General features: G+C 33.8%; 2 protein-coding genes and 1 long non-coding RNA gene across 4 annotated transcripts; 1 reads left to right on the forward strand and 2 right to left on the reverse strand.

The window, feature by feature from the left end:
* Positions 1-20,104: 20,104 nt before the first annotated feature.
* Positions 20,105-21,939, reverse strand: LOC105768089 (uncharacterized). The gene is made up of 2 exons (XR_001125765.2): positions 21,802-21,939; positions 20,105-20,449 (listed from the first exon to the last, which is right to left on the reverse strand). It is a non-coding gene; the product is annotated as an uncharacterized LOC105768089 (long non-coding RNA).
* A 21,719-nt stretch (positions 21,940-43,658) lies between these two features.
* LOC105768087 (uncharacterized) lies at positions 43,659-45,997 on the forward strand. 2 transcript variants are annotated; one of them, XM_052629402.1, is made up of 5 exons: positions 43,659-43,982; positions 44,123-44,234; positions 45,014-45,049; positions 45,170-45,238; positions 45,554-45,997. In XM_052629402.1, exons 1-5 carry the CDS (start codon positions 43,855-43,857, stop codon positions 45,629-45,631), a joined length of 423 nt encoding a protein of 140 aa, XP_052485362.1. In that variant the 5' UTR covers positions 43,659-43,854; the 3' UTR covers positions 45,632-45,997. The 2 variants fall into 2 exon arrangements, with proteins under 2 accessions (XP_052485362.1, XP_012443280.1); XM_012587826.2 differs by lacking the exon at positions 45,014-45,049 and having other exon boundaries at positions 43,667-43,982.
* A 69-nt stretch (positions 45,998-46,066) lies between these two features.
* LOC105768086 (CASP-like protein 5A1) lies at positions 46,067-48,829 on the reverse strand. Its single transcript, XM_012587825.2, has 3 exons — positions 48,285-48,829; positions 47,197-47,329; positions 46,067-46,493 (listed from the first exon to the last, which is right to left on the reverse strand). The coding sequence occupies exons 1-3, from the start codon at positions 48,494-48,496 to the stop codon at positions 46,302-46,304; spliced, it is 537 nt and encodes a 178-aa protein (XP_012443279.1). The 5' UTR covers positions 48,497-48,829; the 3' UTR covers positions 46,067-46,301.
* Positions 48,830-72,089: the final 23,260 nt, after the last annotated feature.

A 72,089-nucleotide genomic window follows, 5' to 3' on the forward strand; every position in this document is an offset into this window, starting at 1 on the left:
ACTTTTGTCGGCCACATCATAAAATCTTTTCCTCACAATTCCCGACTTTCTTATGTACCTAATTCCATTTGAATCTTACCAACAACATCATCAGCAAGTTCCAAACCAACTTTAACTATAAGATTCAATATATGTGCACAACATCTAACTTGAAAAAAAGCACCATCACACAAAATAGCTCGGTTTGCACGAAAACGATTTTTAAGACAAGAAACCATAACATCATTATAAGAAGCATTATCTAAAGTGATGCTAAAAATTTTCTTATCTATGCCCCATTGAGATAAACATAAAACAAGTTCATCCGCTATGTTCAAACCATCATACGGAGGAAATAAAGCTCTAAACCTTATGATTCTCTTTTGTAGCTTCCAAACTTTGTCAACCCAATGAGCAGTAACGCAAATATATTCATCATTAGTATGCTCCGAATTCCAATTATCAGAAGTTAGACAAATTAAACCAGGTGCTTTAGCCAACTCTTCTTTAACACGATCTCTCTCTTTTGCATAATACATTAGGACATACCTAGCAGCTGTATATCTACTTATATTTTTAAAATTAGGACTAGCAATCCTCATCATGTATCTAAATCCCGGTTCTTCAACTGTCCTAAATGAATGCTTGCCACAAACAAGAAAAGTAGAAATAGCTTTACGACACTCATCAGCATCAAACTTGTAGTTTTTTTATAGATGGAACACCTTCTGGTGATGGTTGAATGCCTATGGTGTATTGAGTGATGTCCTTGTTAACTTTTTTCAAACAGCTATGTAGATGACGTCTTAAATGAGAGGTTCCACTAGAAGACTTAGCAGAGAAGATAGTCTTACAGTGATTACATTGTGCCTTCAATTCATTTTTGTTCTCGCATTCAAGCTTTGTCATTTCATCCCACACCTTTGAAGTGGTAGACTTTTGACGTTTGATAGCACTTTCATACTCATTAAACCCATCGTCCACAGGTATAGGAGTGTTTGAACTAGCCATAGTCATAAAAATTCAAGTCCTGAAATCTAAAAATAATATTATTTATAACTCAGTTATTGAATATTTGAATATATTATATATGTTCATGTATTAAAATTATCATGTAAGTAATTATATACATGCAAGCATATATACGCTCATTCCGATATTTTATTAAAAGCGGTAAGTAATTATTTTAAATTTAAATATTTTTAATGTTTGACAAGTAACACTATATGTATATGACATCAACATTTAATGTATGAATTTCTTTTTGGTAGAAAAATACAACTTAAAATGAAAAATTCAAAAGTTACAAATTTTATAAGAGTATATTAAAACATTATATTACATTAAAATTAAGGTGTAGTAGTTAAATACCAAAATTAAAATTTATTCATTTTTCCAAAATTACAAAAAGGGTAAGACATAGCAAACCTAGAAGATTATAAATATGTTCATGTCAAACCTATGAAAACAATATGAACTTGATTATATCGTAATCCCATCATCACTAGTGCAAAACAAGAAGCAAAGTTCACGATATAACCATATTCTATAAATCTTTGAGATCGGTAAATTCCTCTTGATTAAAAGGATTAGACAATATAATAAATGAAAAACCTCAAATAAAATGACCAAAATGGACTCAAGTAATGGTTTCTAATCAACATACAGGGAAAAATGTAAATTTTCTCAATTTTGCTTTAAGAGAACAACTAAATTCATTATGTGGCGTATTGTTGGAAATATAACAAACACAAACACCTAAAGGAAGCGACCACAATGAATTCAAGAAACAACTTTCATTCATTGTAATAAAAAGTCTAATACGTATCTTGGAATTGACACATAAAAAAATCAAACTAATCATGCGATGTATTGTTTACAATATATGAAACACAAAAGCCTCGAGGAAACAATTTTAATGGAAAAATTAAAAGTAAAATTTGTCAAATTTAGACAATTTGCAAATTCATTAAGCGAATGACAAACCGCGACATTGATTATCTTGCGGCAATCTAAAATTGCGAAGAAGAGATATAGCAGTGTTAATAAACAAAACAATCAAAGACATCTTTTTAATATAAGCAATTAATAAACCCTAAAGATACATTTGGTGCATGGGATGATAGGGATTCTGAGAAACAGAATAAAGAGAAAGAAACTTAATGTTTAAAATAAATTCTAAAGAAACAGAATCTAGTGAATGAAGAAGAAAGGGGAAGCGATAAAGAAAAATGAAAGAACCACCACCGATTCAAGAAAGCAAAAAGAAGAGGAAATTCATATCGAAAACCAAGCCGATAGATCCAAAAGATGAGACACGTTCAAAGAAGCTTTGAAGCAAAAAGGAGAGAGAAAATCGTACAGTGGTTGTAGTTTGGTTTGCACTTTGCAGCCAACGATAGTGAAAAGGGAAATGGGGGACTAGGGATTTGTGGAAGAGGGAAATGGGGGAAATGGCTTGGGAGTGGGGGGGGACGGGATTTACATTCACGGGAAAGAAAGAAATGTGCTTAAAAAATTAAAAAATATATATTATTCGGGTCGGGCCGGGCCGGGCCCGGGCGCAAAAAATTCTGTCCGAGGCCCGTCCCGTTTTTTAAACGGGCCTCATTTTTTGCCCAAGCCCATATTTTGGGCCAATATTTTTACCCAAACCCTCTCATATTTCGGGCGGGTCGTCGAGCCGGGCCAGGCCGCCCGGCCCATGCACACCTCTAGTTCGGACTTATTAGTAGCTTGAGCATGATCTAAAAGTAGAGAAGACTAATCGTGAAAATAAATAATAATCGATCGAATGTATTCTCATATATCTATTAATTATCAATCATTTGGGTTTATACTGGATTACCCAATGAGAGCACAAGAGGTAAATATATGTTCCATGAAAAATAAGTTTAATGATATTGCTAATATTATTTATCGTATTGACACAAAAAATACGACATTGGCCACAGTGTGTGGTATATGCACTGCACCTACCCGTGTGACAGAGGCGTGTCCTGTTTGGGAGGACAATTATCTCGAACAATTTAGCACTGTTGGAAGTTTCCACGGACCACCTCAGGCGATACGACTCATTCTTCGAGACATACAATTATTGGTGGAGAGATCACTCTGATTTAGGCTATGGAATGAGACCTCAATTCGATCTATATTATCAGCCTAATCCACCATTGTAACAACACAATCTTAAGTTATGTTTTTAGAAGAACTGGTCAATGCTTTACCCGCTAACATTCTTGAATTCCATCAAGAAACAAAGGCAAGTATTGCGAAACTGGAGAGCTTAATGTGTTAACTTTCCATCTCAATGGGTGAATGGGACTCCCAAGAGAAGTTTTCAACCCAAAAAGAGCTTAACTCAAGCCAAAACGTGAATTCAATGACACATAGAAGCGAAATAGTTCCAAATCCCCGTTCGTGTAACAATTGTAGGCAAGACTTGTACAAGGAAAACTAAGATGATGAGCCACAAGCAAAAGTAGATCCAACACCGCCTAAGCTGGTCATGATTCTACCTTCTTTTCTTGGGAGACTAGTGGGAAATGAGCAAGAAAAAAATACAGAGTTCCTTGAGATTTTCCACAAAAACGAGGTAAATATTCAACTATTGGACACTATGAAAAATACAAGACCACTCATTTAGTGACAATTTTACTTATTATCATTGATGTCACACCCCAAAATATACGAGATTAAATGTCTAAGTTAAACAAGAAATGAATTATAGGCTTGATGGTTAAGTGTTAGAGCCTTTTACTAGAGATGCCAGGTTTGAGCCCTCTCCTTCCCCTTTATTTCTTTTCAATTTTGGGCAAGTTTGGTAAATTTACTTGTGTCGCCACTAGGGTTTACGAACCCTAGCTATTTAATCATTTTTTTCTATTTTGATTGGGATTGCCTCTTTTCAAAATTCTAGTAAAATTGCTCTCCACCTTCTTCTTCCTTCTTCCTCTTTTTTTCCCCCATTCTTGCACCATATTTTCACCTTTGAGCTATTTGTTCTTCTTTTCCCTACTGAATCATCCCCTGTTCATTCAATTTCTATTGGTATTTAGAGTTTTCATTAATAACATTTGTTACCTTTGCCAAGAATTGGTAAATACACTTTATTTCACTAATTAGATTTCGTAATTCAGTTATATGAATATCTGAAGTAAATATTTTGTTTGATTAATTAATCTTTTATAAATCTTTCCCAAATCTTGATACCAACCATTAATTCATGTGTATTTACTGTTGAAGGACCAGATCTAGGTGAATCGAATTAGAAACGATCGTGAGGAGCGCCAATTAGACCCGTGGTGAAAGGCGTGTGTCTTTTCCAAGTGATCAGTAGTGATCGTGTGTAGTTTTAGGGCCACACAGTCTCTCACATAGGTGGACCACATGGCCATGTGCATCTGTAAATTTTAAGGTACTTCGTGAACCACATGGCCTCAGCCTGTTACACGGCCTGCCACACGATCGTGTCCTTACTATAGGGTATTTTAGTGTTTTTCACACAACATCAGGTTGTTACACGGCCTAGACAAATTGCAGTGTATCCCTTCCCACACGGCATTAGCCTTCCACACGACCGTGTAGCCCCTATTTTACATTTTTACCTAGAATTTTTTTTTGATATGCTCAATTTAGTCCTTGAATCAACCCCAACTTGTTTCCCGAGCTTTCGTAAATTCAATTGAGTTCTTAGAATCTATGATATAATTGACCGAATTACTACTATTGTATGCATGATATGTGAATGATACATGTCTACTGTCATTGTAATTTCGTTAAACTATTTTTTTATTACTGCTTCTGTCTTATTGATTGCATGATAAGAATGCTTACTTCTACTGTTGAATCGAATACATGTTAAAGCACGTCTACTGTTTCTGCACAGTTCTGTTACAAGCATATTATATTTCATAGGATGGGGTGAGACGATATGAACAGAGGAAGTATTGACAGTTTAATAATTTGCAAACACTGGTGGTTTAACCACAACTTACTGACAGTCTATCTGTAAACTTTTTATTTGAAAATAATGGTGGTTTACCCACAATTTTTACTGGCAGTTTATCTGCAAATTACTGGTGGTTTATCTACAATACAGTTTGTAGGGATGGATGAGTTTTGGGGAACTCTTACTGTGGTGTGTAGCGGAGTTGGGTAGGATCTTTCCTGATAAACTGAAATTGCATTGCCATTCATGAGTATGTTCATGCAAATTGAAAATTTTGAAATGCTATATTGATGTGTTGATTTGAAAAAATGATATTCTGTATGCTATGTCTACTATTTTGCAGTTATTTTCTTGTATTTAGACTCACACTGAGCCCTTTAAGGTCACCCCTCTTATTTCAATCTTTTCAGATAACCCGCAAGATTAGGACTGTAACACCCCAAAAATATGAGTATTGATTTGTTAAATTATGTCAATAAAATTATTGTTTGTTTTAGTGGTTTGGGGGTCTTGAGTGTGTGTTGAAGTCTTGAGTTCGAGTCCCTGCATGAAGGAAAATTAAAATTAAGCTTTATAGATTGGTGGCGTTGAATTGGGTTTTAAACTCTTGGGAAAAGATGACAAGTTAGCAGGATATGGTTAGTTAAAAGTCAGTTTATTTTAGAAGTGTAGTGGTTTAATAATAGTAAAAGGTTATTTGTTTTAAATAATTGATTTTATTATTTTCTTTCCCTAAAGTCTGTTTCCATTTTATCATGTTAGTTTCTCCATCTTTCTCATTTTCTTTTTTTTTTATTTTTCACGTCATTTCTCGTCTCCTTTAATTGTAAATATGATCCTTTCTTTCTTGTTTGGTTCTTTTCAATTTTGTTTTTCTCCTTCATTCCTAGTGGGGTTAGTTCGTTTGGCTATTCTTTTTCGTTCTCTATTTTGGGCTGTTGTTATTTCTTGAGTCATTAGTTCATATTCCGTTGACTGTAAAACTAAGGGTAAGGTGTTTATGTTCAATGTTTTATGCGTTACTTATAATTGAGTTGGGCGTTGGGTTTGCATTAAATCGGTATAGTGGGTATTGTTAATGATTCTGATGCATCTTTTTAAGAGTAGTACAAAAAGCAGTAGGTGACCTTCCAGCGATTTAAGTATTGGGTGATTGTTGTTGCGTTCAAGGGTAAGTTAATATTGTGGTTTAGGAGCTATTGGTTGCTGGAAATAGATTCAATTTGTGTTTAATTATTACAAATTGAATTTGATAAATCGTTTTAGTAGTGTTTATTTGATGCGTTTAGGTTCTGGATTCTCGTGAGTGATTTTGCATCAAAATCGAACCAGGCGTGTAACGAGAAACCTGAAAATCAACGAACGGTGAAAGTAAAAAATCTGCACAGTCGACGCCACACAGCCATGTGCTAGGCCGTGTCTGGCACACGACCGTGTGATAGGCCGTGTGCTAGACCTTGTAAGACACATGGTTTGGGCTATTTGGGTTGTGTGGACCAAACAGGCATGTGTGAGACTATGTGCTAGGTCGTGTGGGCTCAAAATTCTAAATTTTTTCCTAAGGTCGTAAACATTGTTCGGATCGATCGTAGGCCTTCTGTGGGGTCAGTATGTGATCAAATATACTGTAAAATATGAAATCTGATTATCTACTAGTATAAATTCTAATATCTGCTTCTATATTTGAGACATCATGTGATAAGTAAACTCCATAATAGATTGTGAGTAACCCAAAAAATACTATGTATGTTTTGAATCTGTTATGTTATGCATGTATACTATAAACATGTCTGATTTTTGTTACGTTCTGCATTTGTATCTGGGGTGGGTTTGCTATATGGAGGAAGTGTTTGTGTAAATGACGATAAATTGCCTACTAAACTGGAAACTCAACTGCAAATATTCTATAAGGTTTCATACCGACAGTAAGTGGTGTGTACGGTTGGATGAGTGTTTCATACCTCATATGGTGTGTTGGGATAGTCGGAGTTGGTGTGTAGCAGATATGGGTAGGATTATATGTTTGTATCTGTATTGCTCTGAAATGTTCTATTTTTGGTAGTTTAAATCAGCTTGTTTAAAATGTATGTTACACACTGAGTTTCAAAAACTCACTTTCTGTTTGTCTGCCACTTTCAGGTAACTCTCAAACTTAGGTGGGTCAGTGCGACGGAAGCTTGATTTTAAAATTTTTTACATAAATTTAATTTTTTTAAATCTGGGTTTGAGAGTTTTGTAATTTTGGACAATTTGGGCTGTTTTGGTTTTTGAAATTTATTTCCAATTTCTGTATGATAACGTTTAAAACTTGTTTTCAAAAATGTCGATTTCCTTGCAAAATAATAGATTTTTGAAACAACAAACAAGGTTTTCCAAAAATATAATGATCTAAGAACTTCCACTACAAATTATATGAATTTAGAAAAAGTAAACAAACAATGCTTTCACTTAAACAGCCAAGTAAGATATGTTTTCAAATAAACCGGGGTTTTAAGTAACAAAGAAGTTGTAACAATTTCCAAAATATACGAATCAAGATTTTCAACCGTTTTATATAACATCTCCAGATTAGGCCATAACGTCTAGGCTGTGTTTGGGATGTTACAAGGACGAACACGACATTCAGAGGGCTTGTCTCACATTATTTTTCATTAAAATTATTTTAGACTTTACTATTATAATTATCTAATTTTTTTGGGACTGTAATGTTTTATATAAACAATGGCATGAGATTTTATTTTAGGGTTTATTTGGCATGCATGACACTTTAATGGAATTTAGGCTATTAAAACATAGATTTTGGATTTAATTATGCATGAAATTCGGTTTTCTTGAATATCACTTTTCATTGCAATATTATGTAAATGATATTTTGAAAAGTAACTAAATTGAAACCAACTAAGTTTTCAAAAATAGTCACCATTATAAAGGAAACGTTAAAATCAACCAGTTCTTAGAAAATTTTTATTTTTAACTAAAAAAAGATAACACATTAAATTTTACTCCAAAGGTAAATAAATGTTTTAGAAAGATTGTTTTAAAAACTTTGATAATTTTACTAGGCCATTTAGGTGTATAATGTAGCCTTCAAAATTCGGCCGTAATATCTAGGTCAGGTTAGAGAGGTTACAACATCACTCATGCTAACATTTAACACTTATTTTACTTATCAACTATTAAATTGTTATACAAAATCACTTGATTATGTATATCATCACACTTTCAATTATTATTCAATTTAGTCCTTAAAGCTCACATATCATTAATATATAGTTTTATCATAGCTTCTCATAACATAAATTATATCACTATCTATGAATCACAATTTAATAAATACTTTCCATCACTACTAATTAATTAAATTCACATACCTTGAAATATTAATGAAATTAAAATGAACACTTACCTCTTTTAAGAAGAACTTCTTTTCCTTGCTTCCCTTTTTATTCGTTTCTCACTTCCATCATTTTCATTCCTTTCTTTTCAACTTTCATCACTTCTAATTTCTAATTTTTAATTTATTGCTTCTAAGATGATAAGCCCTCTAGGAAATCTACTTCATTTTCCCTCTTAGATGCCTTTGGAAAATTTCAAGAATTTAAGTGGAATAAGGAGATTTTATGGCAAAGGACCAAATTGTAGAAAAATGAGAACACCTCCCATTTTATAATGGTGGTGGCATTGGAGCATGGAGAGTATGAAGAAATTTATTCATACTTCCATACAAATATCTCTTTTAATTTAATTAATTAAAATATTAAAATATCTTATAATAAAATAATAATGAGATAATAATAAAATATTCCACCATTTATATTTAAACACCTACAATTAATCAATTGTTGTCATGATAATTCATGATTGTAACAACCCATTTTTCAATGGTGTCAGAAATAATGATTTCGGGGCGACCAAATCCAATGAGTAAGTTTATAAATATTATTATTTAATATTTACGAGTCGAATATGGTTTTAAAAAGGTTTTTGTTACGGCAATTTATGTGATATGAATGATTAATTAAATTTAAGTGGTAAGACTCTAAAGTTAAATGGTTTTAAAAAATGAGGTATCGAGACCTCATTTCTATAAACCGAGCCGTAAATATTTATAAAAATATTTACGGAGTGTCATTAAGGTTTTACTAAAGTTTCGTTGAAAATTTTTAACATTTCGATAGTTAATTAAGCAAAAAGAACTAAATCGTAAAAAATGTAAAAATGTGATCACAATGTGATTAGAGTGATTAAATGGCTTATTGAATAAAGGAAAAGGGACCTAGATGGTAATTAGACCATTATTATAATAATGGACAAAGGTGGACATTAAATAGGCAAATTTTGATATTATAACAAAGGTTAATTTAGTAATTTATTTATTAAAAGAAAATTAAAACAAATAAAAAAATGGCATCATCTTCTTTAACTTTGGTTCCACCAAATTTGTTGAAGAAGGAAGCCATAGCTAGAGCTTAATATTCGGCCATGCTTTGGATGATGCATGTAAGTCCGTTTTAGCCCCGTTTTTAATAATTTTTATGTTTTTGAGATCGTTGCAACTAGGTTCAGCTAGCTTGTACCTTCGATTCTGAAACTGGTAAAGATTTTGAATGTTTCCATTGATGAACCTTGTGATTTTAGATGTTAAATGATGAATATGAAATGTTGGTTGGGATTTAAAAGTATTTTTGTTAAGTAATTTTAAGGAATTTTCCGATTAGGGACTAAATTGTTGAAATAGTAAAAGTACAAGGATTGGATGTGAAATTGCTACAAATATGGGCTGCATTGGAAGCTAAAAATATTTAGCTATCATGAAATTTCAAGAAAAAATGGTTAATTTGCATGTTTTAGGCTGGGGGACTAAATTGAATAAAAGTAAAATATTTGGGGCAATTTTATAAAAATTTCAAAATGACTAAATTGCTTTAATAAATTGTTTTATTGTCTAAATTAATAGATTGAATAAATTATTAATTTAGATCAAGATCGAGTGAAAAATTAAGGAAAATGGAAAATTACCTAGATGCCCTTGAACTTTATCATTTCTGCAATTTAGCCAGGTAAATTCGTAACTTGGTTAGTTTAATTAATTACTGTTTCGATAAATTATTATCTATTTGTGTATATATGTGCATCAAATTTTTCAGCTCGAAGGAAAAGAATAAGACACTATAACAACACAACATAAAAATATACAAAACCATGGTTGCACTATGGCAATGTTTATGTAAGACCATAGCAAGGCTATGGCAGTTTTTCAGACGCAAGACTATGGCTGGACCATGACAATGTTTACGTAAGACCATAGCGAGGCTATGATAGTTTTTTAGACGTAATACCATGGTTGGACCATGGTAGTGTATATATATATGTAAGACCATAGCTAGGCTATGGCATTCTAATGATAAGACCATAACCGGGTTATGACACTATGAGCATAAGACCATCGCAAGGTCATGACAGTGCACATGTAAGACCATAGTTGGACTATGGCACACTATGAGACGTGTACTGGGGTTTCAATCATCCTTACATTGTTCATCGAATATGAAAATAGATGGTTTCGACCATCGATTAAAGAAAATAGATGGTTTCGACCTTCGTTTAACACAATTGTGTGAGCTCCGGTAAGGGTTCCGATTGACTTCACTACGAAAAATATGGAAAGGTATGATGTATCAATGATCAAAGTATAAATATTCATGATTTGAATGGTATGATTTAAGTGATGCTATGTTTATATACCATATCTTACTATGTGATGATATTGCTAAGTTATGTTTTAATCACTAGCCTGTGACAATAGTAAGTGTTCAATATGAACTAAGACATGTGTGTATAAAACTTATTGAAATGATGATACATGGAAAACATGATATGTTATGAAGGATAATAGATCCAATTGGATCATGCTAAAGTATAATGGTTATCTATGTTAAGTTCACATGAATTATATTCAATTATGCTATCATGTGTTGTTGCTGGTGCTTGGGCTTGTGCCAAGTTTATGATTGAATTATATCATGCTTAATCTTAATAAAATACATTGAAACAGTAATTTCTCAATTGGTAACGTGCTTATATCCATGAAAAGGTAAAATTAATCAAAGTATGTAATTTCTTGTGGAATGGTTGATTATGTAGTTGATTCCAAACGAGCTATGTTTAAATGCACTAGTTTGTAGTCATGGTTGATATTATGCGTATATCTTGCGTGTTATGCATATGAAACGGGTGAAGAAAGGTAATGAAATGGTAAATTCGTAGTTAAAATGAATGATAAATATATGTGACATTAATGAACTTACTCATTTATGGGTTGATGATCATATCGATTTATGAATCTTATGGCATTAACATAGAATTATGTTTATTCTATAAAGTCTATTATTGAAATGAAATATTGTGCTTAAATTTTATACGAACTTACTAAGCATACATTGCTTACGTAGTTATTTTCCTTTACTTAAAAGATTATCGGAAACTTGATCGGGTTGGAAGCTAGTCGGAGATCCATCACACTATCCATCGAATTTATCGGTAGATTGTGATGTTTTAGTCGTGGTTATAATGACATGTATAGGTGGACTATGTCTAATGTTTAATTGAGGAGTTTGGCATGTATATGTCATTTTGGTTGATGATATTAGCATGAAATGTTTCCTTGGATTTGAGGTACTTAAGGTACTATTGATGTCTTGTTGGTTGTGGTTAATATGATCAAATTGATGTATGGTTTTATGGCCAAAGTGGTATGTGGTGGCATGTATATATATGTGGTTTTATGAGTGATGACATTTTGAAATTTTGGTGCTTAAATGGTTAATGTTGAAATGGTCAAGTAGATGTATGTTTTTAATGATCAATTTGGTATATTTTGTTGAGGTTTGACGTATGGTCAATTGTGCTATGTCTTGGCATGATGATTTGTGGTTGTGTATATTTATTCATGCCAAAAGTTTTATGTGTTTAGGTTGATTTTAAGATTTATGTTTAAGGTGCCTTTTGGGCATATTGGTTGTATGCAAAAATGCCATATTGGTCTAGTTTTATTATCTATGTTTTAGGTACACTTTTGAATGCTTGAAATAGATGGAAATGGCTTGTATGTATGAACATGTTTTCGGTGAGAGAAATGGCTTGAAAATGGCCTATTTCTTGTTCACATGGCCTGAGACATGGGCGTGTGTCTCATCCGTGTGAGTCACACGACCATGCGACACGACCGTGTGTCCCTTGTAGGTTTTTAAAGGTTGCATTTCGAGCGTTACACGGCGTGACACACAGGCATGTGGCTTGTTTGTGTGAACCAAGTCAGAGAGTTACATGGGTTGGGACACGGCCGTGTGTCCCTACTTCAAATGTCCACACGGCCTGATACATAGGCGCGTGTCTCAGCTGTGTGACCCCTGCAGTGTGAATTTTTTCATATTTTTCTATGAAGTTTTAGATATTTCTGATTTAGTCCCGAATCGTTTCTAAAGTGTTTCTAAGGCCTCGATGGCTCCAATTAGGGACATTATGCATGTGTTTGATTGGATTTTACAATGATTATGAAACATTGGAAATGAATGATTTGAGTTATGTTTTTATAGTAATGCTTCGTAACCCTATTCTAGCGACGAATACGGGTTAGGGTTGTTACAATGATAGTTATCTTGATTGAGAAATGATCATTTTTCTCTTATAATCTCTTAATATTCACTTTTGTGTCATTACTCACTTTCGGTAAAATCATAATATAGCCCCTCTTATTTTTTCCACTTTTTCAATATGGTTACAATTTATCAATTTATTTTACCTTTTAGTCCTTTCCTCTTTTAGGGTATTTTCACTTTTGGTCATTCAACTTGTCCATATTTATATTTTGACCCTATGAATTTTGAATATTTACACTAAGACCACAACACTTTCACATTTTTACAATTTAGTTCATACTTTAAATTAATACGTCAGGCTTTACTTCTTGATTCAACTTCCTTTGGTATCCCATGACATTTATTTAGACCTTATCCCACTAAGAATCTATCACATATTGTTTACAACTAAAGATGTTTTTGGGATGTTAAAATAACTGACTTATCGATTTGAGTAGAAAATTCATTGTTCGAGATCAGTTCAAAATCAGAGCCTAAATTGAGCCTGAAGCTAGAGTGTCGTCACATCGATTTATTTAGTTTTGATTTTGTATTAGTTTATTTTACCGCGATTTTGATTTCTATTTATTTTTTTATTTTTATTTTTAATTGGATTTAGTTTCCTCTTTTATTTTCATACAGGTTGACACGCGTTATGGGCACGACAACTACCTAACTGTAATCTGGTTAAATTGAACAAAAAATTTAGATATCCTAATCCCTATGGGATCAAACCTACCCCCTATATTGCTATTTATATATTGTTCAGGCGTAGGAATTTATTTTTGGTGGATTCGACAACCATCAATCCTATAGAATGTACTTTAAAAGTTAAAATTCAATCTTCCTATCTTTTTTCAAATTTAAAATCCTAATTCAATGGCATTAGTAGTTTTTATCAAAATTTATCAATTGAACATATTTATTTCCTTTTAATTATATGAGGATAACCTAATCAAAATTCTAAGTTGACAAATTTTGATAAACAATACTTAAGGCTAGGGGTGAGTAAAATTCGATTCGATTCGAAAAACTTGATAAAAAAATTCAAATTTTGAATTAAATAGTTCAAGTTATTTGGATCAACCCGAATAAAAAAATCAAAATTTTCGGTTTAACTCGAAAATGTATTGCATAATTCAAGTTATTAGAAAATCCGAACAAGAAAAGAAAAACTATGTCATTTTGATAAATGTTTACCTTTTCTAAGGTTAAAAGTCAAAACGATTAAGTTAAAAGGCAAAACTACGTCGCTTTGATAAATCTTTACTCATTAAGTTAATAGGCAAAACTATTATATTGTTTATATAGTTAAATAATCTTGTACTTCGTCTACTAGTTAAATAATTGGTACATGTAAATGCAACATTGAGTATAAATAATAGGACTTGTTAACTCGACTCAACTTGACTCGATCCGATTCAATTAAAAAATCAAATTGAGTTCGGTTGTTAAAATTGGATTCGTCAACTCAACTAACTTAAAATTTTTGACTCGATTTGACTCGACTCGATCGAATAGTCACCATTGCTTACGACAAATTTGTTTCTCTGGAATGGAATAAGGTTGTAATGGAACAATCATTCTGTGGGAATGGAATAAAGCTGTATTGGAATTGAATAGACATAACAGTGGTTTGCTTGGATGGAATGGAATAAGTATTGTAATAGTAATCATGCGTTTGGTTGAGAGGAATAGATATGTAATAGCAAAAAAAAGAAAAATACTCGAACGACGAATATGCCCTTTAAAATATTAAAATATGTTTTTTGTAAAAATATTAAAAACCAAAAGCGTTAAATGTTGAAATAAAAAAATATACCCTTTATTTTTTTATAAAATGTAAAAATCATAAAAAAGTTCAAATGACTAATATACCGTTTAATAATTTTTTAAAAATACAAAATAAATGTGAAACCAATATACTTTATTTTATACTATTATTTTTTATTTGAACATAACCTTATGTTTTCTAAATTGAAGATCGAATTATACCACTTAAATACGTTTACCAAAAATATCCAACATTATATTCCATTATAGTAACATTATATTTCATTTTAGTAACATCACTAGTATTGTTAAAGAAGTAGCACCAACATAATCCAACCATCATCTCAACATCTAAATAACTTAACAAACCATGGCCAGCTTTTAAAAGTCCAATTACAATACAAAACTCATTTACACATATACAAAAAGTGACAATAATGGTATGACTATAACACCTTCGACTCGGCCTAGGAGTTTTGGCCAAGTTGAAAGCGTTACATTCGATTACCGAAGGGATCCTGAAAGCCTATTTTTAAACATGTGAAAAGAGACTTAACAAAATCTTTAAGTATTTAAAGAAACAACGAAAAATCATTTGTTTAAAAATTTTTAGTTTTCCTAAACCGAATTAGAATGCAATCTATCCGAGTATATCAAGCTAAGCTAAACTACTTTTAATCCTAAAATAAAAATGTGGAACTAATAATTACAACCCAAAAATGAACTTGTTTTAAGGAAAACTTCAAATAAACTTTAAAATAGAAATAATGGAAACAACTTGCTAATCCGAGAGTCTTCCGATGCCATCCAGCATCTTAGTTTTTTTACATTACCTGAGAGGTAAAGAAAGGGGGAGTGGACTTACAACAGCTTAGTGTGAGTCTAAATTATAAATCATTGTATATATTTGTAAAAAAGGTAAAGCATATGATTCATAGCATAGTAATGAACTAAGCATTCTTCATAGTACATATGACAAATCAATGTATAATTAATTTATATATGATGCAATGCAAATTTATGAATTAAGTTCCCACCCATCCATCTTATCTGCTCTTGAGCATTGCTTGACACTCCAAAACACATAACAAATACTGACCATCCCAGATTTGATTTCCAGTAATGACGACTGTTCACTTGTCATCTGTGGTATAACTTTTACTACAATAACTTACCATATCAATTGCTCGACTTTTTATGGCTTTTTAACTATCATCCCGATTTATCCAGTTTTGATGAAATTGTCGCCTACTTCATGTAGTATTGAATTTTTGTGTGGACTTAATTTGCCACTGATTCCTATGGAACTCATTTATCTTCCATATTTGTTTTTCATATAATTATGTACATATACTTAGCATGTAATTCTTTTTTATCATTAATTGATTGCTACATTAAAAAATTCATACTAGCATTTAATTTATAGAATTTTTATGTGAATTAATAGGCTCAGTTATTTAGCACATACACAATTTCATGTAACATATAGGCTCACATGTACCTAGGGTTCGCATGTAGGCTCGCACATTCCTAGGGTTCACATACATAGAGGCTCACATATTCCTAGGCTTCGCATAACATATAAGCTCGCACATTCCTAGGGTTCGTATAACATATAAGCTTGCATAGTTAGGGGTTTACACCTAAGGGGGGTCGCACATAGGTTCACACCTAAGGGGGGTTGCACATAGGTTCGTACAAGTAGGGATCGCATCTAGAGGTTCGCATGTGATTTATGACTTGCATATATTGACTCGCATGTATGGAATCGTAGGTGTTGTCTCACATATATTGACTCACAAGTATTGGCTCGCATGTATAGACTTGCATGTATTGAGTCGAATATATACAAACAATTTAGGGTTCGCACATAATATCCTAAGGGTTGGCATGTTTTTTTATGTAGGGTTCGCATGGATTTACTGAGAGTTCGCATAAGTAATCCTATATGTTTATGCATGTGGGGTTGTAGTAGGGGGTTTGCATGCAAAGGGGTTCGTATATTAGGGGGATTAACATACAAGGGGGTTTGCATGTCAGGGGTTCTCCCAAGGGTTAGCACTAAGGGTTTGCACAAGGGCTCACGTACATAAGCTCGTTCATGGTCCCGCATATGGGTTCGTACATATCGGGTTTCTCCTGGGTTAGCTTATACTGGTTCTCTAATCCCTAGTATCTATTAATTATACACAAAGGTTTCAGTTTAGATCCACTAGAGGGAGAGGGATGGTTTTGAAAATTTTAACTCCCTTAGCTTAAAAGTTGAGATGGAAAAGAAAGTGTTTAAGGATGTTTTTCTTGAAAATTTGTTAGGTAAAACTTCTAGGGTTTGATTAAAATTGACTATTTATAACACTTGCTTTCCCTAATTGAAATAGGTTTTAGAAATTCATATAGAATTAGGACTATTTTAAATGAAGGACTAAATTTAAAAATAATAGTTTTTTGACTGGGATATCTTAAAATTCGTCATGTTTTCTAGGGAAAAACAAGGAAATAAAAATATTTTGGTTAAACAGACACAAAAAGGTTCAAAATTGGGACCTATGGGTAGGCTAATGCCTTACCATTGAACCAACTGGCTCATTCTTCTTGGCTTTCTAGCAAAAATAATAATTTTAAGGCATTCTAATTCCCTTACCCTATGTTAAGAAAAAGGTAAAAACTAAATTTTTTTCCTATTTCTTCTAAGCCCAATTTTGGGATGTGAGAATGACAAACTTCCATGTCATTATATCATACAAAAAGTGAACCTATAATTACATACAAAAAGTTATACTAGTCCACCATTACATCCTTTATACATACAAAAAAAATGACAACCTACAATTACATACAAAAAGTTATATTAGTTCTGTAATACCCTTAACCCGTCTCCATCACTAGATTAGGGTTACGAAGAATTACCGTACAATCAGGAAACATTTATCAATATAACATTAAATAAATAAACCACATTCAAAACATATCAAACATAAGGGTACATTTGGTTCACTATAATGGAATAGAAGCGTAATTGAATAGAGCGTAATGGAATAAAGTTGTAATCAATAATTTAATTGTTTGGTTGAATGGAATGGAATAGAACTGTAATAGTATTCTTGTATTTGGTTGAATGGAATGATGTTGTAATAGCATAAGGAAAAACACTAAAATGACTAGAATACCCTTAGTAGAATTTTTTAGGTTGATGATTATTGTTATTGTTATTAAATTTTAATAAGATTATTATTAAAAATAATTTAATAAAAATAATAAATAATTTAACCATATTTTAACATAATTATTATTAAATATGATTTAATAAAATAATATATAATTTAATAAAATTGTTAATATAATTATTATATGAATTAAAAATCATAATATATAATACTATAAAAATAATATATAATCTACTTTATTATTTTTAAATTGCAATACATATTTAATGTGCTAAAATATCATTAGTGAAACAAATAATTTAATTATTCTACAATAAAAACAAAATATTAGAAGTAATAAATAACTTAAGAATTATATTTCACATCCAAACATAATATTCATATATTAACAAAAGTTACATGATTTCATTAGTTTATATGTCATAATCCATATGTTATAAAATTTTACAACATCAAAAAGTTACAACATTGTAATGACATTCTATCATTTCATTATACCATCCAAATATTACAAACACAAAAAGTTACCAATATATCATCAACACAACCATGATTTTTAATGGTCAACAAGAAATCTTTTAACCCATTCCAATCGCACAGAAGAAGGTAAACTAAAGAAAATGAGCATTTGCGTTGGATGATCTGGAAATTTGCTCAATGCGCGATAGCACTCATCCTCAGTTAAACCTTCTACTTCACATAATGTTGGATATAATGTTGGAGCTCTTTCTTGAATGGTCATTTTTGACTTTTGTTGAATTAGCACTTCAGAGGCAATACTCATACTGATTTCAACGCCAACGGGTCCCTATGTTTTTCGCCAATAAAGTGGCAGCATCATGAAATGAAGTTAAATAAATATGATCACTTGCATCAGAAATCTTCCACTTCCAACATATTTTTTGGGCCTCGTAGGCCCTTATAAGGGACGGTATGCATGTGTATAAATAATTTTAAATTGAATGAAATTTTATGGCCCGATTTTGTATGGTTGCTTGTGTTTAAGACCGATAATGTCCTGTATCCTGTCTCGGCATTGGACACGGGTAAAGGGTGTTACAAATCTTGATGCGGGTTCCATCTAAAGCACCTAAGCAATTCTACATCACATGTATAAAACCTTGAGTTAGAATACTATATTTAAATCTAAATCAACTAAATTATGTACAAGCTATATATAGAACTCACTCCAATACCTTGAACCATTTCTACCTTGGGTCTGTAGAATTAGTTGTAATTGGCTCTGCCTTTTTAAATAACACATCTTGTAAGCGTATGACATCATTTAAAACATTGTGAAATGATCTGCTAACGGTTTCCTCGGACCTATTAAAGTGATGCTTGATAACTCAATTTCTAAGGTGATGAGAAATGATATGTAAAAACATTGCCACTTGCTCATCAACAAGCATGTTCCTTGACGACTTCAATCCCCCTAAAGTTTGTAACATTTCACATATTTAAAAAAAGGTAATTCTATTCATCCTAACTTTTTCAATACTGGTCTCGTCACTAGCATATACAAGTCTTTTCACATAATCTCGTTTTGCATAAAAATCTAAAATATAAGATCTAATCCATGGTCTATAAGTATGTAGGCTATGGATGGCACCTAATGTAACTAAGAACCAAATCACAACTGTACATATTTGCAACCATATTGTCAATGCAAGACCAATTCTTTTACTCCTCACACTTTGTACTATTAAAGGTAGACGAACCATTACTGCAAGATAGTTAAGTGTTACATATCTTCAAATCGTAGTAAAAGGGTCACATTTCTCCAATACTAATTCCAATAACAGTAAAATAAAATCAAAGAATTTAATTTCCAAAGAACTTACAGTGATTTAGTGAATATAAGACGCTCAACTGTGGGTGGAGGAAGCAATCAAACAAGCCAAAGAAGAAGAGGAAGCAATAACACACCATCAAAGAAAAATGAACAATACATATTAAGAATCTTTACAAAGCACAAAATAGAAATTACAACCATCTTTGCAAGTAAAAAACTTGAAATTCATTTCTTTATCAATTACCCAAAAAAGAAAAACAAAGAAAGAAAAGAAAAGAATGTGTTTTTGTGAATTTGATTAATTGATGACTGACGTTTAATAATTATTTTAAAAAATACCCATTTGATTAATATGAATTTAATAATTTTTATGTGAAAAGAAAAAAGGTCTTAATTTCTCTTATTTTGTATTAACTCAATTCGATTATAGGTATATAGTGTGTTAAATATCTTATTATGTATTTTAAAATATTCAATTATTATTTTATTTAAATAAAATCTAAAACTCCATATACATTACATTCTTACCATAACATGATTTGTTTGTAGCATTTTACTTCCTTTTTTTTGTTTCATTTGTTGAGATAATTTTGTAGTGTTAATTATAATTTCTAATCAAACAATATAATTTTAATGAAACAATATAAGTAATATAAAACATTGTTTGAAGACCAAAATTAAATATAACATAAATTAAAGATATAGAAAATAAAAATAGTTTAATAATATATTAAAAGATTAAAATAGTTTTAAATGAAACATATCAAAAATAAAAATATATTGAAAATCAAATATAACCAAAATGTTCTTGTTTAAAGTAAAAAGATCAAATCTGAATTGTCAATGTAGTTTAACATGTATATATTGTCTTTCTCGTATTACTAGAAAAGAGTAATGGTATCATCATTTCAGTGGAGATATTTGTTTGTCTCTTTTCCTTGTTTATTTTTTTTGTTGTTGTTGACTCTTGGCATTTGGCAGCCTATGAGGGTGTGCTGCTCTTTACCTTGGCAGCCTCCTTTTCCATTAACAAATTTCATCTTTCCAAAGTTGAACACATAACCAACTTACAACAAAGACATTAGGAGGGTATTGTTACCTTAACACACCCTTGAGTGATATTTTTCCCCTTCTTGTTGCTACCTTCAACCTACAATGATGACCAATAAATTAATTTCCTTTAGGAGTTACAGAGGATGATCAAATAGGTTCACAGATCCCTTACTTTGATGATGAACGAATCAATGTGCATAAACAAATGACTCAACATTCTACCACTTAAAAGATGATTTGTTCAAGGAGTGGATAGATTTACTTTAAAATTAGTTTCTATTGTTGAAAGATGCATAGAACACGGGCATAAATCACTTTGAAGTTCTTACTTGTAAATACATGCAATGAATCTCATCATAGCATAGGCTGCAAGGCAATTTTGCCAAGTATATTCAAGGATAACATGAATTACATGTGAGACATGAAACTTACCAATCTGCTTATTTGCAAAAATAAGAAAAATAAGAACTGCTGCTCCTCTTCCTGTAAAAGATTCACACTTGAAACTTGTCCAGAAGAAGCATTAATGAAATACATAAAACAAGCATTGATAAATGAAGTAGGATATTGTAAACACCAAGTAAGTGCTGTTAGTTACAGACATATAAACAAGTCATCATCACATTCTAGGGAGCAGAAAGAAGGTTTTCATGTAGCATTCTTTCTTTTTATCAAACTTCTAAACTACAAATGTTACTACAGTGGACCATGAGATCAATGTTACCACCTGCAAAGTAATCTATATACCATCTTCAATGCATAGAATATTTATAAGATATACCATAGCAAGTTTTTAGAAAGTTTTTAAGAAAGAGGATCCTTAATATTTATAAGATATACCATAACAAAGTAATCTATATATCATCTTCAATGCATGGAATGTTACTACAGAGGCTGGTCTATACTAGAAGCACCATTTTATTGAATATGGGAACACAATATGAACCATATACTAAAATTGAATAGGATGATTAATCTTGTCGTCTGTCCTGAACACACGAAAGCATAGATGTAAACTTTTATTTTATTTCAACACTTTTAGACATTGAGATAACCTGGAATAACGCTAATAAATTAAATCCCAAGTCATAATTATAAAAGTGGTACAAACAGTGGCATCCTGTGAATACAACATTGAAATGCTATGACAGACTCAAAGTCCCAAAAGGATAGTTGAACACACGAAAGCATTTGTGCTTCAAGAGTCCCAAAAGAAACCATGCTCAAGCAGTCTGCTAGTAGAAGTCCTTTACTTTAAGGAATTGAATCCAAAGTTAAACTGCATGTCCCTTTAATGGTTAATGCAGAATACCAAAAAGGTATTTATAGTAATAGGGAAGTGCATCAAGTTTTTTCAATCACTATAACGGTAAAATTCTAGAGTAAAATCAATTCAACCACAAAGGATAGCTGAACACTTGTTTGTGCCAAGAGAAGAAAATTTCTAACCTGAAGTACTAAATCCATAGATGCATCAACTTGGAAACTAACAACATCAGCCTTGCCATGCACTCTTTTGATTGAAATGTATCGTCCTTCAATGCCAACCAAGCGAACAGAAGATCATCAATGAAAATAAGTTCCTACAAACAAAATTAACCAATTAAAACCAACACTATTTGTGAGATATTCACAGGTTACAACCAAGTATCCCATGGCATGTACATGATAAACATTTAGGCTTCATCCATAATCCATCACCTATACATAAATCCTTTACACATACTTTCCATTGAAATCATATGGTTAATAGATAGTAAGTAAATAATACATCTATAAAACATGACGTATATTAGGAAATAGATTCCATGCATATGTCATCCATCACTCAATAAATTATCATCCATTTTCATATTGTATAAGCATGTTCATCTTTCCCTGTCATATGAATATAAGTAACATTAAATTTTTATACATGTCTTTCCATTAACCTTTACTTACCTGTTGAACCGTATAGAATAGCATTAGATACTCGGGAATACTCACACATAGTGTGCATTTTCATGTAACCATAACCTTTCCTTTCCATTAGTGGTCACATGAGCTGTGAAATGGGTCTGCTCACACGAGTTGTGGGTCAGAATGTTAGCTACACGGTGCCGCTCACATGAGCTATGGAGTGTCCGCAACAAATGTAGGGCCTCATCTATCGATATGACATTCAAGACCAGCACCTGAAACCGTATAACCCTAATGACATGTCATTTGTATCCTAAGTATTCAAAAGGTTTGAACGGGATTTTTACATCTCAAATCATTTATTTCAATCGTATTATAACATTTCTGTATACCATCATGAATTTCACATTTATAAATTACAACTTTAAGTCGGCTAACCTTCCAACAATATTCATAATATCAATTATCAAATCAAGATTATAATTCACATAATTGTACACAGTAATTCCTCCAAAACATCAAATGACAAATTTAATCTCTATACGAACTTACCTGTACCAAAACGATGCCCTAACGTGATCCAACGACTAATCTGCAATGAAAATTTACAAAATTTCCCTCAAATTTTATCTTTTTGCAATTTAGTCATTAATCCTGAAACTCACAAACTAACTACAATTAATGAAAATCCATATTAGCCAATTTCCCTAGGGGTTCATTACAGCCCATATTTCTTATCATTTCACACTATTCTTAATGAATTTTACTATTTAAACAATTTAATCCCTAAACATTAAAATTACTAAAAATCATTTAACAAAATATGTTCATTCAACAACTAACTTTAATTATCTATCAATTAACTTCACAAACACATCCATTTCATTCATGGCATATCCCTCAACATTTAATTTTTTTACAAATTAACCCCCGGGCTAATTAGGTTAAGCTAAAACAAGCTCAAAAACATAAAAATCATTAAAAACGGGGTTCAAAATCTTACCATGCACTCAAAGCAAAGCTTAGCTGAATGTTTTTCTCCACAACCATGGAGGAATCAGTTTTGCTAGGCTAATTAGAGAAGACGACAAAAATTCACCTTTTGTTTTATTTAATCTTTTAGTTTAATTATTCATTTACTAAATTAACCTTTTAAAAACTATTAAATTACACCAAAATCAATCCAATATCATCCACTAACTTTAAATATGGAATAATTACCATCCAAGTCCATGAATTTACCTTTTAAAGCTATTTAGTCCATTTAACTAATAGAAGCTAACATTTGCACATTTTACAATTTAGTCCTTTTAATTAATTAACTATTTAAATGTTAAAATTTCTTAACCAAATTTTAATATAACCTAATAACACTCGTAAATATTTAATAATATATTTATGGCTCGTTTTATAGAAACGAGATCCCGATATCTCATTTTCTAAAATAACTTGACTTAAGAGACATACCACTTGAACCTAATTATTCTTTCATTTAACATAAATCATTAAATCAAATTTTATTATAACACTATATTTGACTGGTAAATATTAAATAATAATATTTACGAACTCGCTTATTATATTTGTGGTCTCGAAACTACTGTTTTCGATATAACTAAAAAAGGAGTTGTTACAAGTTCACCACCGCACTCGTTTACAAATTGAAAAAATGACAACCCTCTATCGCATACAAAAAGTTATATTCATCCACCACCACAACCACATCTTTAATGGGTAGAAATAAATTTTCTAACCCATGTTAATCGTATAGAAGGTGGTAGACTTAGGAAAACGAGCAGTTGCATTGAATGATAAGGAGTTTTGATCAATATAATATCTCGCTCAACATATGTTAAACCTTCTATTTCACCTAAAGACACATAGAGAGTTTGTGCCTTTTTTTGAATCACCATTTCTAAATTCTTTTGAATGAGCATTTCGGAGGCAATACTCCTACTTAATTCAAGGCTAATTGTCCTAATATTATCCCCCAATAACATGGCAACATCGATAAGTGAAGTAGAAGAAATTAGTTCACTTACCTCAGAACTCTTTTTCTTCTTTTTTGAAAATTTAGAATCAGCTTTGTTTGGATTAAACGGTTGCGCTTGTGTAGCCAAGACATCCATCTCATCTAAGGAAACATCAACTTTGCATCCATTATCATTGCTTCTTTCTTCAAGATTCCTTCAATTAGCAATATCCTCAACATGTAATTCTTTAACAATATCAGTAGTTGTTTGAGCATCTTTCCCTGTGGCTCGATCTTTGGCATATATGGAAGTAAGTTGCTCGTAATAAGGGAAACTTCAAGTTCTAAATTGCCCGACTTCTTTATGACTTTATAAAAAAAGATTTTATAAGCATTATATACTATATGGATATAAGTAATTCAAAACAAGAAAAGAAATATAAAAAAACAAATTTCTTACACTTATATATGAGTCCCACGCTGCATCTTCACTAACAACCATCTGCTTATGCTAGTCCCAACCAAAGCCACTATTGTCTTTTCCTTTGAGCATATCGCAAAATGATTTCCCAATCCTTTTTCCATGTCCTAATCCTTGATTCAAGATTAGGTTTAGCCTTTAGCATTGCATGAGGTAAAAAATTTTCCATCATTCTTTCCAATTCAAGTAAATAACCAGCCTTGAATCTCGTATCTGCATTAAAAGTTCCAAGATTGTGCAGGTCTACCATACATTAAATCAACGTAGCATCGTCTTCTAGAACCTATTTCCTTTTGGCTCCTTTAGAACTCTGGGAAGAAGTTGCAATTGATTGTGAAAAGCCTGACATACTTTTAAAGAAAATTGCAAACAATCAATTAATAGATAAAAAATAATCATAACATTTCAATAAAGAAATATGATTGTACACTAAAAACACGCTTTATAATTTCAACAACTAGAATCAATATTATCCTATATAATTGTAATATACAAGTATACTACAATAGAAAAAACCATAAACACAACATCAAAGATAAATAAATAACATAAAATCTTTCAAACAACACTTTCAGTTCCATTAATTTCTAGATGCTTGTCATTCATTGAACATTTTATTTACTAGTTCCATCCTCCAATTTAAACCTCTATCACATTACTATTAAGTTCATCATCCTATATCACAATACTATTTAAACCTTCTCCCAGCTCTGCTCCAATAGGTTCAAGACTCATTTTACTAATAAATTATGAAGCAATCAAAAAGAAAAAATGATTTGATTGTGCACCCTCATAGGATAAAATAATGGACTCTTAAGTATACCTGTAATACCCCTAACGCGTATCCGTCACTAGAATAGGGTTATGGAGCATCACCAAAGTTTACATTTCAAAACTATCAAAAATATAAATCATTTACTTCACAACATAAATCATAGCAAATTCCATCAATAACATACATATTGTTCCATATACAAGCCCTCGAGGCCCTAAAAATACATCAGAAACAAATCAGGACTAAATCAAAAATATTTAGAATTTTTCGAGAAAAGATGAAAATTTTCAAACTGCAGGGGTCACACGGCAGTGTGATTCACACGACCGTGTGATTCACATGGCTGAGACACACATTCGTGTCTCAAGCCACATAGGCATTCAAAATAAGGACATATGGTCGTGTTCTAGCCCATGTCTGTGCCCGTGTAACTCGTTGACTTGGGTCACACGGCCAAGCCACACGCCCGTGTGCTAGGCCGTATACCCTTCGAAATGGCCTCACACGCCCGTGTGTAGGTCAAGTGCTAGGCAGTATAACAGCTTGACTGCAACCCTTTGAAAGCTACAAGGGACACACGACCGTGTGTCACACATGGCTTACACACACGCCCGTATCTTTGCCCGTGTGGATGAAAAATAGGCCACTTTCAAGCCATTTTTCTCACCCAAACATGCATCCACCTACAACCAATTTTCCATAAATAAACAAGCACTCCAAAGTGTACCAAACCATGCTATAACAAGCTATCCAATTAAGGTATATAAACATGCAACCAATGTGCCCAAAAGGCACCTCAATCACAACCATTAAACATGTATATCCATATATATAAATTGGGGAAAAATTTAACTAACTTATAATTAAACTTATGTCATAACTTACCACTTTATTTACCTATCAAATTCCACACCAAAAGTACCAAATATGCCATTTTACATTTAGCACCGATAGTCATACATGTCATCTATAACAATTATACCAATTCACCACATTCAAACATATCAAAAGGATAATATACATTTTATCCACTATTTGAACTTCCATCATATAGTTATCATGCATCCCAAATATACATATGTCTAACTTATACATATTTGACCATAACTCATCCATATATATATATATATGGTTTAATTTCATACCAAGTTATACCATAATTGTCCACATGCCAAAGTTACATTCAAACATACCAATTTGGTTATTCAAAACACAACTTCAAATGATCATATCAACTTCAACCATCAAGGTCATCTAAATGACACAAATCTAACCATACCCAGATGGTTCCAACAACTAACATGTATATAAACCAGATTTCAATCATGCACATCTATTCAAAACTTTTCCAAAGCATACCATATCTTGACCATATTGAGGTCAACTCATTATATATCACTTGGGTCATTCAAACATGCTATAACACATTATCAAATTAACACATATAAATAAGGCACCAAATGTACCAAGGCTACGTCACCCAAAATGGCATATACATGCCAAACTCATCAACTAACATTCAACTAATCATCAATCATAAGTCCACCTGTACATGCCATTATAACCTTAACCAAGACATCAAAATCTACCAATATAATCGCTAGATAGTGTGATAGATCTCCGGCGAGCTTCCAACCCGATCGAGCTTTCAATAATTTGTTAAGTAAAAGAAAGATAACTACATAAGCAATGAATGCTTAGTAAGCTCGTATAAAATTTAGTCATATCAATTTATTTCAAATATGAAATTTATACTTATCAAGAATAATCCTATACCAACACTGTAAGATTCATGAAACCATATTCAACAACTCACAAAGTGAGTAAATTCATAGCATCACATATACATATCATCCCTAGCATAGTAGGATTTATAAAACTTTAGACCCTTTCAAATTTTCTTATTTTCATTTGTATTTCATTACTTTCTATTGCATTTACTTTCTTTAACTTAAATAACAACATCAAGTCAACTCATCATTCCCTTTTTCATCATTTTACACTTTAAGTATGAACTTACTATTTCATTACCTTTCCACACCTGTTTCATATGCATATCACACAAGACATAAGCATATCATTCAACCATAGCCACAAGCTAGTGCATTTAAACATAGTTCTTTTGGAATTAACCACATGATAACCGTTTCAATAGAAACTACATAATTTAAACCTTACCACTCTTTCATGATCATTAGCATATTTCTATTTAGACACTTACCATATCAATGGATAGCTTAGAAGTTTAACATGGCATAATCCAACCACAACTTGGCTAAAGCCTAAGCATTTACACCAAACACGTTAGCATACAAGATATAAATCATAAGCACATTAACATAAATAGCCATTTAGCCATAACATGTATCTCATGAGTTTATAACTCATCTCAACCTATATAATTTTCATGTATCATCATATCAAGAATGTTCATATATGTACATGTCATAAAACATATCATTCTCTTACTATTTGTTATTTGAATAGTGTCCGTTCAACCATTTAGAATACCATTGGATACTTGAGATAGCTCACACATAATGTGTTAACACATATAACTGTAACCTGTCAATTCTTGTACATGTATGTTTACACCAGCTGTGAATCAGAATGCTCACACGAACTGTGAAAATGGGCCTGCTCACATGAGCTGTGGGTCAGAACGTAGCTACACAATGCTGCTCACACGAGCTATGGAGTATCCGCAAGACATGCCGGACCTCAGCCATCGGTAAGACATTCAGGACCAACACCTGAATCATGTAAAACCTATTGACATGTCATTTTTATCCTACGAATTCCTAAGGTTCAAACGGGGCTCGTTAATCGTCGTGCATTATTAGATTTACGTCGTTTCATAACATGGTAAATTGCATACTAACATATATATATATTGATTTAATCACATATTAACATTCAATTCAATCAAAATTATTCAGAATACAGTTCATACGAACTTACCTGGCTAAATTGTAGAAATACCAAAGTTTAGGGGTATTTTGGTAATTTTTTTATTTTCCTCTATTTTCCACTAGATCTTGATCTAAATTAATAATTTCATTCAATATATTAATTTAGAAAATAAAACAATTCATTTCACGCAATTTGGCCATTTTTGAAATTTTATAAAATTACCCCTAAAGTTTTACTTTTATTCAATTTAGTTCCTTTAGCCCAAAACATGCAAATTAACTATTTTTACCCAAAATTGAGCTTATATGAATGTTCATGGTATCCAAAAAATCCCATTTATGCCACAATTTCACATTAACTCCTTGTACTTTTATTAATTTAAAAATTTATGTAACGCCCCAAAGGTTGTATATTTGTTTTCGTGTATTTATGACACAACTGTGTATCTGCTTCAGTGGTTAAGTGGTCTAGGTGTGTGTGAGAGGTCTTAAGTTCAAGCTTTGTCTTGGGAGAATTTTTGTATTTCTCTAAATAAAGCCTTATCACTAGTCAGTAGGCTTATAATTAAATATTGGTAAAATATGTCAGAATGGGTCTGCTAGTCTGGTGGTTAAGTGGAGAGCTAAGGAACAAGAGGTGTGAAGTTTGAACCCCTGCCTGTGAGAATGAGATTTATTTTTGCTGCTTGTGCAGTGTAGGAGTTTTAGGTGTGGTAAAATGTTGAGTGTTTGAGGTGTGTGGGGAAGTAGTGGACGGTTAAGGAGTGTTTAATGGGTGTGGGGAAGTGTGGGAGTGAATTTAGGGGTAAGTGGGAGTATATTAGGGGATTATGGGGAAAATATCCAAAATCTGATCATTTTCTTTTCTTTTTGAAAAAAAAATAGTCAGTTTTCTCTCTATCTTCCTGACGATTTCTTTCCCCATCTCTACCGTTTTCATTCCTCAATTCCTCCTCTTGCTGCCAAATTCTACTTCTCTCCCCCACCCTTGGCGTTTATTTTTGTTTTTCCTGGCTTCAATCGTTCGTTTGAGGCAAACTTTGTTTCCGTCTATTCGGTAAGTGAAATAAAGTGGTATTGGTTTTCTTTTCAACTTTCAGTTTCTTCCCTTCTTGCTGAGAGTCTCTTAACGTTTCCCTATTCTCTCCCTAGTCGAACCTTCACCTTGCTACCTTTCCTTTTTCTGATCCTTTTTATTTCTACTCTCTTTCTGCGCATCGTTCTCTTCGCGTTTCCGATAAGTTTAGTTTTGATTAACTTTAAACTAGGATTTGGGCAAGTGTTAATATGGATTCTTTTGGTTTAGGGGTTTATCAAAGGGCTGTTTATCGCTCGCCAACATTCTGAAGATGGGGAATTCCTGCTACACGATATAAGGTAAGGTGTGCTCGAGATTTTTTTGACGTCAAAATTAAAGTAGGTGTCTATCGTAACAGTATAAACGGAAAACGGTGAAAAGCCAAAAAGTGAGGCTTTTGACGCCACATGAACGTGTGGCCGTCTGTGTGGTAGGTCGTATGATTGAACACAAGTGTGTGATCGACGAGGCTGGCCGATACACTGGCCAAACTGAATTGGGCTGTGTGGGCCACACGGGCGTGTGGGTTTTTTTGGCCAGGCCATGTGATCTACACGGCCAAGGCCAATTTGGGCCATGTGGGCCACACGGGCATGTGGACCTATACGGGCGAACATCATGGGCTTGTAGGCCCATTTTCACTGTTTAATTACTAAGGTTGCACGGGTCGCCCGAGTCGACTGTGGACCTACTATAGGGACGGTAAGCTTACCTAGACCCCTAATTGACTGAAATGACTGTATGACTGATGTGATTAAGCGTGATGATGTCCCAATGATTTGATACTGTATGCCGGTTTACATGCATGATATTATGTATAGCATGTCATATTTGTATATTGCATTGCATTGGGCTGGGAATTATATTATCGGAGGAAGTGTACTGAAAGGCCTCGGGCCTAATTTACTGGTAACTCAGCTGCAAACCACTGTTTAGTACCGCATGTGGTACTTTTTAGAGTGTAGGGATGGGTGGGTTAATTATATCCCCACATGGAATGTAGGGTTGAACGAAGATGGTGTGTAGAGATTGGTTGGGTGGGATTTTGTGACTGTATATCTGGTACTGTACTGATTACTGATACTGTAATGGGCCAAGGCCCTAATGCATGACTGCTTCTGTACTGAAATGGCTAAAGACCAAACTGAAACTGAATCTGGTACCAAAAGGGCTTAAGCCTAGATTGTGACTGCGTTATGTCTGCTTGTTCTATATGGGGAATTACACACTGAGTGTTCGTAAACTCACCCTTCTGATTTATCTGTACAAGTAATCCCTAGGCTTGGGCTGATCACTGTGGCGAAGGACTCAGCGGTGGCCACACAAACTTATTTGACTCTGTTTCGTACTTAATTATGATTTTAAATTTTATTTGAGAATTTTATTGTAAATATGGCCTCTAAGGATTTTTCTTGAATTTGGGATTTTCAATTTATAACTACTAGTTTTAGAAAAGGGCAAATAACCAATAAAAGCCCATTTATTTCTAAAATTACCGAAATGGGCCAGGTCCTGAATAATTACCGAAATGAACCATTTCCCCCAAAAACGCGTCCACGTCAGCGCGTTGTCAGGGGATAAAGAAGGAAAAAATCTTCCTCAACGAAGCGCATTGTCCACGTGGACAGAAAACGCTTCCTTGAGGGAGCGCTTTGTGCCCACATGGACAAAACGCTTCCTTGATGAAACACTTTCCCATTTTTTAGTGTTTAGGGTGTTTTGCAATTAGGGTTAGGATTTGGGGATTTTGGGTTTTTAAATTTTAGGGTTTTAAGGAAAAAATAAATAAATAAGGGTTTAAGGTTTAAGATTTCTTAATTAAATTAATTATAAATTTTTAAAAATTATAAATTAATTACAAATTATTTATCAAGTCTAACTTTATTTAAATATAGTTAAATATTAATTACAATTATTATATTTTTCTCGAATTTTGAATTTAAACTTCTGAGTTTAAAATATATATTAAATATTAAAATATTAAAATTTATGTTAAATTCCATTAAATAAAGTTATTAATACTTATTTATAAATCATTCACTCACATTCAATAAAATATTTATCCATGATCTTAAGACCTTAAGGAATTATTATCCCTAAAATATTCTATTATTAATATGATTGTATTATATTAAATTTCATGTATTTTTTCATATTTAATTTATTATAAATTTAAAATTATAGCAAAAGATATATTTAATATATATATATATATATATAAACTCTTAACTCTTTTTTACTTTTTCATAAAAAAACTATTTTTCTATTTTAAAATTTGAAAATACAAAATTGATTATATATTTTATATTTAATTTATTATTAAAAATTCTTTTAATAAATTTAATTGTTATTAAAAACATTTAATTTTATTAGTTTATTTTTTAGAAGACTTTAAAATATATAACGAATAACAACTACCTTTATTTGATTTTTCCTTAAAACCTTAAATACTAAACCCCAATCTAATTTTTTAAAATTTATAATTAATTTACTCAAGTAACCCTAAACCCTAATTTATTTTATTTTTCCTTAAAAACCTAAACACTAAATCCTAATCTAATTTTTTTAAATTTATACTTAATTTACTCAAGTAACCCTAAACCCTAATTTGTTTGAGTTTTTCCTTAAAAACCATAAACGCTAAACCCTAATCTAATTTTTTAAAATTTATAATTAATTTAATTAAGAAACCCTAAACCCTTATTTATTTAATTTTTTCCTTAAAGCCCTAAAATTTAAAAACTCAAAAATCCTAAAACCCTAACTTTAATTATAAAAAACTCTAAACCCTAAAAAAGGGGAAGTGCTTCTTCAAGGAAGCGCTTTGTCCACGTGGACACAAAGCGCACCCTCAAGGAAGCGTTTTCTATCCACGTGGACAAAACGCTTCCTTGAGGAAGCATTTTCTTGTTTTATCCCCTGACAACGCGCTGACGTGGACGCGTTTTTGGGGGAAATGATTCATTTCAGTAATTAATTCAGGACCTGGTCCATTTCGGTAATTTTAAAAATAAATGGGCTTTTATTGGTTATTGGCCCTTTAGAAAATCTCAAGTTTTCAAAAGAACTAAATGTTCTAACAAAATACTCACGATTACGCAATCTATTTTAAAAAGCTTCCGTATAGATTAAATGTTTTGAAAGCTTTCAAATGATTAATTAACACGATATTAGAATTAATAAATAATAATGCAAGAACTCTAAACGGAAAGTGTATTTGGCAAAGTTACAATTTCCCAACACAAGCTACAGTTTTCAAACACACTACTACGTGACATCGCCAGATTCGGCCATAACATCCAGGTCGGGTTTGGGGTGTTACATTTAGTGGTATCAAAGCCAGGTTACAAAACTGGGCTATGGATATGGGTTTTTAAGGCATGATTTGTGAGAACTAATTTTCTAAATGTTTTTACTGAAAGTGTGGTACATCGAGTCTCCGGCACCGAGCCAGTAAGTTTTCTGAAGCTGAGAATTGTCTAAACTAAATCTGAAATTGTTTTTGATAGTATATATTGAAACTGCTATAGGTAGTATATACTGAGACTACTATAGATAGATTGTACTGAAAACACTTAAAATAGTGTATACTGAGACTGTAGTAAAACTTATAGACATTGATTGACACTGCGATGTACGAAACAAACTTTACACTTCTGATTCTGTTTTTTATAAAATATCTGTTAATAAACACTGGAACTGTAAACTGATGCATAAAACTGTTAATACAGACAAAATGCAATTAGACAATGAGCACCAGAGGTACTCGCAGACGGGGTACAAGAGGCCGTGGTAGAGGCTATAGAGGTGCTCGAGCTGGGTCTTCGTCATCTGGTAATCTACATAATTTGGATACTAGTGAGACATCAGCTTTACCTGTGGCTGAGGCTGGGTCTCATAATCGAGCGGCTGGGGATGACACACTATCCCAAGCGATGTTGAGGATTTTAGAGAGGGTCGTTGGGACCAATACTGGAGCTAGAGGCTGCTGGTCGGTTACAAAATGACTCCGGTCTAACGGAGCTGACCTTTTTAGGGGTATTGTTGGAGTTGCCCCTAATGTGGCTGAGTATTGGGTAGAGGCTATAGAGAGGATTATGGACGATCTGGACTGCACACCTGAGCAGAAATTAAAGGGTGTTGTATCGCTGTTACATGATAAGGCATATCAGTAGTGGCTCACTATTAAGGAGGGCACTCAGCCTGATCGACTGACCTAGGAGTTCTTTAAGACCGCTTTCCAAGAGAAATATGTGGGGGCTAGTTATGTGAATGGTCGTAGGAGGGAGTTCTTAAATCTGACTCAGTGAGATAGATCAGTGGCCGAGTATGAGGTCAAATTTCTGAGATTGAGCCGCTATACGCGAGGCATGGTGGCGACTGAGTACGAGCGATGTGCTCGCTTCGAGGATGGCCTCAGGGATTATCTGAGGGTTTTGATAGCTCCAAAGAGGGAGTGAGACTTTACGGCACTAGTGGATAAGGCAAAGATCACCGAGGAAGTAAAGTGCACTGAGCGCTAGAACCGAGAGAGAGGTAAGAGGGATTCGGAGCCCTCGAGTTCCATTTAGAGGCCTAAAAAAAGGTCAGAGTTGATGGGCTGATCAGAGTTGGGGCTCCTGTTGTTGTTATTGGTCAGCCACCATGTACTGACTGTGGTAGACACCATCAGGGCGAGTGTTGGAAACGAACTGGGGCTTGTTTGAGATGTTGTTCATTAGAGCACCGTATTAGAGAGTGTCCGTGAAGGTCCGATCAGATGCAAGCTTCAGATACTGGTACTACACCACCACCGAGAATAGCTCAGCAACCACCGAAAGGCCATGGTCAAGCCAGAGGTGGTAATGGGTTGGGCCGTGGTCAGAGAGCACTGGACAGAGGTGCTGGTCATATTGAGGTGAGGCAGCCGGCTCTAGTTTATGCTGCATGTCGCCGACAGGATAGAGATACTCTGGACATTATCACAGGTACGTTCTTTATTTATAATATACCTTATACTGAACTGATAGATATAGGATCCACTCACTCCTATATAGCTTGTACTGTGTCTAAGAACTCGGTTATCTTGGTTGAGAGCACTGCGAGTGAGGTGATTGTACTGAGTCCGCTGGGATAATCAGTAAGGGTAAATAAGTTGTTTAGAGACGTTTCTTTAGAGGTTCAAAAGGCTATTTTTTCTGGTTGATCTGATGGAATTGCCTTTTGGAGAGTTTGATCTGATACTGGGAATGGACTGGTTGGTTAAACACTGAGTGAGCTTAGATTGTGCTACAAAAAGGGTTGTACTGAGAACTAAGGAGGATAGCAAGGTAGTCATAATTGGGGAACGTTAGAACTACTTATCGAATGTGATTTCTTCTTTGAGGGCAAAAAAATTGGTTCGTAAGGGATATGACGCGTCTGGCCTACATCAATGTTTCAGATTCTGGGGATTCTTTGGTTAAAGATATCAGGACCGTTAAGGACTTTCTGGACATTTTTCCTGAAGAGCTACTTGAGTTACCTCTAAATCGTGAAATAGAGTTTGGGATTAAGCTCCTTCCTGGTACAGCTCTGGTGTCTATCACTCCTTATAGAATCGCACCAAAAGAGTTAAGATTTAAGAGTTATTAGATCGTGGGTTCATCAGCCCTAGTGTGTCTCCGTGGGGAGCACCAGTTCTGTTCGTGAAAAAGAAGGATGGCTCCATGCGTATGTGTATTGACTATCGACAATTGAACAAGTTGACAATCAAAAAGAAGTATCCCTTACCGAGGATCGATGATCTGTTTGACTAGTTCCAAGGGGCTTCGATTTTCTCCAAGATTGACCTCCGATCAGGATATCATCAGTTGAAGGTTAAGGAGACTTATGTATACAAGACAACATTTAAGACTCGATACGATTATTACAAGTTCCTAGTGATGCCATTTGGACTGACAAATGCAGCAGCAGCTTTCATAGATCTGATGAACCAAGTGTCTCAGCCCTATCTGGATTAGTTCGTGGTGGTATTTATTGACGACATACTGGTGTACTCGAAGATTGATGATGAGCACGATGAACACTTCAGAGTGGTTCTGTAGATCTTGCGAGAGAAACAACTGTACCAGTAAATGTTAGTTTTGGTTACAGGAAGTAACATTTCTGGGCATATGGTTTCTGCTGAGGGGATTAGGGTCAATCATTGAAAGATTGAGGCGGTGTTGGATTGGAAACAACCTAAGACTGTATTTGAGATTCGCAGTTTTCTTGGACTGGCAGGGTATTATCGATGATTTGTAGATGGCTAAGCTGCTACGTAAGGGTGTGCCGTTTAATTGGACTGATGCACAGCAAGAGAGCTTTGAGAAGCTCAAAACTGTACTGACTGAGGCCCCTGTTTTGGTACAGCCAGAGTCTAAAAAAGAGTTTACTGCCTACAGTGATGCATCACATGTCGGTTTAGGATGTGTGTTGATGTAATAGGGTAAGGTGGTAGCGTATGCGTCTCATCAGCTTAAGACTCATGAGGCGAATTATCCGACGTATGACCTAGAGTTGGCCACAGTAGTGTTCGTATTGAAAATCTGGAGGCATTACCTATATGGTGAAAAGTGTATCATCTACACGGATTACAAGAGCCTCAAGTATCTCCTCGCTCAGAAGGAGCTAAATCTTAGGCAGCGTAGATGGATTGAGTTGCTTAAGGACTACGACTGTACGATTGAATACCACCCTGGTAAGGCTAATGTGGTGGGCAACGCACTGAGCCATAGGGCTTTGACTGATCTAAGGGTGATGCTCACTCGTCTCAGTTTATTTGATGATAGTAGTCTGTTGGCCAAACTCCAAGTTAAACTAACATGGATAGAGCAAATTAAGGGTAAACAGTGGGAGGACGAGTCTTTGGGTCTTCGCTTCTGACAAATTGAGAGTAGGAATACTGTAGATTTTGGACTAAATAACAAATGGTACTTTATTTCCGTGAGAGAATCTGTGTACCGAATGATACTGAGTTGAGGTAGTCTATACTGAGAGAGGCACATAGTAGCCCTTATGCTATGCATCCTGGAGTAAATAAGATGTACCAAGACCTTCGTGAGTTATATTGGTGTCCAGGTCTTAAGTGTGATGTTACAGATTTTGTGGGTAAATGTCTGACATGCCAGCAGGTTAAGGCTGAGCATCAGTTACCTTCGGGGTTGTTGCAGCCAGTTAAGATTCCACTTTAGAAGTGGGAGCAGGTGACTATGGACTTCATTAGTGGGTTGCCTCTAACACCCACTGAGAAGGATTTTGTATGGGTCATCGTGGATCGATTGACCAAGTCCGCCCATTTCATACGGGTTCGTACTGACTACTCGCTGCAGAAGCTGGCTAAACTATATGTGTCTGAGATAGTGAGACTGTATGGGATACCAGTTTCGATCATATCTGATAGGGATCCTCGCTTCACGTCTCGGTTCTGAAAGAAACTACATGAAACTTTGAGTACAAGGTTGAACTTCAGTACTACGTTCCATCCTCAAACAAATGGTCAATCTGAGAGTGTGATTCAGATACTCAAGGATATGTTGAAGAGCTGTGTCATTGACTTCCGAGGCAGTTGGGAGGATTACCTGCCACTAGCAGATTTTGCTTATAACAACAGCTATCAGTCTAGCATTCAGATGGCACCTTACGAGGAATTATATAGTTGTAGGTGTCGCACACCTTTATGTTGGACTGAGTTAGGCGAGCGACGTGTTCTGGGCCCTGAACTAGTTTCTGATACCGAGGATAAAGTTAGATTGATTCGAGACCGGTCGAAAGCGGCATCCGATAGACAGAAGTCTTACGCAGACCTGAAGTGTCGTGAGATCAAGTTTTCTGTGAGAGACTTCGTTTTTCTTAAGGTCTCGCCATAGAAGAAGGTACTGAGATTTGGTCGTAAGGGCAAGTTGAGCCCTAGGTTCATTGAACCCTATCACATACTAAAACGAGTGGGATCAGTTGCCTACCAGTTAGAGCTACCTTCAGAGTTGGACCAAATTCACGATGTTTTCCACGTATCAATGTTGAGGTGCTACCACTCTGATCCCACGTATATTGTTCCTATTGAAGAGATCGAGGAGCCGGTTCAGATATTGGATTGCGACGTAAAGATTCTGAGGAGAAAATCCATCCCATTGGTTAAGATTCTATGGCGTAATCATAGTTCTGAGGAGGCCACGTGGGAGTCTGAGGAAACGATGCGTCAACAGTATCCTCATCTGTTCTGATTAGGTAAAATTTCTAGGTTGAAATTTTCTTTTAGGGGGTAGAGTTGTAACACCCCAAAGTTTGTATATTTGTTTCCGTGTATTTATGACACAGCTGTGTATCTGCTTCAGTGGTTCAGTGCTCTAGGTGTGTGTGTGAGGTCTTAAGTTCACGCCTTGTCTTAAGAAACTTTTTGTATTTTTCTAAAAAAAGTCTTATCACTAGTCAGTAGGCTTATAATTAAATGTTGGTAAAATATGTCAGAATGGGCCTACCAGTCTGGTGGTTAAGTGGAGAGCTAAGGAGCAAGAGGTCTGAAGTTCGAACCTCTTATTGTACAAATGAGATTTATTTTTGCTACTTGTACAGTGTAGGAGTTTGAGGTGTGGTGAAATATTGAGTGTTTGAGGTGTGTAGGGAAGTAGTGGACGGTTAAGGAGTGTTTGAAGGGTGTGGGGAAGTATGGGAGTGAATTTAGGGATAAGTGAGAGGAAATTAAGGGTTTATGGGAAAAATATCCAAAATCTAATCATTTTCTTTTCTTTTTGAAAAAAGAGAGAGTCAGTTTTCTTTCTATCTTCCTGACGATTTCTTTCCCCATCTCTACCGTTTTCATTCCTCAATTCCTCCCCTTGCCGCCAAATTCTGCTTCTCTCCCCCACCCTTGGCGTTTCTTTTTGTTTTTACTGGCTTCAATCGTTCGTTTGAGGCAACCTTTGTTTCCGTTTGTTCGGTAAGTGAAATAAGGTGGTATTGGTTTTCTTCTCAACTTTCAGTTTCTTCCCTTCTTGCTAAGAGTCTCTTAATGTTTCCCTATTCTTTCCTTAGTCGAACCTTCCATTTTTCGGTCATTTTTATTTCGCGCATCATTCTCTTCGTGTTTCCGGTAAGTTTAGTTTTGATTAACTTTAAACTAGGATTTGGGCAAGTGTTAATATGGATTCTTTTGGTTTAGAGGTTTATCGAAGGGCTGTTTATCGCTCGCCAACGTTCTGAAGATGGGGAATTCCTGCTACTTGATATAAGTTATAGGTGTGCTCGGGAGTTTTTGGACGTCAAAATTGAAGCAGGTGTGTAACCGTAACAGTGTAAACAGAAAACGGTGAAAAGTCAAAAAATGAGGCTTTCGACGCCACACGGGCGTGTGGCCGTCTGTGTGGTAGGCCGTGTGATCGAACATGAGCATGTGATCGACGAGGTTGGCCGCGTGCGATACACGGGCCAAATCAAATTGGGCCATGTGGGCCACATGGGCGTGTGGGATTTTTAGGCCAAGCCATGTGATCTACACGGGCGAACATCATGGGCTTGTAGGCCCATTTTCACTGTTTAATCGCTAAGGTTGCACGGGTCGCCTGATTCGACTGTGGATCTACTGTAGGGTTGGTAAGATTACTTAGACCCCTAATTGACTAAAATGACTGTATGACTAATGTGATTAAGCATGATGATGTCCCAATGATTTGATACTGTATGCCAGTTTATATGCATGATATTATGTATAGCATGTCATTTTTGTATATTACATTGCATTGGGTTGGGAATTATATTATTCGGAGGAAGTGTACTGAAAGGCATCGAGCCTAATTTACTGGTAGCTCAGCTGAAAACCACTGTTTAGTGCCGCATGTGGTACTTTTTGGACTGTAGAGATGGGTAGGTTGATTATATCCCCACATGGAGTGTAGGGTTGGATGGAGATGGTGTGTAGTGGTTGGCTGGGTAGGATTTTGTGACTGTATATCTGGTACTGTACTGATTACTGATACTGTAATGAGCCAAGGCCCTAATGCATGACTGCTTCTGTGCTGAAATGGCTAAAGCCCAAACTGAAACTGAATCTGGTATCGAAAGGCTTAAACCGAGACTGTGACTGCGCTATGTCTGCTTGTTCTATATAAAGAATTACACACTGAGTTTTTGTAAACTCACCCTTCTGATTTATCTGTACAAGTAATCCCTAGGATTGGGCGGATCGGTGCGGCGGAGGACTCAGCGATGACCACACAACCTTATTTGACTCTGTTTCGTACTTAATTATGATTTTAAATTTTATTTGGGAATTTTATTGTAAATATGGCCTCTAAGGATTTTTCTTAAATTTGAGATTTTCAATTTATAACTACTAGTTTTAGGAAATCTCGAGTTTTCAAAAAAACCAAACGTTTTAGCAAAATACTCACGATTACGCAATCTGTTTTAAAAAGCTTTAGCATAGATTAAACGTTTTGAAAGCTTTCGAATGATTAATTAACACGATATTAGAATTAATAAATAATAATGTAAGAACTCTAAACGAAAAATGTATTTAGCAAAGTTACAGTTTCCCAACACAAGCTACAGTTTTCAAACACATTACCATGTGACATCGCCAAATTCGGCCATAACATCCAGGGTGAGTTTGGGGTGTTACAATTTAGTCCCTAACTGGTAAATTCATCAAAAAATCACTTAATAAAATACTTTTAAGATCTAAAATCACAAGTTTCATCAACGGCAACATTCAAAATCTTTAACAGTTTCAAAATCGAAAGTACGAGCTAGCTGGACTTAGTTGCAACGATATCAAAATTATAAAAATTTAAAGAAACTGGTGAAAAATGGCTTACCATGCATAGATAAAGCCATTGCCGAACCTTGCTCATCTTCTACGGAGTTTTCTACTTTCAAATTCAGTGGAGTTTCAATTTGGAAGATGACAATCAATTTTTATCTTATTTTTTTCTAATTATCTCTTTATTAAATTACTAATTTACCTTTCAATTATACATGCATTTTAACTTATTTCATGCTTTAATCGTCCACTCATTTATAACATGGTATATTTACCATATTGGTCCATACTTTCATTCGTTAAGCCATTTAATCACTCAAATAAAAAGTGATCAAAATTTATATTTTTACAATTCAATCCTTTTAATTAATTAACCATTGAAACTTTAAAAATTTTCAACGGAACTTTAATACCACCTTAATGACACTTCATAAATATTTATAAAAATATTTATGGCTTGTTTTATAGAAATGAGGTCTCGATACCTCATTTTTTAGAACCATTTGACATTAGGGTCTTACCACTTGAACTTAATAAATCACTTACAACATAAATTATCAAATCGAAAACCTTTTTAAAACCATATTTGACTCGTAAATATTAAATAATAATATTTACAAACTTACTCGTTGAATTTGTGGCCCTGAAACCACTATTTCCGACACCACTGAAAAATGGGTTGTTACAATACCCCATTTAAGTTTTAATAAACCAAAACATCTTTCAATAACATTGTGCGCTGATACATGTTGCGTATTAAAAAATTCTTCTGGAGTACTTGGTTGGTAACCTTGGCGCTATTCATTCAACTGATATATTTATCCCCTAAAGGGTGCAAGAAATTATTCACAATTTGTGTAACCAACATCAACTAGATACTAACAACCTGTATTATGAAAACACTATTTATCAATCCATTGTTTTCAATATTATTATGATCTAAAAAATAAATCAATTTCCTCCATATCTATACTTTACCAGAGGAACTTTTAGTCCATTCTCCTAGTAATGACATCTCGAAGAACTCATCCATCAACAACAGAACCTTCCCTACCAAGAAGAACATAAACAAATTTCATATCAGATGTACAAATACCTAACATATTTGTTGCTATGTAACCTTTTCGAGTTCGATATCTAGATTTATCAACTGATGGAACCCTAATCTTGATATAGGTTCCATCTAAAACACCTAAGCAATTCTATAGATAAATTAAAAGGTCAAGTTAGGATACTTTATTGAAATCTAAATCAATTGAGTTATTTCTAAATAATATATATACCCACTCCAATACCTTGAACCATTTCATCTTTATGTATGTAAAATTAGCTAGATCTGACTCTAGCTTTTTAAATAACTAACACATCTTATAAGCGTATCACACCGTTTAATAAATTGTGAAATGATCTATTCACATAATTTAAAAAAGGAAGAAGCAAATCTATTCATCCTAGCTTTTTCAATACAGGTCTTATCAGTAGCATGTACAAGTCGCTTCACATAATCTTTTTAAGCATAAAAATATAAAATGTATGATCTAATCATTGGTCTATAAGTTTGTAGGCTAGAGACGACACCTAACATAACTAAGAACCAACTCGCAACTGTACACATTTGCAACCATACTATTAATGCAAGACCAATTCTTTTTTTGCCTCTCACTTTGTAGTATTAAAGGCAAACAAGTCATTATTGCAAGATATTAAAGTGTTACATATCTTCAAATCATAGTATAAATTAATCTCAAAGCAGAATGTGATGCATAAATTTAAATTATGAAAAAAGAATGATAATTAAGCAACACAAGAATGTGATGCATATATTTAAGCAGTAACTTGTCCTATTCAATTTCATAACATAATGGGCCATAAAATCCCCATAATTGTGTTGAACATCATTTCTAAGCAACTCTTAAACGTGGTATTAGTCACTCTCTTACTCTAGCCAAATACCCCTAACTACCCTAGAATTCATTACAATATCCAATCTTTATAACAAGATTGACCATAAGTAGCAAAATTATATCTTTAAAGCACACAATGCAAAGCTAAAAAGAATAAAAAAAAATCCTTGCACAAATTACAAACCACAAGAATTCAATACGTCCTGATGATCAACTTACAGAAATTGTAGAAATTACAGAGCAAAATTATATCTTCAAAGCACACAATCAAGCTTACCTGCAAAATAAAAGCAAACTCAGATCAAAATAAATGCAACACGCCCCCTCAAAAAAATAATAATTCAAACAACAATAATTAAACAGAGCTAAAAAAAATCTCAATATTGTACTTCAAGAAACAAGCAAAAGAAAAATGGCAAACATAAAAATGGAGAAAGAGCATCTTAGCCTAATTTTATACAATTTCCTCACAGAAGATGAATGCAAGGTTAGAATCCAAATTTTCAATCCCAGTAATCATCGTTTTCATCGTCAAATTACAAATGAATTTATCAAAAAAATATTTTTGAAATAGGAATTGGCGTTCATACACAAGAGTTGTAGTACGATTGGATATAGGCCAAACGTATTTTCAATGACGCTTTCTCATTTCATAGCTACTAACTCTGCTCATCTAATCGTCCCTTTTCTTCCCATCAAAGGTTTTTTTTTAATCATTTTCGTTCTTTTTGCTTCTTCTGTTATTGATTAATTGAAGATTCATTGTTGTTAATAAACTGAAGGATATGCGATCTCAACAAAATATAATTTAAGGAAAAAATAAATAAAATATAACTTTATAAGAAATAAAAAGAAATTGAGAGATTTTGTTGAGGCAAAAACAAATTTCAGGGCGGAGCATAAGAAAAGGGAAGCAAAAGAAACAAAAGAATGACACTGATTATGCTTATTCAAGTTAGTTTTGTACTTCTAAATGTCCAAATTAGACCATCACTTACCATAAATAAAGAGGTTTAACTGGAAGGAAGATGGCGATGGCGAATGAATGCTTGATTTATCATCAATTAAGAAGCTAATTTTTAGGGTCCACATTGAGGGGAAAAGTCGAGGAAGAATGAAATGGTCTAAAGTGAAGAGTGAAAACGATGTAGTTGAGAGGCCAAAATATTTTGGTCCAAAAAGGAAAAATTGTAATTACAGGTGGTATTGAATAGCCAATTCAGAGCCCAAGCCCTTGAATTACTATTACAGGCCGTACCGTAATAGAGACTTATTCCATTCGGCCCATAATGGGCTATTACAACAAACCAAACAATTATTTATGGTGGGCCCATTAAATAGAGTTGGAATGCATGAATTATTACATCCAATCAAACATGATTTTACGGTTTCAATAAAGAACTGAAATTTTTAAATAAAAAAATAAAAAAACTTGATTTTTAGGCTAAATCTCAAATTTTATTAAATTACAATGAATAATAACATATTTTAATTTTTACAATTGTGTGTTTTCTCCCAAAATTAAGTGCAATGGGCAAGTGAAAAGGTAATACGTTGTGTCAAAAGAAAAGAGTCGTCCAAATAGACAGACATCGTAACTCCGGCATCAACAAACCAAACAACCCATTCAAAAGGCTTGGAAACGTAAAATTCTGCTAACACTGAATCCATTCAATCAATAAATTAACAGCCCAACTACAAGAAAAAAGAAAATCTGGAAAAAAAATGGTGAGAAGAGGGAGAAGGAGAATATTGGTGGGATTAGCGGTGGCTATGTTTTTAGGAGTAGCAGTGTATTTCAGGCTTTGGGCTATTCATTACTCTATCTCTTCTGATGATGCCGAGTTGCTAAGGTTATTATTATTATTTTTTTTTTTTTTTGGGTTTTGATTAAAATTAGCTTGATTTGAATTACGGGTTTTCAGTTTTCTGCTTCATTTGTAATTAAAATGATTTTTATTTTATTTTATTTTGTTAATGTCTTTGAGAGAAGGAGACAGTTTGATCTTGCAAACAAAGAGGCAATGGATGAATCTGCAGAGTGGAGGCTGAGATTTGATGAAGAGGCAGACAAGGCTTCCAAGTGTGCCAAGGAACTAGACGAGGTTTGCTGCTTGCTTGTTGCCATTTTCATTTTCTTATTTATTTTTTTGGATCGTAAGTGATTTAGGGTTTAGCATTGCTTCTCTTGGATCCTTTTTTAATAGAATTGCTATTCTTGGTTTTTAGTCAATTTGGAAGATCGAAAATTTATTTCTATTTCATAGGTTTTTTATGGGAAAAATTCAGGATTGATAGAAAACTACTGGAATAGATTTTCAATAAGACAATGTAGTTGATCTTGTAAACTAGATGGCTTAAAAAGCTCAAATTTAGAGCTAATTAAGTAGTGCAATATAAATTCATATACGAAACTGCAGGGATTTATCTTGCCTAAGCTGAAATTCTGAGCTTATTACTTTCAGTCATGAGTCAGTGACTAATATATGAGACTGGAGAATCCCTTATCTGCCTAGTATTTATAAGGATTTTTCAAGCAAATTCTTAATGACATTCTGCAGAATTCTATTTTATTAAAAAGCTATAATTTGGAGTTTGTTTCCTACGCGATTCCTGCCTTTAATAGAAATTTTGTGTAATAATCATTCATACTGGTACTATTTACTTGTTACGAATAATTTCAGACTTGTTCCTGGAATAATTTGCCTGACCTGGTATATTGCCTTTTAACCCTCTTGTATTATTTATGTTGTTCTGCACGACAAATTGGTCAGTACTTCTCAGTACTTTATGTTCATAAGGACTAACTAAAAATCAGTAAGTAAATCAGACACTGAATAGGAAAAAAAGAAAATAATATGCTTTTTGAACCAACATATTGTAGGTTACACCATTTCTGCTTAGCAAGTTTCTTGTAGAGGTGAGTTTCAAGTTTTACATGCATGCTGGAAGAAAGAAACCTTTTTCATTTCTATCATGTTAATCCTTTATTTGAGCTTTTCAGCTCTCATAACGGATAAATTATGTGTCCTTTTCACAGATCAAAGAGTCTATTGGAAAGAAGGGAGATTCCACTGGCTTTGAGGAAAAACTGATGCTGCTGCAAAAGGTAACTTGTACACTACTGAAAGTTGTTTCTTTCTTGTTCTTTTGTTCTTATGACCACTATCCTGTATGTTTTATTTGTCATTCTTTGTATTCTTCTTCAATGGAAATGCTAGAACTAAGCCATTCGATCATGATTTTCCTATCCGTTCGTAAACTAAAATGAAAGTGAGACAGACTTCCTTATCACTGAGGAATCATTGAAAACTTTGTGAAACTGCAATCGATATTGGTACAGTGCTTAAAAAATGGATTTGCTGCGCAAAATTAAGAATGCCTCAAATATGCCTTCAGTTATTAATATTTGCTATATTATCAGGAAAATGCTGCTTTACTCAAGCAAGTGGAAACGTTAAAAAATGAGCTTGAGGCAGAGAAACGGAGGTGTCACACATAGTAGACAAACTTACAAAACTTCGCTCATATTTGGGTTGAGCACAACTTCACCTGACTCCTGTGCTTGCAACTAATTGGTTCGGCATCTGCGGCTTCTCGAGTTATTCAAGTCTGGTGATGGAACTTTTTAAGTTGTTCTCTCCCTACGCATAATTTAGGCCTCGATTTTCATGTAATAGCCAATAGGTGTTTGATGACTAGGAATTCTCTTTCCTTGGATGGTGGGTGGAGACTGGGATTAGTTTCTTACAGCTTGTTGATGCTCTATTACTAACTGTAACAACTTCCCATGCCTGCCGCCATTGAACTGATATGATAAAACTGTTTGAATATTACATTGGAGTTGGAGCAGTCCTCTGTTACCTTACTGTAGTTCATGAAATTTTGATTTCAATTCAGATACTTAATTTCTTCAGAAGAATTCGGTACAAAGGACTAAGCTTGAAGTTCAATAATCATTATCATTGAAAATCCATGATCAGTAGCCAACAAGTGTTAGGGATTGAGCGAATAGAGGGAAAGGAAGTAACTTATAATTTAAATACCCTGTTCCCTCAAAGATACAAGTATTGGAAGCCTAGCAAAAAATATATATACAGAGTTGGTGTAATCAACAATACAGCAGATTGGAAAGTCTGCAAAAGGCTTACAGCAGAAGTGCAACACAATTATCAGTGGGAAGCCAATGACCAGAAGTTCAACAGAAAGGATGGTGACATTGCAAACCAGCTGATGAAGGCCATTGCTGTAGCTGTTTCGAACTTAGTGCAGTGATTCACACTACATTTATCAAGATCATTGTCAATCAAGACTGTTATGCCAGCTGATGCAGATGCAGCGGCGAATGTAAGTGTCGAAGTGATCTGCACCGAAACGTCACCATTTTAATTCAACTACCAAATGAAGTAAATCTTACATCCCATTCAAGGCAACAGCGAAACATCCCCACAGTCCACAGAGAGTGCAATGGCATGCGATAAATAATGTCATACTCCATTTTTAACACCTCTATTCACCAAAGCTTAGAATTTTCTTCTTCTTCTTTTTTTTTTTTTTTCCAAACTATCTGGAAAGTTCATTTGCAAAATCAGAATAGCCAGCGGTTAGTGAAATCTACTACATCAGCAAGGTCTAAGTTACAGTTTTCAGGGGACTAGCAATTAAGAGCCTATTTATTTAACGATTTAAAGGATTACATCCTTTCTTCTCTTTATAAGACTACCGTATGGACGGAAGACTGGAAAAAAAGAAGAAAAGAATGAATGACTATGATCTGCATCAGTTGTTATAATTTCAAACCTAAAAAACTGAACCAAGTTTTTTATATGAATAAGATCAACCTGCATGCTCAATGTCGAAAGATGCGTCAGTCACACATTAGCTAAGGGAACCTAATTATATCTCCCATCAATTGGAACTCAACTTTAGGTATAAATTTATTAAAGGATGGAACAACAAGAACTGTACAAGTTTCCTATAGTTGAAGCAATAAATAAATGGCAAACAAAAAGTGATCTATGATAAGCCTTGCAGCATAGTTTTTACGCTTGATCAAGAGTCTCTTACCCCATCACCAATGGTGAACAAACGGATTGCTATGTAGTTTCGCAGGCTTCGTTTAACCAAAAGGGCGTACATGTCAACGAATGCCAAGGACAGGCTCCACAAACTTTGCAGGCCAACAGCAAGAACTAGGTAACTGATGCAATGAAAACAATGAAACATTCATGTTACCATTAAGATGAAACCCATGAAGTCATCATCATCATCACCATCATCATATATCTAAAAAGACAAACACTGTTGAAACTGTTTCATAATCTCGGCTTATAAAACAAAAAACTCGCTTGGGCTTGTTGCAATTTTACACATAGGTGAATTTAAAACCTTACACCGATAAACTGAAACTAAACATACACCCATGAAAGCAAATAACTGATATGGAACTAGAAATTCAGGGTTCCTATCACCAAAGAGAAGCTATCCTCTGCCGGAGACAAACATTCGTAGGATAGTTTAACACACTATTAAAGAAAATATGGAACCACTTTAATGTAGCTTGTGAACAGATAAATGTTGTTTTCAATTCTGTAGGGCCAAATAGTATGTTTCCCTATGCAACTTCGACCATGTCCAACGCATATTCGGACATGGTAAGAGGATATATAACCCTCCAAGAGTCCTCGAAAAAACTTCAATATTCAAAGTACCCGTACCCGTATCTGACACTCACTCGTCACTCCCCAGTAACATAGATCACTCGAGCCGAGCTCATCATATAACACTATATGCTCAGAACAGTTTAATTCAATTACAAAGAAAAAAAAAAAGAAAAAGAGGCATTCCTTCATCGAAGTCTTGACATATCTCAAATGCATTTATTATATAAAATGTCGTATAAACATAGAAACCGTTTCCCCATATGTCAGGTTGAAAGATGCGAGTTCTAAAGAAGAACTTGAAAGAAGCTTGTAGTCGATTTTAAAACTCAAACAAAAATTAGAATAGTTTGGTGGATGGTGATGATCGAGACCAACAAATTGGATGTCATTTCAATAGCTAAAGTTTACAATCTATTGGGTGTTTGTATAAAGATTGAAACATAAATAAAAAAAGAAAAGGAAATGAAATGAAATGAAAAAGGGGGTAATCACCAAAAAGCTGTGGCAGAGCGGAAGTCATTGGTGGTGGCCATGACAGAGACAGAAATGATGGAGAAAATGAACTGAGAAAGACGAAGAAAGAGGCCACCTTTAGTCCCAGGCATGCCTTGGATGTCCTTCATCCTTACTCTAGGACCATGGACCGCCGCTTCCGTCATCGGTGGAGCCTCCACCGGGTGCACCGCCGGACGGCTCACGTTCATTGCTTCCCTTCCTCTTTATGGGAAAGTCAGGGATTTTTATAGAACTGAAAAAAAAAAAAAGATCTAATTTTTCATTAACTTTGCTTGCAAAGTGAAGGGGGGGAAAGTCTGGGGTTGAGTTCCCTTCCCCCGTGTCTGCAGAGCTACTCAGCTCTCATTCACCCACTTTAGTTACAAAGTTTGAATCTGGGCCCTTAGTTTCATGAGAGAAGTGGGGCCTAATCTTAACCTACCATCAAGACGAAACCACCATTGATTTGATCTCTTTAGAAAAAAGAAGGTCAAAATTCAAAGGGCATAAATGCTTTCTTTTTGGACCTGCAAATTGCAATGCAGATGGGGATTATAAAGTAAAGCACTTTTATCTGCTGTACAATGCTTAACTTTATATCACTTTTTTTGAACAAATATTTACTCTTCACTTCTGCAACAGATATCGTTTTAGTTGTGGGTTTCAATGTTTTGTTCTTGTTTTTTTTATACATCATTAGTAACTCTTAACAATAAATAAATAAAATTAAAACTTAATTGAGATAGTTGTTTTCGGGCAAATTACATATAAATATTTTTTTTAAATTTATCGAAATGGGCCCGGTATATGATTATTTACCGGAATGACCCAATTCCCCGAAAGCGCGTCTACGTCAGCGCGATGTCAGGGGACATGACAGAAAAACGCGTCCCTGAAGAAGTGTTTTGCCTACATGGATAGAAATCGCTCCCTCAAGGGCACGTTTTCCTGCCACGTAAGTGCTCCCTTGGGGACACGTTTTGCCCGCGCGTGAATAGTAGCAACGGCTATTTTTTTTACCGTTGGTGAGCCCTCCAACGGTCAAAAAATAAACTATAAAAACCCCATTTATTTTTTTTCACAACTAAATTCTTTCTCTCAATTTCTCTCTAATATTCTCTCAAATTCCTCTCAATTTTCTCTCAAATTCCTCTCAAATTTCTATTTAAAAGAGCTTTAATTTTTTTAATTATTTTTAAAAAAGTTTTAAATTTTATTTTTTTGATTTTTTTTAAATCGTAAAAATTTGTACAAATTTAGCAATGGCCGGAGAATTGATTCGTCCTGATGACAAGCATATATCCGTCGAACAAATGAAAATAGTAAGTGTTAAATTTAATTTTTAAATATTATTTAATATTTTTTTATTTATGCAATTTTAAATAATTATTATTTTATTATTTGTTATAAAAGTCTGTAGATCGGATATTGCAATGATATATCCGTAATATGCATGGTCCTCCATCACCGTTGGTAGAAAATTACCTGCGGGAGGCGGGTTTTTGGCACGTGGCGACGGTAGGCTGGGGATGCAAGTTGGACTCGAAACTTATTAGTGCGTTGATTGAGAGGTGGAGACCCGAGACGCACACATTCCATCTTCCCTGTGGAGAGTGCACTATCACTTTGGAAGATGTCAATTTGCAATTGGGATTGCTTGGTGGGCAGCACTGTGATCACGGGTTTGTTCAATCTGGTGATTGGGGAGCGGTATGCTACGAGCTTTTGGGCGCTATTCCAGAGAATATTAACGGAGGTCGGATCGAGATGGGCTGGTTACGAGACACATTCCCGGATCTGGATGATGATTCAACTAAACTAGAAAGAATCTGATATGCTCGGGTATACATTCTGTAGATAATTGCAGGTTATCTAATGCCAGACTTGTCACGAAACCTCGTACATCTAAGATGGCTGCTGAAACTCGTTGATTTTCGAGCAGCTGATGAATTTAGTTGGGGGTCTGCTGTGTTGGCAACATTGTACCGGGAGATGTACGGGGCGACGCGACCGAATAAAGCGAAAATCAGAGGTTGTTTGTCACTACTGCAGTCATGGGCACAGTTTCGCTTTCCATTTTTACGTCCTCAAGTGGACCATCCGTATACATTCCCACTCATAATGAGGTAAATTTTATATTAGATTTTACGATTATTACGTAGATTTAAAATATAATCGAATGCTAAAAATTTATTTAATTAGGTGGAACCATCCGGCAAGTAATGCTATTTACCTACCTTTCTTGAAGATATACGGCTTCTATTGGACCAACGGTTGGAAACACAAGTAAGTATTAAATAAAATAGATATTTTCATCATGAGATAGTCGATTGGTATAACTCGAATTTAGTATATAACTAATATTTCCATCATGGTCATATAGTTTTAATGGACACCATACGAGGATCTCGCAATTCGGGCAGTAATTCCGGATGAGTACTTCCAAAATCCAAACGCTAGGCATGTGAAAGTCCGATTGGTCAACTTTGCGACTGTGGAGATGCACCAGTCGGACAGAGTATTACGGCAATTTGGATTCCGACAATCGATTCCCGTGGCACCTGAGGTGTGGGATGACCATCACAAAATCGACCTACATCAATTGCATACAGATTGGCCGAGATTTTGGTCATACTACATCCAAATGTGGGAAGATCGGTATGATTATATACCAACTCGAGAACCGATTATCATTCCAGAGTTAGCGTGCGTGCCGAAATACATGCCATGGTTTAGGATCCATGACAAGCCGTATTTACTATCGGCAGAGGAGAGGCAGCGGCAATTGCGTGTCCAAAGGGAACGAAGTGGACCTTTAAATCCAAGAGAAGGGACGACGACGCAAGCCCATCAACGAGGACCAGACATTCACTCGGCCCATCATCAACGCCCATACAATTACCAGGCCCAGCAACAACACCGACACAGTCACCCGACCAAGCAGTTCAACCGACGATACCTGCGGCACAGCCTTTTCATATGATGCCAGGTGCGTATCCTAGTCCTTTTATGTATCCTAACCCTTATATGTTTCCTTTTTCTAGTCCTATGGCAAATTAGAGTCAATGGCCCGGTTCATCTCCATTTTTGATTACGCCGAGTGGACCACCGATGTATAGGCCAACGTCGCACGAAGGGTCGCAAGAGGGGCCGTTGGGGAGCTCTTTTTTTACCAAACCCCATCACCGTATGGGTTCCAAACAGCTTCGCCGTTGGTGATGCAAACAGCTCCACATTCACTATTCTATCAAGGTGGCTCATCGTCCTAACACCGATAACCAGATCGCCTACCGGAGGAACCAAAATCCCCGGCGGAGCAACCACAACCCCCGCCAGAAGCTGGACAAAGGGGGAATCCAGCGCGTAACCGTCGACGACCGCCATGTGGCGCTGAATCCGGAGGGCACGGAGATTGATTTTTATTTGTACAAACATTTTAAATATTTTGATATTATTTGAAGTAATAAAATAGAAATTCTTCTATATTATTTCATGTACTAAAATAGAAATTTACTTATACATTTTTAATATAATAGAAATTCTTTTACATATTGCAATATGTTGAATATTTCTATATTATTTCATTTAATAAAATAAAACGTTGTTTTGAATAAAGTAATTGCAATTTACTTTAATATTTTTAGTAAAATAGATTTTCTTTTAAATAAGTCAATATTCTAAATATTTGTACTAATTTTCTATTTAAAAAAATATAAATAATACAAAGTTTTTTACAATAACGTTCAACTATTGTGATTTGGGCATGATCGGCTTGTATGGCCTGGGTTCCTACACCATCCGCACAACTTCTGTTGATTGGATGTTTCTCGGATATTCATATTGTTACATATTCTAGTCGAGCAAGGTCGACCCTTTGGTTTACGATGTAATTCTCTATCCGGTAACAGCTTAAAGGGAGCAAGCAATATAGACGGCCACTTACGTTGTGGGAATACGTGTCTCCAGATGTTGTACATGTTTTCTAATTTGTACACTTCGTCGACATAGCTCATCGGATCCAGATGAAGATTCTGACAAGCTACAATTACATGAGCGCATGGATAATGAAGTGCGTCAAACATCCTACAGTCGCAAGTCCTATTTCGCAAGTGTACACGATATTGCCCGCCAATAACACCTTGGTACGATCTGTCAAACTCTGTCACGCGAAACCATAAGTTGTCTCGATCGTGACACACTGTGTGCATGGTGTTCTCTCGCGCCTTGGACTTGTTAATTTCTTGCACTACCTTACTGCACCATACATGGCCTCCCTGCATCTGACCTGCATAACTCGCTGCTCGCTTTGGAAATAGCACCGCCAAACAAAAATATGTCTCTCGCGCTACCGATGTTATCGGTAGATGGTGCGTTCCTTTTAGAATAGAATTTATGCATTCAACCATGTTTGAGGTCATATGACCATATCGTAGGCCACCGTCGTATGCTTTTGCCCACTTTTCGAAAGGTATGTTACAAAGGTAGTCCGCGCATTCGCCATTAATTGAATGCAAAACTGCCAACATCTCATGAAAACGATCTTTATTTATTTCATACCCTGCCAATATAAGTTCATAGCGAATATTACATATCACTCTTTCAATTAGAATAAATCTAAAATGACAAACGAAATTATATTAATAGAGACTAAATACCAATGTTGGTCACTTTTCGTCGTTCACTCTTGGATGGATATTGCCTGTAGTAGTTGGAAGCAACGTGCCTTAGGCAATACCAATGGTGTGTGTGCTGCCATAAGCTTCTCTGTCGATCAATTGCAGCTAGTATGTCGGTGCCCCGATTCGAAATAACACAGATATCAGGTTGGGGGCACACATGTCTCCTTAACCTAGATAGAAAGAAATCCCAGTCATCAGCTGACTCCCCCGGTGTTATTGCAAACGCAAGTGGAAGAATTCTCCCACTGCCATCCTGTGCCACTGCTACCAATAGCCGATGGGTATATCTACCAAACATAAAAGTACCGTCAATTTGTACCAATGGCTTGCAGTATGGAAATACATCTCGGTATTGCTTAAAGGTCCAAAACAGGAGTTTGAACACTTGGCATCCAGGTAGCAATCGGTCGTTGTAGTATGCATGTTCCGTTTGAAGGTCTGTTATGCAACCTGGGACGTATCTCTCTAGCACTTGACACCATTGTCATATTTCATTATATGAAGCGTCCCACCCACTATGCATCTTCTCCAATGCCTTCTGCTTAGCTATCCAAGCATTGCTGTAAGATAGCGTGTACCCCATTTGGCTACGAATATTGGCAATTAATACCGGTACTGAAGTCCTAGGATCTGCCTTCACCGTAGGTAGTATCAAGCTAGCTAGCATAGCTGAATCCATCTTGGGATGATCTTGTGAAATATCTATAAACGGAGTACATTAAATAATGCAACATTACATAAAAATAGTATTATTCAGAAACCCTAAATACTGTACCTGCAGCATATGTATGTGGACCTTTGTACTTTTTAATCTCCCACAACCCTATCCTTTTCCTAACGAGGCGTAGATTTTCCAGGAACATGTACCGTCTTGCATTGCACTCTTCGCCTCAAACTTATCAGCTTTGGACTTAACGACGTGGTAGTTAACGCCGCTATTGATGCTATGTTGTTTCAAAGCACCAATAAAACTATCATTGTTGGAAAACTAATTACCAACTTCAAATTCACCAAAATTCAGTACTGAACTTGTACGATCACGCAACCGGTGTGGTAGATCTGAAAACTCCAACGCATCATCTACAGACAGATCGACATTATGCATGTGAGCTGGAGGTGAGTATGCCCTGAATCGTGGATCTTCTTCTTCATCTGAACCACTTTCAACATCTTCAGGTTCGGTTAGAATAGGCTCCGGTTCAGAGAATAATGCAACTTCTGCACCATCGGGCCCAAGCTCTCGAGGTGGATCCACATCGGAGTCATCTTCTAACCCACCATCATCTGCAACGTACGAGGTCCCCTCACCGGTAGACGTCGTAAGGAGTACATCATCCCTTCTTCTGGGTGTTTCATAACGTCTCCAATTGGATGTAGATTGCCAACCACTAGAAGTTGATGCCGTTCCCCAGTATGTATTTCTAGCATCAAACATCGACCCACTGAGGTGCATGTCCCATCCACCGACAGAGTGTCGTGCAGGGGTTGTGTATTCCATACCGTTACCAAACATGGGCTGTTTCGTGTTTTGTAACTCATTAACCGAGTGTCGGGTAGGGGTCGCGTATACCTCTCGAACACCAGTCGCAAGTGCATAATTTGGCAATGTAAATTGTACATATAACTCAATATAGGGTGCTCCACTAGCGAGATGAGTCTGCACCATTGCCTCCAAGCTACGAGCACATTTTATGTCGAACGAGTCATATGTCACCGGATCAATAGAAGAACAAAATCGATACGTAATAGACAGAACTTTCATTGGCGTTGTTCCAAATATTTTACGCCTAATTCTTTTACGAAGTTCTGTCAAATCTATGTTCTGGTTAAAAACCAATCGCACTGTATTCTCCGATAAAAAAACAACACCGTTCTCGGTGTGGCAAACCTCACCATCATAGTAAATAACAGCACTAATACGTTCACTCATCTTCAATTTCTATCCTTCTTAGCCTCTCTAATTTTTTTTTACTGTAAGTTATACAATCTGAAAAAAAATTTTGCATCATTTATAGCCTCAGCCAAACATGCGCTACTGTAGTAAAAGCGCGTCCACGTGGGAGCTTCTTTCAGTACTTTTGCTGACAAAACATCTTGCTTAAAGTGTTTTTGACACTATTTGCTTAGAAACGTCTACTCGAAATTATTTTTTCAAGAGCTATTGTAGCAAAAGCGCGTCCACTTGGGAGCTTTTTTCAGTACTTCTGCTGACAAAGAATCCTGCTTAAAGCGTTTTTGACACTATTTGCTCAGAAATGTATACTTGAAATTATTTTTTCAGGAGCTACTGTAGCAAAAGAGCATCCACGTGGGAGCTTCTTTAAATTAACAAATAATTTAATTAAGTAACCCTAAACCCTAAACCTTAATTTATTTGAGTTTTTACTTTAAAACCCTAAACACTAAACTCGAATAAAATTTTATAAAAAATTACAATTAATTTACTCAAGTAACCTTGAACCCTAATTTATTTAATTTTTCCTTAAAAACCCTTAACTCTAAACCCTTATCTGACTTTTAAATAATTTTTAATTAAATTACTCAAGTAACCCTAAACCCTAATTTAATTAATTTTTACTAAAAATAATAAACACGAAACCTAATCCAATTTTGAAAATTTTATAATTAATTTAATTGGAAAACCTAAACCTTACTCCCTTATTTATTTAATTTTTTCTCTAAAACCCCAAACTTAAAAACACCAAAACCCTAACCCTAACCCTAACCCAATAACCCAAAACCCTAATCGTAGGATACACTGGCAAAACGCATCCCTGGGGAAGCGTTTTGCCTACTTGGACATAAATCACGCCCTTGAGGGAGCGATTTCTATCCACGTAGGCAAAACGCTTCCTCGAGGATCGTTCTACATCGCCCCGACATCGTATTTGAAATGGACGCTTTTTCAAGAAATAGGGCCATTCGGTAAATAATTATTTATCGGACCCATTTCGGTAAATTTAAAAAAAAAGGGCTTTTATATGTAATTTTCCCGTTGTTTTCAAATTTTATATTTATTTTATCAATTTTACCTTCATTTTATATAGAAAATTTAGAAAAAAAATCTCGAAAATATCATCATTGAAGAATTAATATGTTCAAAATAAAATATATATCATTCAATAAATTTCGATAAAAATTAAAACAAAATTAACAATAATTAAAATTAACTATTTAATATTGATTAAGTATTTTATTTTAATAGTTAACAATAATTTAAATTATTAAAAATTAATAAATTAACTTAAAATTTTATTTAATGCTATAAAGCCTTGAAATTTTAAATATATATAAAAAGAAAAAAGTAATCTTTTATAAAATACTTGTTTTATTAATTTTAATATTACATTAATTAACTTATTGTTGTTATGTATTAAAATAAAATATTAAAAATATTTTATTAAATCTTCTCTCAAATCATTTTAGTTAGATTAAAATTGCATAGAAAAATCATTAAAAATCAAACTTTAGTTATAAAATTCAATCAAACATGATAAGATTCAATATATAATTCAAGTTTTAGTTCATAAGTACAATATGACAAATATTAACATAATAATTATAGAAATAAATTTCAATAATCACTAAAAGTAAAGTGGCAAATTTACACGTCAACCCATTAATATATGTTTAAAATTACAAGTATAATCACATTTGCAATTATAAAAATACATCCAAATAAATGTAACCAAAATTAGCCATTATAAAAATGGATAATTAGAATATATGCAAACTTAAAATAAATCTATATAGAGTTTATATATGGTGGGGTGAGAATCCATATATAGTATACGTTAAGTGAGACTCAAACATAAGATCTTAAAAGTTTCAAGACCTTAACTTCCATTAAGCTAAGGCATCATTAGTTGTAAGTTTAATTTAAAAAAATAACAATTCATGATAATTATTTTTATTAATATTTTACTATCAAGTAGATATTCATAAAAATCAAAATAAGTTTGATGTATGTTAGGACTCTAATAGTCATTAGAAATAGAATTTCATATCATATATATTTATTATATCTATAAATATAAACTTTGAAGATGTATTGTAAATCATTTCCATTGATAATAAAAGTAATTTCCGTCCAAGAAAACATCCACAAGATTTGAACCAAACACTCATTGGTACTTAAGATTCCCTTTAACCATTTAGGTATTTTATGATCTTTAAGCTTTTTATCAAGAAATTTATATAATTTTATTTTGTATGTTTTCTACTTTTTTTTTGATAAAATTGTTCTTTAATCTTTCTTAAGAAAGGAAAACAAATTATTTCAAGTTTTTTTTAAATTAGGGAGGTTTTGAGTTATATTACACATGATATTTGAATAAAGAAAAGAATTGAAGATTAAATTATTACTATTAAATATACTTGAAATTTAATTAAAATTGTAATGGAGAGTATTATTAACATGTTGTTGATTAAAAGAAAATTCGATAGGATCTATTGATTCTTATTAACCTACCATTGTTGAATGATTGGATTGATTTTATAACATATATGATATTAAAATTTGGAGCAATGTGTATCGAATAACTTTAAACATTGTACATAAAAAATGGATTGCTTTATAAATGTTTTTACTATTAGTACTTAAATGTTATTATGAAAGTAAAGTTGTTTTAGTAATTGTAATAGTGCTCATGATAATAGCGAGTAATGATGATGATGTTAAAAATCTTCAAGTATATTTTACTATGATTTATTTTATTATAGCATGTGTTTATTATAATTTGAGATTAATCATGGTAGATTCATGGACAAATAGATTTTGAATTGAACTGAAATTCATGCATATTTCCGATAGTGGTTATGAAAAAATATTTTTATGTTTGAGATGTGAACTTTATCCATGCAAATGTTTAACTCTGAAAGATATGGCCATCAGACTATGATAATTTTATGCACCCGAAGTTGCATGATCTCTTATCTAAAGCTCGTTATCATCAAATGCACGTGAAGTAGCAAGATTTTAAAATTGTGAGTGGGTATAACTCTGAAGTAATTAGGATAAGTTCTCAATTAAAATTATACGAGAGAATATTACTGATGAGAACTTGTTAGAGAAAAGTTTTCAAATTTTCATGCTTCAAATATGGTCCTATAGTAGCAATATTGAGAAATTTTAAAAAAAAATTCTAAGTTAATATCATATTTACTTGTGATTGAACAAAATAACGAGCTTTTAATGAAAATCACAAAGCCTATCTTACTAGATCTGCTCCATTTCCTGAAGTGAATATATACATAATAAATCTGAAAGATGTAATTGTGGTTGTGGTAGGTTGAACTATAATAATCCAGAAGTGAAAAAAATAAAGATAAGCAGGAGAAGAACAATAATTCCGAATAGAACCCTTCAAGGGAAGAAATAACTTATGTTATCAACGTGGTATTAAAGGTATTTGGTTGTGTACTTGTCAAACGCCTAAACATTTGGTTAAACTCTATCAAGTTTCTATTAAACGAAAGGGAGACAATGTGGAAATGAACAATAAGAATGATGTTAAATCAGATTTGGCATACCATATTGGTAATCATGATGAACCTAAATAGTAAAGGGATATTAATGTTATCTTTATGATGCTACCATTTTAAATGCTAGCATGTCATTTTTTAGGATTTCTATAATCCATCTTGAAGAGCTTGTTATTGCAATTATTTGCTATTCATTACTAAATTGTAAGTATATGATTTTATTTTGATATTTATATGCAATCTTATGATCATATTCCTTAGGATTGTATGTATTTAGTTAAAGATGAAATCTCTAAATGTATGAGTTGCATCTTTTTTGTGAATTGTGGCACTCGTTACTTGATTCTTGGATATCTTATTAGTAGTAATTACTTTTGGCCACTAGAAGTGGAAACATAGAGATAAATAAGAGAACAATAAGAGTTTACAATATAACCCTTCAAAGAAGAGAGACAACTTAAAAAAGTTGTTGGTTATGTACTTTTCAACACATGAATATCTTATTATTCAATTAATATTCCTTAAAAGAAGAAAATATATGTCTTGTAGACAATACAACAAGTGTATACTATCATTAGGGATAAAAAATATTCTTCTTGTTTTGTAATGAAATATGTTATCCTTTCATAAGTATAAAATTAATTCAAAGTTCCGGAAGAGTTAATACATTGTTATTCGAACAAACAAAGTGATAACTAATACATTACGTTCTAGTCGTTCTCAAAGAAATTATTATCTTTTAAAAGATATTTGTTACAACGAATATCATATTGAGATTATGGGTGAGGAGAAGATTAATTTCTATTTATTAGATTTTGGTAAGAATTTTGTATTAGAAAATTGGATGCATTTTTCGCTAGTTGGTACTATATATTAATATAGTTAAATCACATGAGATGGTAAACTGGAAGTTTATATTAGTATTGTTGAATCATGTGCATAATAAACCGAAGTTTACTAGTTCAAATATACTAATTAGTTTGCATGATCAACTAGACCATCTCGATCAATAATGATGCAACAAAATAAGAATTTACATGAATATTTATTAAAGAACTTGAAGATTCTTCATTTATCAAGTGCTCCTTCTTCTCAAAGAAGATTTATTAAACCTCACTAGCAAAAGTTGAGATTGAATCTCTTGCATTTCTGAAAGAAACATGGGTCCAGTTATCCAACAAGTGGATATTTTGATATGATTTTGGTAGATGTATTTACAAGTTAACCACCTGTGAGTTATCAACCCGCAATCTGTAGTTTGCTAGATTACTTGATTTATTTAAAAACAAAACTTTCAGATTATGCAATCGAGACAATTCTTACTGATGTTGGTGAGTTTATTTCTCAGGCTTTCAATTATTATTGAATGCTAGATTGTTAGTGCGAGTGACTATCGCAAAAGCCTATTGTTTATATGTTATAAAGTAAATGCCTCCAGTTAGTAGCTAAACCATATCTTTTGTGAACAAAACTTTTTGCATATATGTATAAGGATATAATATTTTACATTAATCAGAAATTGTACTCATCATGCCAATAAGTTATGATAAATACTCTGCATTACAATTGAATTTTGGTTAAAAGCCAAATACAAACTATTTTAGAAGTTTTGAATGTGTGATGAATGTTTAAGTTACTCCACCACAATGCACAAAATAAGCATTCAAATAATGTTGGGAATATATATTAATTATGAATCTCTTTGTATTATCGATGTTTTGACCAAATTGGAGATTTAATTTTGATATGAGTTTATTACTATTTTGATTTGATAGTTTTCCCAACATTAAGAGAAGATAAATAATAGTTGGATGCAATAATTACTTGGATGAATTATCATTATGTAGATCATCATAGAAAGTAATTTGAACCAAAATTTCAAAAGGTAATTCGCTTTATTGTAAGTTAACCGCCAAATCTATTTACTGACCTAATAAGAATAACCAAGTCTCATATACCGGTTGATGTATCAAAGTCCTAGTAGGACAATTTGTTAGAATAAACAAAACTAATGCATGCCTAAAGCACGATAGATAGATTGGTTCCAAAGATGAAAAAGAAAATAATAAATCAAGATGATCATATAGTGGAGGCGGTTCTCCTGAAGAGACCCAAGACATAACTAACTATTAAAACTCCACAAGAGATTCAGGTACCTGAAATTGATGATGGAAATAATGAAAATAAACAGATCTCAATAAGTTATGCCAATACGAGAAAATATGAAACTACAAGAATGAAAAATTATCAAAAATGATTTTGCATAAAATTTTATTCTTGAGATAATGAAAGAAAATGAGGATCTTGAAGAAATTTGTTGAGAATTATAGACATGAAATAGATTGGCCAAAATGAAAAGACGCAATTCAAGTAGAATTAAATTTGCAAAGTTTCTGGACTAGTAGTCCAAACATTTAAAGGTATAAAGATGAAGTTTTTTCGCTAAATCTTGACATTAATTATGAAAGGTATAAATTTTTTTATGGTGGATATAGTAACTTTTAAATATCTTATTAATTTGGCGGTTCTGAAAGATTTGACATGCGCCTAATTATTGTTGTTATAGACTTTTATATGAATCATTATATAGTGGAAGTTTATATTAAAATCATTGAAGGATTTAAAATGCTAGAATGATATAGAAATTCCAAGGAAATTGTTCAATACGGTTGTGCAAATATTTATATAAATTGAAATGATTTGAACATATGTGGTGAATTTGGCTCAATGAATAGTAGTTGAAGGAAGATTATAAAATGATCCAAAATAACTATATGTATTATTATAGAAGGATCATTATCAAAATTTATTATGGTTATTGTTGAAACTCTTGAAGAGATCAAATATATTTCCTCAAAATTATTCTTCATTCATGAATTTTATTTGAAATAATTTTTAAACAATTTTTTTCTCGAACATACTAATCAATAACAACTAATTAATTTTTCATAGACAATTTAATGAATTCACTTCGAGATTAATATAAAATTAATTATATTTAATGAATTTGTTTTAATTGGAGTCAAGTAGAATTTATTTTATGAAGGAAGTTAACTATATTTAATTTTATATAATTTAAATATGTAATTAAATTTTATTACTTTTAATTAAAAATAAATAACTAAATAAACTAAATAAAATTGCAGAGATAAATAATATCGAGAATATAATTATCTTTTATTTAAAATTTCTTAATGAATATATAGATATCAAGGGATTTATGTGTAAGTGGAAATTCTTGAAATTATAAGTGGATAAATGTATTTTACACAAAATTTGAAGGGATAAGTGTTTTTACCTAAATTAAAAAATTATGTTAGATATTAAATATTTTTTACCATACATTATTAATATGTGTTAATTTACTAAGGTGTTGTTTGATAAATTGGAAAATTAAGTATTTAATTTAAGTTATAATATGTATTTAATATATTATTTAAAATTAAGTATGATATATAATTAGACTATTTAATAAAATAAAACTTAAATTATGAATTTTTTATTTTACGTTTTATTTATATTTCTTAAAAGTTTCACATTATTTAAAAAAGTCAAAACTTAAATTTAAAGTCATTTAAAGTAATATAATGTTAAAATTAATTAATTAACAATATTTTCTATTAAATGATAAGTAGGTCTGATTTATTTATCACTTTTACATTTTTTTATTATAGATTATCAAATGTGTGTAAAAGTTTAAATAATTGAAAATATATTTGTTACATAATTTTGTTCCCGTAATGTGAATATGTCATAATCTAATTACTTTTAAAATTTCTAATTGAATTAATGTCACGAGTTAATTATAAATCAACTCGTTAAAAAATTAAAATTAAAAAATCATTATAAAACTATTTATATCTTCCAGTAATATTATAGTTTTTAAAGTTAAATACCAGAAATCTCAAAATGGATGATTGGTTAAATTTGAGAGTTTTAATATTCTTTAGGTGCAAGTTTCATTCTTGATATTAATTTTATATACTTTTCTTCATCGACCTTAATGCCATATAATCTAGTATGTTTAATTAGTATTATCTTTATTATTATAACAACTCAATATTAAATTGGTGTCACAAGTTAATCACGTATAAATTGAATTTGAAAGAAAACATTTATTTCTTTTAAAAAAATTAACTTAATACTTTAAAATAATTACATAGAAAACAATTACATGTTTATTATAATATGGACACATTTCCCAACATGCATGTATTTGTGTATGGCAATGCAATTTCATTACATCAAAATAAAGGTCCTATTCAACTCCGCTACACACTACAATGGGAGTTTCCCTGAACTCCAACCACCTACACATCATGTTGTGGTTTAACCACCATTGGTTTGTAGATAAACTGCCAATGACTGTGGATACACAACAAAATCCCGTAGATAGAATCTATCTCTGGCTATGGGTACATAGAAAAAATCTCGCAAATAAAATTTATCTTTGGCTGTGAATACGCAGCAAAATCCCGCAGATAGAATTCACCTCTGGCTGTGGATGCACAACAAAAATTCCGTAGATAGAATCTACCTTTGGCTGTGGATGCACACCAAATTTGCAGATAGATTGTCGATGATTGTGGTTTGCGTAGCAAATTTGCAGATAAACTGCCAATCCTTCCTCTGTATATATCGTCCCACCTCATGTAATGCAATATGACATGCTTATTACAGATCAGTATGGTAGCAATTTATATGCATATAATAGATCAATACGGTCGCAATTAATATGCTTATAACAAATCAGTACGGTAGTAATTAATATGCTTATAACAGATCGATACAGTAACAAATAATATACTTATAATCAATCAATTCAGTGGCAAAAGAGATGCTTATCATGTGTTTAGTTTAACGATAACATAAGGTATGTTGGTCATACAATCAGTAATATAGATGTGATAGGCATATATTTTTCACATGTCATGCATATACAATGATAATTCAGTCGTTCAAATCATGCATTCTGATACTCTTATTATTAGGGGTTCAATTGAAAGAAATAAAATTCTAAAAATGGTTTGGGGACCATTCAAGGACTAAACTGAACAAATCATAAAATTCTAGACAAAACTGTAAAGTTGGGGTCACACGGCCTTGTGTGATAACACTCTAGAATAACGTATTTTTAAGTATTAATTATGTTATTATTCTGAGTATGATCCTGCTAATTTGAGCTATTTATGATCTTTTATCTCATAAGGACTAAATTTGAGGCCAAAGCAAAATTAAAGGCCAAAAGCGTGAATTTAGAGATAAAATGGGCCAATGTGCGACACAAGGAAAAGTTGGTGCCAAAAGTGCAAGCATGGAGGACACAAGGGTTGAAATGCAAAAAGAAGAGATTTTATTCTATTAAACTCTATTTTAATTATATTAGGATAATTAATATTGAGATAATTATTAAGGATTATTTTTAGGATTTTATTTTATCTTTATTTATCTTCAATTAAATGTATTTATCTTTTAGGAATTTAAGTAGGATTAGACTATCTCCCCTAGCACTATAAATAGGGGGTGAAGTGACTCAAAAGGGGATCCCATATATTTTTCTGAAAACACTCTCTCCCCAAAAGTTTAGGCTTTTGTTCTTCTCATATTTCTTTTTAATAAAATCTTTATTTTTTATTTATTTATTTTCTTTTCTACCACAACCATGAGCCACTAAACCCATCTAGCCGAAGGTTGTCAAAAATCCCCGAAAGAGTCCATGAGGCTTAGAATTCGTACATAGCCTCATCGCTGAGTATTCATCGTTTCTCCGTACTACAGGGCTGACGCTTCCGTCCATTTCCCTTAAAAAGTAAGCTTTTCAACGTATGCAAAGGCGGCCACTTTGTATGTTTTGGGAAGGTTGCACAGTCGATTTGTTAGCTTACTGCATCAGAGGTTGGCGAACCCAAGAGACAAAATGGCGTGGGATTCACCATTGAGAAGCGTTGATCTAGCATAAGACGATCCCACAGAAGCGATTGTTGGCTAGAGTCAGGTTCCACCACATCGTAAGTCTAAATCCTTGGAGCTGGTGGTCGTAGGCGTCCTCTTCCACTATAACTGGTTTATTTGGTTTGGGAAGGATCATCTAAAAGTTGAGGATTGAACCCAAGGCGGAACGAGACAACTGGAGGCTGGAATCTCTCATAAGAATTTCCTTTCTCTCAATTCTTTTTTTAATTTCTCTAATTTTCGATTCAATATTCTTAAATTTGTCTTTATTTTATTTTTTGTTTTCAAATCCAAACATTTAATTCCGTTATTTTTTTATTTTATTTTTTCAGGCACGCAAGTTTTCTTGGGCAAGATTCTGCCTAGGATTTCACAGAACAAGATAGTTTGCAAGTCCAGTCCCTGAGGATTTGACCCTACTTCCCTTTTACTATTCTTTTTCATTATTTATTAGGGATAGGATGTTTTTGGTGCTTTCAACGACTGCATCAAATTTTGGCGTCGTTGCCAGGGACTGACAACATACTAATCTTATTTTTTTTGTTTCTTATGACCAGATCTGCTCCAGGTACTCTTGCGTTCGATTCAGAAATTGAGAAGACTGTTATAGTCAGTCGCAAGGAGACAAAGTTAGGGAAAAAGCAGTCAGTGGTGGTTGGAACTCAAAGTAACCCACCGCAAGAAATCGAAGTCGATGACGAAGCTGAGTCTGGGGTTAACGAAAACCCTACTCGAACACTTGAAAGCGAAAAAGTAGAAGTCGACTCACAAGAAGAAGTGCTTAACGCTAGGGTTAACGAAAACCCAAATCTAGCACACCAACCAATGACTCAAACGATTCGGTAACTGGCTGAAGCTCCGACAGAACAACCGCCATTGTGCATCGTGTATCCTACTATGGATACTGATTTTGAGTTGAAGTCAGGTTTAATCCAGTTATTGCCAACTTTTCGTGGGTTACAAATTGAAAATCCCCACAAGCATTTGAAAGAATTTCATATGGTTTGTCTTAGCATGAAACCTTAGGGGGTAACTGAGGATCAGATTATATTGCGTGCTTTCCCTTTCTCCCTAGCAGATTCCGCTAAGGAATGGTTATTTTATTTACCCCCTGAATCTATTACAACTTGGGCTGATCTATCTCGTTTGTTTCTGAACAGATTTTTTCCAGCGTCTTGAGCAGCTGAACTAAGAATAGAGATCATTGGAATAAGGCAAAAAGAAGCTGAGTCCCATTACGATTATTGGGAGCGGTTTAAGAAGTTGTGTGCAAGTTGCCCACAACATGGTATAACGGAGCAATCTCTCCTCGAATACTTTTACGAAGGTTTGAAGCCCATGGAGATGAATATGGTAGACGCTGCTAATGGAGGAGCATTGGTCAACATGACTCCCCAACAAGAGAGAGACTTGATCTCCATGATGGCTGCAAATTCTCAGCAATTCTGAGCTAATACTGAACCCCCTAGAAGGGTTCACCAGCTAAGTAATTCAACCTTAGAGGATAAAGTTGATAGACTTACTAATATGATGAACTCTCTTATTGAAGAAAAAGCGAAGACAGCTCGGTTATGCGGAATATGTGCTACACCTGATCATGCAACTGATGCATGTCCTAGTTTGTATGATGATACCACGACCCATCTGAATGCTGTGGGAAATTTCCCTGGGCCGCCACAAAGGTAGTACGACCCTACGCTAATACCTACAACCCAGGGTGGAGGGACCATCGTAACTTAAGTTATGGGGCCAATCCACGAAACAACCAGCCATACCAAAATCGGTTTCTGCAATAGCCACAAGGTTCAGGTAATTTTCTAGAAACCATGGTCAATAAGTTAGCAGCTAATGTTCTTGATTTTCAACAGAAAAATCTTAATTTCCAAAAAGAGATGAAGGATTTCCAACAGAAAACCGAGGCGTCCATCAAAGAGTTGACCACATTGATCGAGAAATTGACCTCTCAAGGGAAGCTGCTGTCACAAACAGAACCAAACCCTAGAAAAAATGCAAATGCTGTGACATTATGAAGCGGAAAGGTACTGGAATCGATTCCTGACAGGAATCTTGCCCAAGAAATTGCCCAGGAAAAAACTGAAAAAGACGAACAGGTCCGACCGAAGCCTCTATTGCCTAAAATTCAACCTCCATTTCCAGAACGATTCAACCAGTGTCGAAGAGGTAAAGAGGACAAGGAAATCCTCGAAACATTTAGGAATGTCGAGATCAACATTCCACTGTTGGACGCCATCAAGAAAATACCACGGTATGCCAAATTTCTTAAAGAGCTTTGCACCAACAAGAGAAAATTAACAGGTAATGAAAGGGTGAAAGTTGGTGAGAATGTATCTGCAGTGTTACAGCGGAAAATGCCGGTAAAATGCAAGGATAGGGGCATGTTTGCAATACCATGCAAAATAGGCCATCTGGGAATTAAGAAGGCTATGTGTGATCTAGGGGCTTCTATAAATGTAATGTCGTATTCTATTTATGAATCACTTAACGCAGGTTTTTTGACAAAAAACATGTGTTATAATTCAATTGGTGGATAGGTCTGTTGTGCATCCAAAAGGAGTCTTTGAGGATGTTTTGGTAAAAGTTAACGAGCTTATTTTCCCTACAGATTTTTATGTGATCAAAATAGAGGGGGATAGCACTTCTGGATCTTCAGATCTCCTGTTGGGTCGACTGTTCCTTAGTACAGCAAGTACTAAAATTGATGTTCGAAGTGGAACTCTCACGATGGAGTTTGATGGGGAGATCGTAAAGTTTAATGTCTACAACGCCATTAGCCATCCAAGCGAAATCTTGAGCATAAATCATATTGACATAATTGACTCTTTAGTGGAAGAAAATTTTGAGTCAATTTATGGAGATAATTCTGAACTTGATGAAATTGAATTTGTTAATAAGTTATTATCTCCAAATACTAAATTGTTACCTTCTGTTATACAGGCACCAGAGTTGGAGTTAGAACCTGCAGGAAAGGCAAGGAAATTAGACATCCAAGAGTTAGAAGAAATTCGCAATAATGCCTACGAGAATGCTCGCATTTATAAAGACAAGACAAAGTTGTTTCACGATAAGAGAATAGCTTAGAAGCATTTTTCGGTAAGACAAAAAGTTTTACTTTATAACTCCGTGTTAAAGTTATTCCCAGGTAAGCTTCGATCACGATGGCAGGGACCTTTTTTTGTTACTAAAGTGTTCACACATGGAGCGGTTGAAATAAAGAGTGAAGAATCTAGAAGGCGATTCGTAGTCAATGGCAAGCGGTTGAAGCCATTTTATAAGAATTTTCAAGACCACACGGTTAAGAAAATCCATTTGGAACCACCATAGAACCAATAACGGCATCGAGCTAACGACGTTAAACAAGCGCTTGTTGGGAGGCAACCCAATTTTTATTATTATTATTTTACTTTATTTATTACTTTATTTTATTTTATTTTACTTATTTAGATATTAATAAATTTTTCTTCTTTTGCTTAGATAAAACAGAGCGAAAATGCGAAGAAAACTGTTGAGCAACGCTTAGAGCGCATTGAGGCCCAACTTGAAACCTTTGGCCAGCAACTGATTGAGCTCATTGCCATCATTTGCGATCGACACTAACAACACAGGGAGTTTTTCTAAACTTTTCTACCTATTTATTTCTTTTCGTCCACATTGAGGACAACGTGCTTTCAGTAGGGGGAGGTACTCTTCGTTATTACTATCATTTTCTGCTGTGATTTTGGTTATTATCGCTGTTGCTGTGATTATTTTTGGTTGGTGTTGCTGCTTGAGGCTTATTTTGTCCATTTTTTTTTAGAATCTCCTGCCTTTTTTTATGCCCAAAATTTTTACCAAGAATTGCCTACTGTTTGACCTACAAGCATGATTCTTGTTTTCTGAGAAAATTACGAATTTTCCATAATTGATGCCATCTCCACTGTTTTATTCTTATCAGACTAAAAATAATTTTGATTCATAAAGTAAACTTTATCTTGCTTTTCGTAAAATTGATCAAGTTTAAATACAAAGTAGACACTTAATATGTTTGCATGCTAAAATATGTTGATGACTATTAAGGTAATTACTGAAACTTATTTTTGACACTTGATTATTTTTTCTCTAAAGCCCTCATAAAAAAAGTTATTATTAAAATGCCGTTTAATGTTTCCGTGGTTATGAGTGCAGCTTAAAAATGTGACTGACGGAGTAACCGGGGTAGGGTGCTTGGGTTGTCATCCTATTTCGCGCCAAAAGGTTGTGTGACGTGTTAGGTAAAACTACGCTAACCTAATTAATTTTAAGAACATGTTAATGAGAAATAGGGGTGGGGTGCTTGGTCGTCATCTCTCTTCGTCAAAAGGTTTGATGTGTTCTTAAGAAAAATTATAATAAATTAGGAGTTTGTCAATGAGTAACAAGGGTGAAATTTGCTTGGTCATCATCTCTCTTCAGCGTCAAAAGGTTCAAGATATTCCTAAAGCATAAAAAAAGAAAAAACAAAAAAAAAGAAAAAAAAATAATTTGGGGACTAAAGGAGGAAACAAATAGAGTGTCTTGGTAGGTTTGGTAATTTACCTAATTTTCATTAAATAATTCAAGTTGATTCTTATTTTTGTGTGTATTAATTGGAAAACTTTTTCTGCTTTACTTAAAGCAAGCTTAGGGTTCTTTTTATTTTTGATATGCATTTTTGACTGATTTTTCTAAAACTTTGGAGTTGTATTTCTTTTATGGAAGAATCTAACTTTCACAGTAGATATGAACCATACTTGAGGGCAAGCATGGGCTAAGTAGGGGGATTTGATAACACGCTAGAATAACGTATTTTTATGTATTAATTATGTATTTATTCTGAGTATGATCCTGCTAATTTGAGCTATTTATGATCTTTTATCTCATGGGGACTAAATTTGAGGCAAAAGCAAAATTAAAGGCCAAAAGCGTTAATTTAGAGATAAAATGGGCCAATGTGCGACACAAGGAAAAGTTGGTGCCAAAAGTGCAAGCATGGAGGACACAAGGGTTGAAATGCAAAAAGAAGAGATTTTATTCTATTAAACTCTATTTTAATTATATTAGGATAATTAATATTGAGATAATTATTAAGGATTATTTTTAGGATTTTATTTTATCTTTATTTATCTTCAATTAAATGTATTTATCTTTTAGGAATTTCTAGCACTATAAATAGGGGGTGAAGTGACTCAAAAGGGGATCCCACATATTTTTCTGCACTCTCTCCCCAAAAGTTTAGGCTTTTGTTCTTCTCATATTTCTTTTTAATAAAATATTTATTTTTTATTTATTTATTTTCTTTTCTACCACAACCATGAGCCACTAAACCCATCTAGCCGAAGGTTGTCAAAAATCCCCGAAAGAGTTCATGAGGCTTAGAATTCGTACATAGCCTCCTCGCTGAGTATTCATCGTTTCTCCGCACTACGAGGCTGACGCTTCCGTCTATTTCCCTTAAAAAGTAAGCTTTTCAATGTATGCAAAGGCGACCACTTTGTATGTTTTGGGAAGGTTGCACAGTTGATTCGTTAGCTTACTGCATCAGAGGTTGGCGAGCCCAAGAGACAAAATGGCGTGGGATTCACCATTGAGAAGCGTTGATCTAGCATAAGACGATCTAGCATAAGACGATCCCACAGAAGCGATTGTTGGCTAGAGTCAGGTTCCACCACATCGTAAGCCTAAATCCTTGGAGCTGGTGGTCGTAGGCGTCCTCTTCCACTATAACTGGCTTATTCGGTTTGGGAAGGATCATCTAAAAGCTGAGGATTGAACCCAAGGCGGAACGAGACAACTGGAGGCTGGAATCTCTCATAAGAATTTCCTTTCTCTCAATTCTATTTTAATTTCTCTAATTTTTTATTCAATATTCTTAAATTTGTTTTTATTTTATTTTTTGTTTTCAAATCCAAATATTTAATTTCGTTATTTTTTATTTTATTTTTTTCAGGCACGCAAGTTTTCTTGGGCAAGATTCTGCCTAGGATTTCACGGAACAAGATATTTTGCAAGTCCAGTCCCTGAGGATTTGACCCTACTTCTCTTTTACTATTCTTTGTCATTATTTATTAGGGATAGGATATTTTTGGTGCTTTCAACGACTGCATCATTGTGAGAAGCTATAGACCGTGTGGTGGGCTTACTCGGTCGTGTAACAAATACAAAAGTTAACCTACAAGAGAGACATGGCCATGTGGCAAGCCGTGTGAGAGGTTCTTGGCCGTGTGGTTCACAAACTAGCCTAGCTTTCCAAGGTACATGGCTGTGTGGAAGGCTGTGCGGTCTACCCGTGTGGTCCACACGCCCTTGTGGGAGACCGTGGGCCCTAATCCTAGATATGGTTTGCCCCAATTCGCTTGGAAAAGAACACACACCTTTCACTAGGAGTCCAATTGACGTTCCTTACGCTCGATTCTGGTCTGACCCATCTAAATTCGGTCTTTCAAACGACATTTGTACACGATTTAACTATTGATTTCAATATTTATCAAGATTTAACAAGATTAACAAAGATTTTGGCAAGATCCGTAAAAGATAAAGTAATTAAATTGAAAGATTAACGTTGAATAGAAATTTTACGAAAATTTAAGATCTAAACATTGAAAACGAGATGTACTTACAGATTCTCAGCAAAGATCACAAATGTTTATTGATTACAAATCTAAACTCTGATAGAAAACTACTGAACGGAAGATGATTTGATTCGAGATAACAAAGTAATCAACATCATTTAGGATGAAAATATTGTGTAAAGAAAAGGAATGAAAATAAAAAAGAGAATAAATAGAAAGATTGAGAGCAAATTCTATTAGGATTTGAAAATGGGCAATATGATAATCTATTGCTCAATCCTTTTTTATTTTTGATGCATAATGATATAGATATGTTTTGAGGTGTTTTTGAAAAAAATTATGAAATAAAAAGGGAAGGAGGGAGCTTAAACTTGGGTTTGGAGAGGCTTTAGCGTTTAACCATTGAGCCTACAACTCATTCTTGCCTAATTTAGACACTTAATTGTACATATTGCTTTATTTTTGGAGACTTGCTAAATTTCCCAAAATAAAAAGGAAAGGAAGGGTTCAAATCTGGGATCACAAAGGTGAGAAGCTAACTCTTAACCATTAGACCTGAAGTCTATTTCTTCCTTAATCTTATTTCTTAATTGTATATATTTATTTTGGGCTCAACTTACATATTTTTTATTAGCTTACACATATAGTCATATTTTTTTTATTAACTTATTTAACTTTGTAGTTCTCAAGACACACTTTAGTTTACATATAACAATTAATGCTCATGTCAAGTCTCATTATTAATATTTTAATTCATTTCACCTTTAGTGAACTCTAATAAAATGACTTAGATTCATGAAAACCATTAAGCCTAAGATTCATTTCTTATTTAACATAAGATATAAGTAACTTTCAGTAATTCAACAATTAAATCATATGTACAACTATAAAATAACTTATTAAGGGCAACAATTGAAAAAAATACAGAACTAATAAGTAAAACTCATTTAATTTTTAAATCAAAGTTTAAGGACTAAATCATAAATTTAGTAAAATATTTTGTAAAATCAAGAGTAAAATTATGAAATTATCCATATAAGACTTAATCATGCAATTTTTCAAGTCATTTCATATCATTTAAGGACTCCAATTGCATAGCATAA

This window comes from Gossypium raimondii, chromosome 4 (genome assembly GCF_025698545.1).
Source record: "Gossypium raimondii isolate GPD5lz chromosome 4, ASM2569854v1, whole genome shotgun sequence".
Lineage (NCBI taxonomy): Eukaryota > Viridiplantae > Streptophyta > Magnoliopsida > Malvales > Malvaceae > Gossypium > Gossypium raimondii.

Coding starts and splice junctions, on each gene's coding strand:
- LOC105768087 (XM_052629402.1), top strand. CDS start 43,855: ATGGTGAGAAGAGGGAGAAGGAGAATATTGGTGGGATTAGCGGTGGCT. Junction 44,235..45,013: donor GTGCCAAGGAACTAGACGAG/GTTTGCTGCTTG, acceptor AACATATTGTAG/GTTACACCATTTCTGCTTAG. Junction 45,239..45,553: donor AACTGATGCTGCTGCAAAAG/GTAACTTGTACA, acceptor CTATATTATCAG/GAAAATGCTGCTTTACTCAA.
- LOC105768086 (XM_012587825.2), bottom strand. CDS start 48,496: ATGAACGTGAGCCGTCCGGCGGTGCACCCGGTGGAGGCTCCACCGATG. Junction 47,330..48,284: donor CGCTCTGCCACAGCTTTTTG/GTGATTACCCCC, acceptor TCATTGCATCAG/TTACCTAGTTCTTGCTGTTG. Junction 46,494..47,196: donor TGTTCACCATTGGTGATGGG/GTAAGAGACTCT, acceptor GTTTCGGTGCAG/ATCACTTCGACACTTACATT.